The sequence below is a fragment of the Dipodomys spectabilis genome, unplaced genomic scaffold (genome assembly GCF_019054845.1).
Source record: "Dipodomys spectabilis isolate Male_0828 unplaced genomic scaffold, ASM1905484v1 ptg000057l, whole genome shotgun sequence".
Taxonomy (NCBI): Eukaryota; Metazoa; Chordata; class Mammalia; order Rodentia; family Heteromyidae; genus Dipodomys; species Dipodomys spectabilis.
Window position 1 is genome coordinate 940,197 of NW_024870734.1, and position 72,089 is coordinate 1,012,285.

At 39.6% G+C, this 72,089-nt stretch overlaps 1 pseudogene; it reads right to left on the reverse strand.

The window, feature by feature from the left end:
- Positions 1-1,968: 1,968 nt before the first annotated feature.
- Positions 1,969-2,068, reverse strand: LOC122108337 (annotated as a pseudogene).
- Positions 2,069-72,089: the final 70,021 nt, after the last annotated feature.

Consider the following 72,089-nt stretch of genomic DNA (forward strand, 5'->3'; position numbering starts at 1 on the left):
GCTACTAAAAATGCAATTACTAATTTCAAGTAAATACATAAATTCTATTTCCATCTTTGCTCTTGCCTCTAATCAGAGGCATGCATTTTGTGGCTAGCTAGGTCATTGCACATCTGTCTCTCTTTTCCTCTCTCTCTTTCATGGTTCTCATAGATAATATGATTGCTCCATAAATATCCTAATTTATGTTGCTTTTATATTTTTGGTTGCATCATTTCACTTTCTGCTCTTCCATTTTCCAAAGCATTTATACAGAAGGCATTATTTCATCTTTTCTCATTCCTAGAATAAGTTGCACATGAAGACACCACTGCTCCATATTATCAGTCTGTACCTTTGAAAATGGAGGTCTTTCCTCTGCTCTCTATCAATTCCATACTCCCCAGTTAGAATAATTTAGAATAGTAAAAATGGAAAAAGGAAAAATAAATCATAAATAAATTCACTGGATTTTTCTGAACAGTTCAACCAACGTGAACTATTAGGGAAATACATGGACACCACATTCCCACTTGCACTCAGTCTCTGGATAGGCAATTCTGATGAAGACACGGAACATGATGAAAAAGTGAGGAATGGTATCAATTGCAGAGACTACTTTCCAAAAAGGTTACTCATGTGAATACTAGGGATGACGATGAGTATACCCCTCTTTATCAGGAAGCCTACAGTGGACACTTAGACATTGTCCGTGAGTTGGTGGCTCAAGTGGCAAATGCAATAACTGTAGAGGGCTGGACACCCCTGCACAGTGCATATATACAGAATAATAACAGAATGGCATCTTTCTTACTTCATCATGATACAGATACCAATGCCCAAACTAAAGGCCTCTTGACCCCCTTACATCTTGCTGCTGAGAATTGAGATAGCAAAGATATGCTGGATCTCCTTCTGTTCAACCATTATATAAAACCAGGCCTGAAGAACAACTTAGAAGAAACTGCATTCGAAATTGCCCAAAGGATAAGTATGCATCACTACCTCTATGAAATTGTAGAAGGCTGTACAAATTGTTCTCGTAAGTCCTAATGGTCGGGTTAAGTTTCTCAAATTTCAAAAATGCAAGTCCATCCTTCGTGTCCATACAAAATATTTCCACAATCCAAATAAGTGCAAATTTATTTTATTGGGGGGGGGGGGGTCTGTCATAGGGCTTGAACTCTGGGCCTGGGTGCTATCTCTGTGCTCTTCAGCTCAAAGTGAGTGCTCTACTGCTTGAGCCACAGCTTCACTTCCAGTTTTCTAGTGGTTTGTTGGAGATAAGAGTCTCACGGACTTTCCTTACCAGACTGGCTTTGAACTGTGAGCCTTAGATCTCAGCCTCCTGAATAGCTAGGTTTATAGGAGTGAGCCACCAGCGCCTGGCAACACCAATACCGTACTGTAAAAATTCATGAATTCCGTGGAATTCTTCCAAGTGAATTGCCTGCAATGGGTGTCAAATGTATTCAAGAGTTTTTGTATACATGTATAATGATTTCTGCAGAGTTTGTGATTTTTAAATCAGAAATAATTTTAACTTATCTGTTGAAATGAGTAGTACAGAAACTAAAGTATTTCTGGTGCTTGTCTGAAAAAGAATATTTTAAAATACTCTATATTCTATGTTTGTATAATGTTCATAATTTATTTTATTCTCTCCTAGATATACTTTGAATTCTATATTATTTTATAATATATAGGTTCATTAATGTGTCCTTTCGGATTGTATTCCATATAGAAACATTTTAAGATTCCTTTTTTTTCCTAGGTCCTAATATTATTTTTCTTTGGGATAAAATGACAATGTTGTCTAATTTCAAAAGTTTTGTAAAGGTTATGCTATGTAAACGCCTTTCTGAGGTGAAGATTTAATACATTGATATCAAACTAAATTTAATAATATGAATTACGTGTGTTGTTACACTTGTTATTTTGTAATCAACTTTTTAATAACTGTTTTTCATTTCTTGCATCTGAAGAATGAAAACTACGGAATACTTCACAAATTTTCATATCATCCTTGTGCAAGTGCCATGTTAATCTCTGTATTGTTGTAATTTAGGTAGACCTGCTGCGGAAGCATGTAGTATCCTAATGATGCAATCTTTATACAGGCATATATCCATGGGTGCCTACTTGTAAGAAGGAAACCTTATTGTTCCTAACAATGCTATTGATCTTATTTCCCTAAAATTCTGTGAATAGTGAAAAAATTTATATTGTTCAGCAGATTGCTCACATTTGCATTTTTTATCAATGACAATTTTAAGTCTTTTTCATTTGGAATTTGATCATATTTTCAATAATTTATAGTGAAGTACAAAGGTGTTGGCTTTTTCAAGTATTATTTATCCAACTGAATTAGCTTTGTGGAGCTAATGGATTCAAAGTAAGCCTTGCTTAAGAGCTACTTCTCACCTTCTGCAGCTGACATTTTCCCAAATGAGGTCTTACTGGCACAAATGTCTACCTGACCCTTTACTCTTCTTCCATGTAGGAACAGACCAATCAGAATATCTTACACTGAGAGCATAGATTGTCTTACTTGAACAAAACTAATCTTAGTAACAAGGGATTATAGAGAGATGAACAGTTCAGACAGAACTGTTCAGACTAGAAGGTATTTTATCAAAATATAATTGTCCATTATATATATAACATTTCAAAAGTAGCTAAAACCAAGAAGGTGAAAAAATTGTTCATATGTATGATTATTTAATGTCCTGGCCTGTCTACCATCCAACCAGACAGGAACTTACACTACTGCCTTTCTATCACCAAATATATTCATATTTGCAAGAGAAGTCCATATTTTTCTCCTCATTATTAGCCCTTAAATTAGTAATGTTTTAATCACAGTGATTTCTCTTGCCTCCAGGCTGTAAATATACAAATGGTCAGGCTTAAGGTCCAACTCTATCAAACACTGAGGTAGAGATAATGGAATAATACTATAAAAAAGAGTTGCCTTTGATACAGTAACCACAACAGAACAATGTAAAATATGTGTCTTTTTCTTATATTATATATAGTTATATATGTTATATTTATATGTGCTGATTTTATATTTCACACAGTGAAACGTACTAGAATTAGTTGATAATTTCACAAATAAATTGATATATATTTATTCCAATAAATAGAATTGGAATATAAATACTTAGGTTTAAAATGTACATTAGATAAAGAACCAACACAATGTCTTTGGTATAAAGTTGTGATACATCCTAAATGTTCGTGGTCTTCTGAATTCACATGGTAAAAAAACAATGTTGTTTTCCTCTAATCTATAAGGGAGTTTACCTTGATTCTCTGTTTATTGTTTTAACTCGCTGGTTCCAAACTGTTATTCTACATATTTCTGAACCATTCCTACTGATTATGCCCAAATTTTGCTGATAAGATGTCTAAAAAATGCTATTCTGTCCTAGGATCCCAGATCCCAGTTACCTGCATCATCAGATGACAAGGTCAAGGCTTCTCACCAAGGTTCATGCAACATGTCAACACAAAGTAATTGAAGATCCATCTCAATTTCTCATTTCCTATATTTCAGGACCCCAATTCTTGAGATGCAGGAATTAGCAGTAAGCAATTGAGAAATGCAATGCAACTTGAAAGATGAGATCACAAAATTTGAGAGTAAGTACTATAATTCAAACATTCAACTTACATATGACCAGCCCATATGAGTGAACAAGTTCAAAAAGTGTCATAAGATTATTTTTAATACCCCTCCCCTCTGATTAATGAAAGATTTTAGTACAGCATAAGTGGGCCAAAAAATAGTTCCTGGAAGGATAGAACCATAATTGGTCTACCAAGGCCCAGAAAACTTTACTTAGAGTTCAAATATAATTCAGAAAAATATTGAGAAGATCCTTAGTGCTTCAAAACACTGGGACTTCAGTACAACATGGTTCTGTGGTATAAAAATGTCACTCTCAAACCAATGATAATCTACATTTAATCTCCTGAAAGTTATTCCTTTTCAAATTAAATTTTTAAAATGACATTCGCCAAAATAACAATAGACAAGTAGATGATACTTAGTGACATTACAAGTTTTTCAAGGGTAGAGAACAAGTTACAATGGAGTTGAATTATTTACCCAGCACTAATAACAAACACGTTCAACCATTCATTAAAGTGTAGAAATAGTACCACCCACAATTTCTGTTTTTCAGTAGGGGCCGTCCAGAAATGTGTTAAGTAGATCAGCCTCCCAAATTTCAAACTAAAACGTTAGCTAATAAAGTAAATGTCATCATTTAATAAAGTACATTTTAAAATGTCACAAATAGTTGTCTTATTATGTGTAATATTATGTTTTTCCTATCTGTCTAACATAGTAAAAAATATGACTTTAAGTTTTGAATATGGGTACTCATGAGAGATGTGACAAACATAAAATCTGTCTTCTATTTCTATCATATTCCTCTACAGGAATAAATTTTAGTTATCTTCTTTTTCCATAACTTATAGGTAGTAGAAAATATTATCCCATGTAAAATAAAACAATCACACCTTTTTACAAAGCCATTTATAAAAATTGGTAGTTAGGAATACATTCTGTGGCATTTTTTAACTTTCTTTTTTACTAAAGGTTAACCTTCCAAATGGATGAGAATAAAATCATGTTTAGGTGCTTCATATCTCCAGTCTTGCAAATTGTTACTGCAGATGAGTGAATTATGGAAATATAAGCTGACATCAGTTCAAGCATATACAGGATGGAAACTCCATCAAATGTATCTAAACCTTTCAAAGTATTAATAGAGAGTTTAACAGGATGACTATCAGGAAGTTGAAACCAGAACCCAATTATAGTAAAGACATAGAATGAATGAAAAATGAACAAGGCCAAGTACAGCTAGAATACACAATTTACACATATGATAAAGGAAGTGGTAAATCTGAAAAAAAAAAAATCTTGGAGAAAAGGTTGATTGAGAATGATGGAAGGAGTGATATTGATCCAAGAGCATTGGACAATTAGATGGATATATTTAATTGTAACACACTTGCATAACCTTACGAAATTCAGTTCAAAAACACAACAAAAAACAAAAACACACAAAAATAACAACCAACTAGCAATCTCTAGAGAGTATGAATATGACCTCTCAAAATTTTAAGCAGTTAATGAAAGGTAGTCTTGGGAAAACCAAGAAATCTGTTCAAAGAGGGAAGTTTGGGATAGGGGAGAATTTTGAACAGGTTTAAATAGAATGTCTAAAATTTTATATAAATCACCTACTGCTGCAACTAGTATCTTGCTTCAACGAGTTCTCTGTCTGAACTGGATAATCCACTGGTGAGACACACTTGATACCTTGAGAAGATAGAACGCAAGAAACAAGATCAAGAACCCATTACTCCACTGGAGAGAAAATAATCCTTTATGTTTTCTCTAATCTCTCTTCACTACGTGTTCTTTATACTTTTAAGTCAATTGATTTTGAATTATATTTTTCCTTCTTTCTTCTGGCAAAGTAATTGGTCAAAGTAATTCATTAAATATTATTTCCCATTTTCATCTTTCACGCTGTTTAATTGGCCAAGCGAGTCTATTAAACTTGCCTCTTGCATTTGGTTGCCATGAAACATCTATGTTAATGAGAAGAAATCTAATGTAAAACTTTGTCTCCAGAAAACAGTCCAAGAAGCTGTGATCACAAATATTTGGCTGTATTTTTTGTTTTTTTCTTTTACATTAAAAGTCTTCTTGTGTCTAAAGTGCCCACAAAAATAAGGACTCCATCACTTTTGTTTCAATCAATTCTAACCTCAAAGATATATTTTGCTAAGAAAATGGTTTGAGAAACTGAAAAATACTGCATTTTTATTTTCTCTTAAGACTCTCCTTAGATACCATATCAGGAACAATTAACTTATTCTATGAAAAATAATTTCAATAGATCATTTTTCTCTTGGTCTTGCATTTGTTCACTAAGTTGTATGGAGGAGAGTAGAGTTAAATCACCTATACCTAAGAAGACAGTGTCTGTTACAAAAAGACAATGCTTCTATATCCTGCTTCTATGTCCTCCTCTTAGCTCTTGCCTGATTTCCAATTAATCACAGCATCTTGGCTTCAAGTCTAGTGAAGCTGAAGGACTATACGGGCTCCACCACTGCTACATCTTCGTGATATCTCTTTTAAAACTCTTTAACTTGCCTCATTTGGATGTGGAATTTATTTTCATGTCTTCATTCAATCTGTTCTGTGTTTTAGTGAGCCAAATAGGTTCTGTAAAATCACTTTACGTAGTAAAAATATTAACACAATTTATATAAAATTTTGGCCTCCTTTCACTGCTGAAGCCAATACACTTAGCTAGGGCTTCTAAAAACAATGTTTTCTTACCTTTTCCATTTGCTCAATTCTTTTCTGAACCCAAAACATTTTAGCTTATGTAATAAGAGAAGTCTTCACTATCTCATGTTAATAAGGATATTATTATTTGTGAGTCACTTAGAAATGTGAAATCATTAGTTTGAAGTATCCAATCAGATTTTTTTCTGTGTTTCACTGCTTCACATGCAACGACATTGTGGAAAGTGTTACAAGCAGAAATTTGTAAACCCAACACCTTCTTTCATTTTGGAGGGCACGTTCTCCCTAAATATTTTGACCCAAATTACCTTTTTCAGAGAATTACTGTTTGGTAATGAAAGGTCAATTCACAAATTTTGATGTCTTATTTTTTAAGAACTTTGAATTTAAATTCCAATACAACCTTGTTTTACACAGTGAGAATATATTTCCTGGGTAAGAATAATGCCAAAGGAACCTACAGGATTTACAGCAAGATTTCTGAGGTTTGTTTGTCTAGTGTGAAAACGAGCCATCTTCACCCACATTGCTCCCTCTCTACTAAGTCTCCGTGGATTTCTTTGCATGAAAACCTATTCTCCCAGGCAATTTTAACTTTTATTAATAGGCTAAGTTGTTAAAATTTTTAATAATTCAAATTTACCTGTCAAAACTTTAAAATTCTTGAAATTCCTTTATCAGAACCGCGAATTGACCAATCCTGATTCCACCTTTACCATCAAAAAGTTAACATGCTGTTTTCATGATATAGTGTCCATGCAGCTATTATTTTCCAGTGGCTTTGTATTGCCTATATATAAACATAAAAGCTGATGCTAAGCAAAATTAATTCCAAGATATAGAACCAGATTTTTTATTTGTGGTTGTTGTTTTTGATGAACTATGTGATTTGTTTTCTTTGGGTTTTTCCCCTATGGTTCATTCCTGCTGTATTTGATTTTGTATTGTGAATACATTTACCTTAAATAGGAATGGAAGAGGAAAAGCAAAATGGTGAGACAAAGGACAAAGAGAAAACCAATGCAGTAGCTACACTCACAAGGCAATATTTTGGAAATGTACATTACAACTTGTGAGGGGTGAAGGGGTGAAGGAAAACTGTGAGAAAAATGAGGGAGGGGTATCAAGTTTGAAATGTTTTATATTCACTACCTTACAATTACTGTAACCTCACTGTACATCAATTTGATAATAAAATTGAAAAAATAAGCTGGATAAAATGTAATTTCACTGTATTGGCACAGTAAATATTATTCTTTATGTAGTAACATTTTAAAAATCAATAATATTTGACATCTAATGTGAATTAATTACCTCTTCTTTATCAAAGGGTCATCAACGTGAATTTTATCCAACTAGACAATATATTCATAATATATTGCCAAGTTTTTCAATAGTACTTTCTCATTATAAAACAGAAAACAGTTTAATGGTTTGGAAACCCATAACTTTCAAAATTAAATAAGTTGTTAAGCGGACAGAATATATGTGTTCATCAAAATTACTATGACTAATAACTACTAATTTTTTTCATTCTCAACATTCCATACCTGAGAGATTCAAAACAGTACATTTTTGCATATTATGAAATTCTGCAATAGATGCCGTTTCCAATGGGGTGTTACAAATTGAGAAGTCAACACAAAAATAGCCACATTCAGGTAGAGGATAAAACTATGAAGTATCTGTAATAATTAATTCCTCAAGAGTAAGCAATTGTTTTTTTTTAATTTATTTATTTTTTATTGTGAACATACTGTACGGAGGGCTTACAATTACATAGGCAAGATAACGAGTACATTTCTTACCAAGCATTGTAGCCTCCTCCTTTGTTTCCCCCTCCCCTCCCTTCCCAGCCCCCACTGCTCCCCCATGCAATCCTCACCCCCACCAAAGTTGTAAAGTTCATTTTAGACATGACAACTTTTACTTCTCATTGTTGCAACGGGTCCATTTGTATCCTTATTTAAATGACTTGTATCTCCCCTTCCCCTCCACAAATTATACCGACATCAAATACAGTGAAAGCATGGGTTATACTGTGGGGGAGGGGCATAAAATGCAACAAAGGAATAATCTTACAAATGCGTTAGAAACAAAGGCATGAAAGGAAAAAAAACATTTAAATACATATCTTAGGGTTAATTTTCCTAACATCACCTTATCTTACTTTTTCTTCTTGACTCACACATATACTAGATATTGCAAATAAGGGAAACCATGGGACCTATGTTTCTTTGGGCCTGGCTTATTTCACTTAATATAATTTTTTCCAAATCTTTCCATTTCCTAACAAATGGGGCAATGTCATTCTTTCTGATGGAGGCATAGAATTCCATTGTGTATATATACTACATTTTCTCGATTCATTCATCTACTGAGGGGCATCTGGGTAGGTTCCATATCTTAGCTATAGTAAAAAAATGCTGCAATAAACATAGTTGTGCTCGTAGCTTTAGTGTGGTCTTGTTTGTAAACATTTGGGTAAATGCACAAAAGTGGGATTGCTGGGTCATAGGGGAGCTCTATGTGGAGTCTTTTGAGGAACCTCCATACTACTTTCCAAAGTGGTTGAACAAGTTTACACCCCCACCAACAATGAAGTAAGGTTCCCTTCTGTCCACATCCCCTCCAGCAGCTGTTGTTATTATAGTTCTTGATTTTTGCCATCTAACTGGGATGAGGTGGTATTTCAATGCTGTTTTGATTTGCATTTCTTTTATGGCTAAGGAGGTTGAGCATTTCTTCATGTGTCTATTGGCCATCCTTCTTTCTTCTTCAGAGAAGTTTCTCTTTAAGACCTTAGCCCACTTATTTATTGGGCAGTTGTTTCTTTGAGGATTTGTTGCTGGGGGATTTAACTTTTTGAGTTCCAAGTATATTTTAGATATGAGACCTTTGTCCATTGTATTAGGCCATTGTCCATTGTCATTGTAGTGAAGATCTTCTCCCAAATCTTGGGCTTTCTATTGATCTTGCTAGCTATGTGATTTGCCATGCAGAAGCTCTGCAATTTCATGCAATCCCATTTGTCCAACATTTCTTTGATTTGTTGTGTTTCCGCGTCTCTATTAAGAAAATTTCGGCCGGCGCCAAGGAGAACTAGCGTTTCTCCTACTCCATCCTGTAATCTTTTCAAAGTGTCTGCTTGACTCCGAGGTCTGTGATCAATTTGGAGTTGATTCTGGTGCAGGGTGATATATAAGGATCTAGCTTTAGTTTTCTACAAGTAGTTAACCAATTTTGCCAGCACCATTTACTGAAGAGGCTGTCTTTCTTCAATTCTATTTTTTTAGCTCCCTTATCGAAGATTAGATGGCTATAGGTCTGTAGGTTCATTTCTGGGTTTTCAATTCTATCCCATTGGTCCTGAGGTGTGTTCTTGTGCCAGTACCAAGCTATTTTGATTACTATGGCTTTATAGTAGAGTTTGACATTTGGTATTGATATTTTTCAGCAGTGTTCTTTCCGTTGAGGAGCATTTTTGCTATTCAGGGTCTTTTATTGTTCAAAATGAATTTTTGGAGTGCCTCTTCTATTTCCTTGAAGAATAAGGTTGGAATTTTGATAGATATCACATTGAATTTGTACATAGCCTTGGGAATTATTGCCATTTTCACAATGTCAATCTTTCCAGTCCAGGAGCATGGCAGTTTTTGCCATTTTCTAAATTCTGTTTTGATTTCCTTTTTCAAATTTTTAAAGTTTTCATCATAGAGGTCCTTCACTTCTTCGGTTAAGTTAATTCCTAGGTATTTTATTATTTGTGATGCTATTACAAATGGAGTTGCTTCCCTAATTTTAGCCAAACTTTTCTCATTGTTGGCATACTGAAAAGCCATTGATTTTGGGGGTTAATTTTATATCCTGCTACTTTGCCAAAGTTTTGAATCAGCTTCAGTAATTTGGGAGTGGAGTCTATGGGATTCTTTAAATACAAGATCATGTCGTCTGCAAAGAGGGAGAGTTTTATTTCTTCTTTCCCTATTTGGATCCCCTTTATGTTTGCGTCTGGTCTTATTGCTGTAGCTAGATATTCTAATACTAGATTGAAGAGAAATGGAGAGAGTGGACATCCTTGTCTTGTTCTTGAGTTAAGAGGAAATGGCTTTAGGTTTTTACCATTAAGTATAATGCTGGCTTTAGGTTTGTCATTTAGAGCCTTTAGTGTATTGAGGAATGTTCCATGGATTCCTAATTTTTCCAAAACCTTCATCATAAAGGGGTGTTGGATCTTGTGAAATGATTTTTCTGCATCTATTGAGACAATCATGTGTTTCTTATCCTTGTTCCTGTTGATGTGATGATTAGTATTAATTGATTTGCGAATATTGACCCAGGATTACCATCCTGAAAAGAATCCTGTTTCATCGTGGTGTATAATTTTTTGGATGAATTGTTGAAGTCGATTGGCCAAAAGTTTGTTGAGAAGTTTTACATCAATGTTCATCAAAGGAATGGGTCTATAGTTCTCTTTCTTTGATGAGTCCCTGACAGGTTTTGGAATGACGGTTATGATGGCTTCATAGAACGTGTTCGGTAGTGAACTTTCTCTTTCAATTGCATTGAAGAGTTGGAGAAGTATTGGTGTGAGCTCTGCTTTGAAGGCCTTGTAGAATTCCGCTGTAAAACCATCTGGTCCTGGACTTTTCGTAGCTAGGAGGTCTCTTATTGCTGTTTCTATTTCAATGCTTGATATGGGCCTGTTAAGCTGGTTTAATTCATCTTGGTTTAGTTTTGGCAAGTCAATATTTGTTAGGAAAATGTCATTTCTGCCAAGTTCTCAAACTTATTAGCATAAAGTTTTCAGAAGTATTGCCTTATAATGTTCTGAATCTTGGTTGTTTCTGTGGTGATGTTTCCATTCTTATCTCTGAGTTTATTTATTTGGGTGTGTTCTCTTCTTTTTCTGATAAGATTTGCTAAGGGTCTGTCAATTTTGTTAACTTTTTCGAAGAACCAACTCTTCGTTTTCTTGATTCTTTATATAGCTTTTTTTTAATTCTAATTCATTTAATTCTGATTTAATTTTAATTATTTCTTTCCATCTACTGGATTGGGGTTTATCTTGCTGTTATTTTTCAAGGAGGTTCTGATGTCTCATTAAATTGTTGGTTTCAGAACTCTCAAATTTGTTGATGTTGGAACTCAAAGCTATAAACTTACCTCTGAGTACTGCCTTGGCTGTGTCCTGGAGGAGCTGGTAATTTGTGTGTTCATTTTTTTGAATAACATGAACATTTGAATTTCCTTTCTAATCTCTTCCATGACCCACTCATGGTTCAGTAGTTTGTTGTTCAGCCTCCATGTGTTACCGGACTTTCTTTGATGTCTTTTGGTGTTGAGTTCTAATTATATTCCCTTGTGGTCAGAGAGAACCCAAGGTATAACTTCAATGTTTCTGAATTTGGACAAGTTTGCTTTGTGGCCTAAAATGTGATCTATTTTAGAAAATATTCCATGTGCTGTTGAGAAAAACGTGTATTCTGATGTTGCTAGGTGAAATATTTGGTAGATGTCTCTTAAATATAGATGATCTATGCAATTGATTAGATCAGCTTTTTCTGTGTTGAGTTTTTGCCGAGTTGATCTATCTAGTGGAGAGAGTGTTGTGTTAAAATCCCCAACAATTAATGTCTTTGGATCTTTTGGGGATTTGAGGAAAAGTAGTGTTTCTTGGATAAATTTGGGTGCTCCGTTGTTTAGTGAATAGATATTTAGAATTGTAATATCCTCCTAAAGGAGAGATCCCTTAATTAGTATGTAGCAACATTCTTTATCTGTTCTCACAAATTTTAATTTGAAGTCTATTTTATCTGATATTAGGATAGCAACTCCCTCCATTTATAGGGATCGTTTGCTTGGTAGATTTTGTTCCATAATTTCACTTTCAAAATGTTTGTTTTTATAGGTAAGATGTGACTCCTGAAGGCAGCAGATAGAAAGATCTTGCTTTTTAATCTAACTAGACAGTCTATGAAACTTAACTGGAGATTTAAGTCCGGTAATGTTGATAGATAGGACTGAGAGGTATTAGGGAGTTCCTGCCATGTTATCCACCTTCTTGGGGGTTACAAAAACTGGATTTTTCTATGGTTCTTGGATTCTCAGTTTGGGTGCAGTTTCTTGGCCTTTATTGTGGTCTTGTTGGTTTTCTGAGTGTAGGACATCTTTAAGAATCTTTTGTAGGGCTAGTTTTGTGGAGATGTATTGTTTCAATTTTTCTTTGCTATGGAAGTTTTTTATTTGGCCTTCAGTTATGAAGGAGAGTTTAGCTGGGTACATTATTCTTGATTGATAGTTGTTTGTTTATAGGGGTTGGCATACATCATTTCAGGCTCTTCTTGCTTTGATTGTTTCTGCTGAGAAATCTGAGGTGATTCTAATTGGTTTCCCTTTATAGGTGATTAATCATTTTCATTGACAGATTTAAGGATCTTTTTCTTGGTCTGAATTGATCCTGTGTGGATTATAATGTGACGGTGGGATGTCCTATTCTGGTCTGGTCTATTTGGAGTTCTAAAAGCATCTTATTTCTGAATAGGCCTATCTTTTTGCATGTTTGGGAAGTTATCTGCTAGGGTCCTGTGAAACAAATTACCTAGACCATTAACTTCTGTACCTAGGTACTCCAGAACCTATTATCCTTAGATTAGGACTTTTGATGGTGTCTTCCAAGTTTTGGATAGATCTATCATATTTCTTGGATTTGTCCCGGATGGTTGTATGTTCTTTCTCTAAAATAACTAGGCTGTCTTCAATCTCCGAGATTAGATCTTCTGCATGGTCTAACCTGCTGTCAAGTCTTTCTACTTTGTTTTTATTTATTTTCCCTCTAAGTGGTCAGCTTTCACGGCTTCAAATTCTTTGCTGAAGCTTTGTTTTAGATCTTGTATGAACTTCTTTACTTCCTTAATTTGGTGTTCAATGTTTATTCTCAAATCACTTAGTTGATTGGTTATGGTTTCCTTGGACTCCCATTCCTTCCGATTCAGCATTCCCTTTGTGGTCTCCCTGACTTCCCTCAGGCATGGATTCCATGCATGCCTTTTGTAATCTTTGTGTGTTCTCATCCTGCTCTCTCAATTCCTGTATTACTCTTTGCTTAGCTTCCTCACGTTCATGCCATTCCTGTAGTTTTCTTTGAGTGTTCTCAGCCTGTTCACGCCATTCCTGCCTTTCTCTTTGAGTATTCTCAAGCTACGCACGCAAATCCTCTATCAGTTTTTGACTAGCTTCCTCACGCTCATGGTATTCCTGTATAAACCTTTGGATTGCCTCCTCTCTCTCCCTATCATGCTCATACAGAGTCCTTTGATGGTTTTCAATCTTTTCCTATATTGACCTTTTGTTTGCCTCCATTGACCTTTTGTTTGCTCGTCTCTCTCCCTATCACGCTCATACAGAGTCCTTTGTATTTTTTTAGTCTTTTAATTTATCATGTTTGCCAGCAGTGTTTGTAGAGTTATTTGGGAACTCTCCTCTGGATTACTCATTATCTGTTCTGTCCCCTGATTATCATGAGTAGGAGTTGAGATACCCAGACTTGCCATTTTTCTAGTGTTTTTCCAGCTTACTCTGCCCATTTGGGATGAAAATAACACCAGTTTTGTTCTAGAAAACTGACTTAATGCAAGCATCAACCAAAGTCTGTATTTTCCCTGTCAATAGTCTGCAGATACAATCTAGTTCAACAGATACCTCTCTTCAACATCAAACAACTATATATTAATGGGCTACAAACCGCAAAGAAGAATTTGGTAAACCAGAAATTATTAGGTTTAGGGAGAGGTGTGGGTAAAAAATAGGAATAGAGTGATGTGGGAAGGCACAGGGAGATTTAACTTTTTAAATCCTAATCTCAAAGCAGGAAATAGGTTGGATAGGATGAAAATAGAGAGAGAGAAAAACAAGAAGAAAGAGAAAGGAGTAAAAAGGGACTAGAAAAAATAGAATAGTAATAATTAAAAATATTGGGTTGGGCCGAATACAAAATATTCAGAGAAGAATATAATGAGAGAAGGGGAGGGAAATAAAGCTGATGTGAATAACTTAAAAATACAAATACTTAAAATATTATATAGGTACAAAGAGGTTGTACTGCTATTAATAAATTTAAGTCTCAGAGGTTTTGAATTGAGTAATAAATTTGTGGATTAAGTGTGTACACAATGGTGGATAAGTTCGAATAATCGACTACAGGTTTATCTGAGGATGTGCAGAACAATAATTAAGTCACATAAAGAAGAACGAAAGAGAAGAAAAGGAGAAAAGGATATGAAAGAAAGAATAAAGATCAGAAGTTCAGTAGAGCTCAACCAAAAAGAAAAAAAATTTTTAAAAAAGGAAAAAAAAAGAAAGAAAACAAAACACACACACACACATATACCCCTAAAATAAAAATTATAAGAGGAAAAAAAAGTTACTAGAAAACAATTTTTTTCAAAAAAAGTAAAAATTAAAAATTAGAAAAATGTTTTACAAAAAAAGTTTTATAAAAGGTGCAAAAAAAAAGGAAATTTTTTTTTTTATTTTTTCGGAAGGGAAAGGAAAAATCCATTATCTCCCTTGTGTCCTTAACCAGCCTCTTGTTTGAGTCTCTGGTCTGCTTGTGGTGTTTGATTTTCCTGTGACTTGGTTGGTTTCTTAAGTCAGTTTTTATGAATTTTGTGATCCTCTTCCCAGGCTTGTTCAGTGGGAAAGAGATCTGCTTTGAGTATCACAAAAGAGGGAGATGGCTTTTTCCTCAAGTTTGGAGATTATGTGATGAGGCTAGGTTCTGGGTAGAGATGAGGTCTTTCAACAAACAGTAGCTTTTCCCAGGGGCTAGTTTGTCAGAAACTCACAGAGCCCAGCCAGGAGCCACTCTCAGGGTTTATGTTTACTGAATTACAATTGATTGTCAAGGCTGCTAAAGGGAGGGACCTCCTCTGGCTTTGATTACCCATTGAAGAAAGCCACTCCTGGGGCTGGCGTCCGAGCTGGGTGATTTTTCCCTGGGTGGAGCTGAGTCTGACAGGTCAGTTAGGTTCTTGTGACCTGCTAAATGCCTCTAGTTTTCTTCCAAGGCCTGAGTTGGAGCTAGAAGCTCCACTCAACTTTGTCAGTATCAAAGGTGGTGATCTCCGGTATTGGGGGGAGGAGGGGTTGCCTTCCCTCCTCTGCTCCCTGAGAAGGGGTGAGGACGTTAGGCTTCTACTCATGCCAAGTCTTGTTTCCTGGGTTGTCTCTGGTCTGCTAACTGCAGCATGAAGATGTTTGCTCCTTGTCAGTTCTTGCTGGTATTAAGTAGAATCTGCTCGCCTGCCGCGTCTGGCTCCTTTGTCCCGGATTCTCTGTTTTGCAAGTATGGTGGATTCAGCCACCACCACCTCTGCTGCCGTGGCGGTGGCAGCAGCGGCGGCTGCTGGCAAGTGCTCAAATCTGTCTCCTTGACTGGATTTTCCCTCTCTGGCCTAACTCTCTGTCCTGTGATGGCACACTTGGTGTGATTCTCTGGCTTAGGACTGTTCACTGCAACTCTAAAACTGCTTTCTATGAAAGAGCTTGTTTAGCCTCCAACTTCTCCTCCACCATCTTCCCAGAAATCTTTTTTCTCCGATTATTGCTATTGTTTCTCTTACTGTTAACTCATGTCCTCTTGGGAAATTAATGCACAGTACATACACTCACAAAAAATGATCTGAGAACCTTCTTCCTATTTAAAATTCACCTTAATTTACAGAGCACTTAACAAGTTTGAATAAAATGTACTCAAGAATAAAGTATCCATAAGCAATTTAAATTTCATATTTTCTCTTTACTAAGTTGTCTCTGAACCATGTGTTACCTCATGTCCAAAAGTGTCCTTGGGCTATTTCAATGAAGACAGAAAATATTCATTTTATCTGGAGCAGCACCATAGATTTTTACTGGAAGTAATTGAAAGTAACTGTTACTAGATGTGGAAATTGATCTCAGGAGAGAAATTGAACATAGAGGAATGAAAAAGTTCAAGTTAAATTTTGCTTTCCTTTTTACTGTCCAAGAAAAGAATCCAAGGCTTGAAGGAAAATCTCTCCCTGACATTTTTGAGTGTGTTCTTTACTCATGTAAAACTTGTCTGTAAACTTCTGGTTGAGAGTATTACAAAGGAAACAATATGCCATTTGAAGGCCAGCATAAAACAAAAGTAAATAACTTTGTTTTAAAAGTGTTCTACTGCAAAGAAACAAAGATATGGAGGTTTTGAAGTGTCTTATGGATGGATGTTTCACTCCTGAGATGATTCTCTTGTTGCAGGAGTCAGTTATCAATTCCTTTAGTCTGGTCCTGAGTTTTCCATAGCAATAAAGATTTCAAAAAAGCAGGATACAGTGAGTATGATCAGAAAAACCAGCCTCTACTCAGACCACTACTCCTTTAATGAGAGTCCCAAATAAATACCCAGGGTTTGTTTTGTTTTCTTATTTGTTTAGTTTGTGCTGGTTCTGGGGCTGGAACTCAGAGGCTGGACCCTCTCCCTGAACAGTTGTCTTTCTTTTCCACCTGCCCACAAAGCTAGTATACTACTGCTTGAGCCAAAACTCCACTTCTGGCTTTTTTGGTGTTTAATTACAAATAAGAGTTTGACAGACTTTCCTGCCTGGGTTGACTTTGAACTAAGAGAGTAAGAAAGCTAAGTGACATCAACTGCATGGACCTCTCTTTTTTTTTTTTTTTCTTTTTGGTCTGGTCGTGGGGCCTGAACTCTGGGCCTGGGCCCTGACCCTCAGCTCTTCAGCTCAAGGCTAGTGCTCTACCACTTGAGCCACAGTGCCACTTCTGGCTTTTTTCTTTTTGCTTATGTGGTGCTGAGGAATCAACCCAGGGCCACAGGCATGCAAGGCAAGCACTCTACCACTGAGCCACCTTCCCAGCCCCTGGACTTCTCTTTTGAACCAAGAAATATTAGATGAAGTTTACTATAAAGCTAATATGTGACAATTTTTAAAGAAGAGAATGTGTTCAGAAAAGAAGACATAACTTAAATAACTCAGCAAAAGTAGGTGCACTGAATCCTTTGGGAAGATTACTATTGACTTCCTCATTCCTTTGGGGAAAACTTAAAGCCATATTTGCACTTTTTTGTTGGTTGTGGGGATTGAACACTGAACCTTGGGCACTGCCTCGCAGCTCTTCAACTCAACTTGAGTGCTCTCCGACTTTAGCGACAGCCTCACTTCCAGGTTTCTGGTGGCTAATTGAAGATAAGTGTTTCTTGGACCTTCCTGACCTGCCTGGATTTGAACCACAATCCTCTTGTCTCACCCTCCTGAGTAGCTAGGATTACAGGCATGAGACACCAGCATCCGGCTCATATTTGCATTTATGTGCACTGAATGACACTATGTAGCCAAAGAATGGAAATTTGAACCACATGATGACATTGCAGCTTTTCAGTGAATACTGATTCTTGGATCTCTCCCATTGCCTTCAGTCCTGAATGTGATTCTTATTGTCACACTTCATGAACTCTTAATTAAAAATAATCATTGTGCCATATGTCTTGCCTATCATTTCCTATGAGAATCATGCATGAACTAAACTCTTCCCTAGGCCTGAATTCAACACCTCATACCATTCATAGTCATGTTAAATATATAATTTATACTTACATCTATATATTCAGTATATATTGTGTTTGTTGGTGTGATTCATTATGTTTTATTATTGATTTATTTATTTAGTATTTATTTTACTAACTGTGAGTGAACCTATAACATTTATTACATTTATTCCCATCTATTCCATAGCATGTAACTTTGTAGACATATTATGAACTTGCACAGAAAAGGAAGACAGGTGTCACACTTAAATTTACACCAGGAAGAAATTTTTGGCAATGATGGGACCTGATCTGAAGGCCTGAGAGGCCCAATTCATGAATGGGTGAGTGTCAGCACCACAGCCTCTAGCCCATTCAGCTGTCAAGTGGATCCCAGAACCTAGATTCAAGCCCCAGGTTTGGGCAAAATAGCAGTAACTTTCTATGATGATGGTGGTATATAAATAAATATAAATTTAGGTATTTAGGTAATGCCAGAGGTGTCTATTTAGTATTCAATGTCATATACTACCTTCCTACCGATTCTCATGTATTGAGTGAAGATTCCATTTAATCAATAATATTTTTTTTTCCTTTGGCTCCGGTTGTGGGGCCTGAACTCTGGGCCTGGGTGCTGTCTCTCAGCTCTTCAGCTCAAGGCTAGTGCTCTACGACTTGAGCCACAGCACCACTTCTGGCTTTTTTCTTTTTGCTTATGTGATGCTGAGGAATCGAACCCAGGGCCTCAGGCATGCAAGGCAAGCACTCTACCATTGAGTCACCTTCCCAGCCCCCAATAGCATTCTTTTAATGCATAATAAACTATGAATTAAAATCAATTCATGTCCTGGATTATTGGGTCTAATTTTATGCTAGACTCATTGCCAGACTACTCATCCAACCATGGAATTGATCACATTCCTTTGGTGTTCCTATGGACAGGCAATAGTTTCTTCGGTTCTCCATCCCCTTTTAAGTGGTATGATTGGGTTTTGAACTCAGGGTCTAGTGTCCAGGTTGGCCTATGGCTTCGCTGACAGCCTGCGAGCTTTCAGCAATGCCAAGTGACCTATAGGTTGCAGCCATGTCATTCAGACCCAGGATGGTAACCGTGCAAGGAAGAAAAACAAAAACTGCTGAACTTCTGTGGTTTGCAGCGTTTTTTGGGTGGTGTTTTCATTTTGTTTTCCTGTCAACCCCCTAAAACTAGGACCCAGGATGGCTGTGGGTCCAGAGGCTGCACCATCCCAGCCTAGGGTTATGGAAACTGAGGCAGAGTTTCCACCACCTAAATTCAAGCCCCGTGCTTAGCAAAAATAAATAAATTAATTAACAATACTACTGAAGCTCCCTGTCTTGGATTTCATGCCATTTTGTTGTATGCCAGGCCAGGGATGTCACCTTGGGATCTGGGTAACTCTGATGCACTGCATGGGGTGGGGGGGGGCTAAGGAAAGGGAAGCTCTCCTGCCTTGAAGACAAGCAATTCAAACCTGTTCCCTAGGCTTGAATTCAATCCCCATCTCTGGAGAACATAACATTTATAGACATGTTTATTATATGATTTATATTTACATCCATATATTCAGTTTATATCATGTTTGTTGGTATGATTCATGATACATTATTATTTATTTATTTATTTACCATTTATTTATGGACTGACTGTGAGTGCATCTATAACATTTATTACATTCATTCAAATCTATTCCATAGCATGTAGCTTTGCAGGCATATTATATACATCATACCTGACACCCAGCACTTGCACAGAAAAGGAAAACAGGTATCACACTTGGAATTTTACTCCAAGAAGACATTTTGGCAATGCTGGGGCCTGAACTGAGGGCCTAGAAGGCCCAATTCATGAATGGGTGAGTGTCAGCACGACAGCCTCTAGCACATTCAGATGCCAGTTGAATCCCAGGATCTGGGATCAACACACAGGTTTGGCCAAAATAGCAATACCTTTCTTTGTAGACGGTGGTATAGAAATAAATATATAATTAGAAATTGAGATACTGCTAGTGATGTCTTTCTTTCTAGTATTCAATGACAATAATACCTTTCTAGTGATTCACAGGTATGTAGTGAGAACTCTATTTAATCAATACTATTCTTTTAGGGGCTGGGAAGTTGGCTCAGTGGGAGAGTGCTTGTCTTGCATGCATGAACCCCGGGTTCGATTCCCCAGCACAACATGACCAGAAAAAGCAGGGAATGTTATTGTATCTCAAATGGTACAGCACTAACCCTGAGCTGAAAAGCTGAGAGAACATGCCCAGGCCCAGAGTTCAGGCCCCACTACTGACAAAACACACCCACACACACACACACACACACACACACACACACACACACACACGTATTCTTTTAATGCATAATAAACTATGAATTAAAATCAATCCACATCTTGTGAATACTGGGTTTAATTTTATGTTAGACTGATTGACAAACTACTCATCCAACCATGACATTGATCACATTCCTCTGGTGTTCCTATGGACAGGCAATAGTTTCTTAGGCTCTCCAGCCCTTGGTAAGTGGCATGACCAGGATTCGAACTCGGCCTAGATGTCCAGATTGGCCTATGACTTCGCTGCCAGCCTGCCAGCATTCAGCAATGCCAGGTGACCTACGGGTTGCAGCTGTGTCATTTGGACCCGGATGGTCACCATGCAAGGAAGAAATACCGAGAAACCGCCAATGATCTTCAATTCACGGCAATTTTTCAGTGCTGTTTTCAATTTGTTTTCTTGTCAGCCCTTGAGGCCTAGGATCCCAAGAATGGCTGTGGGCCCAGAAGCTACACCCTCCCAGCTTAGGATGATGGATGCTGAGACAGAGTTGCTACAACCTGAGTTCAAGCCCCGTGCTTGGCAATATAAATGAATAAATAAATAAAATAAAATAAAATTGTAATAAAATATATAAAAATAAAATAAAATAAATTTTAAAATTTTAAAAACATTAAAAATACTAATGGAGCTCCCTGAATTGGAATTTGTGCTCATTTTTTTCTGTCAGGCCTGGAATTTGAACTTTCAGTCTGGGAAACTCTAATGCACTGTGGAGGATGGAGAAACTCACCCTCTTTGAATACAAGCAATTCAGGCCTGTTCCCTAGGCCTGAATTCAATCCCCACCCCTGTTAAGTAATATTCATCCACATTTGAAAAAATGATGAATATCTACATAATGATGTTTACTGCATATTGCTTTAAATGTATTTATTTTTGTATTACTCATTCATTATATTTATTGATTATTACTACACTTATTACACGTATTAAATTTATTATATCTTATGAGAAATATACAGATTTGCATATGTATTATATATCTTACTTCAGACCCAGGACATTCACAGAAATTCTATAGTAGATGCTCCCATGCTTATAAAAACAGAAAGAACACACCAACCAAAGTCTAATTTATCCCTAGGCACCCCAATGGCTCACATCAGTATCCTAGCTACTCAGGACCCTGAGAACTGGAAGATGAAATTTCAAAGCCAATGAAGGCAGAAAAGTCTGAGAGTAATCATGTCCAATTAAATGGCAAAAAGCCAGGCTACAGGTACGGTTGAAGTGGTAGAAAATCAGCTATGAACAACCAAGCCAAGAAAGAGCTGAGTTCAAGTGCAGGGAAGGGGGGCAGAGGGATAAAAGGGAGAGAAATCCTCCAAAAACAGCGACCGAAACAGCAGTACAAAAATCCCACCTAATTTATGGTACCAACCAAAATGGAAAAAAAAAATAATGAAGCTTATGCAGTTGTATAAATTTACATGAGCACATATGCTCTTAGGTGCACTTCAAATCTATGTTTTTAATTATATATATATATTAATAATGCATATATATAATATATCTTTAAACTAAGAAACCAGCTAATGAATAAATACTTCTAAATTAGTGCCTTAATCATGGCATTATTTATATTAAATTATTTATTCTAAAATTGTATTCCAAGTTTCTTTTCTCAGAATCAATCTTTAAGAAGTTTGTTCACGTTCCAGGCACGGGTGGATCATGCCTGTAATTCTAGCTACTCAGGAGGCTGAGGTCTGAGGATGGCAATTCAAAGCCAGCCTGGACAGGAAAGTCCGTGAGACTCTTATCTCCAATAAACCACTAGAAAACTGGAAGTGACTCAAGCATTAGATCGCTCACATTGATCTGAAGAGTACAAGGATAACCCCTGAGTTCAGGCCCAAGACTAAAAAAGTTTGTTCATACAGATCATAAAATTCTAACATTCTAAGCTTTATGAAACTTTTCTGCCAGAGTCTTATGCTCTTTATGCAAATACTCCACTACTGAGCTACATCCCAGTCCCAAAGTTTTTGTTTTTCATTTTACAATCCAGTTTATTCCCAAAATACTTACAATTACCTACTGTCCTCACAGAAATGAGTATTTATTCAGAAACCCAAACTTTTGTGCTATCAAGAATCCCCTAGTGTATTTCGTGGTAGGAGCTGAGGAAAACTAACATGACACAAATGCAGAGAGTTTATAATTATAGAAATAACTCTAAATAGAAATAAATTCAACTCTCCCGACCATCTAAGGACAAATGGTGTCCTTATTTTCATTCTCACTCTTCATGGCAGATGGTCAAAGTAGAAACTCCAATGTGCTGTGCTGAAATGTAAAAGTTTAAACACCATTTTTGAAAAAACTCATGTTTAAAATCAAAATATATCAAATAAAGGCGAAGTCAACTTAAAAACATTAAAAATGCTAATGAAGCTCCCTGGCTTGGAATGTGTGACAGTTTTTTGTCTGCAAGGCCTGGGATTTGAACACGGGGTCTAGGTAACTCTGTTGCACTGTGGGGGAAGGGGAAGCTCACCATGCTTGAAGACCAGAAAGTCAGGCATGTTCCCTAGGTGTGAATTCAAGCCCCAGCCCTGAAAAACCTACTCCTTATATACATTATAAGATAAGATTGAACTTCCATACAGATGTTCAGCCTATATTATGTTTGTGGCAGTTATTCATTGTATTTTTTGTTTTATTCATTCATTTACCGTTTATTTTATTGACTGTGATGATACCTAACTATGTATTATATTGTTTACATCCTATCACATAGCATCTAGATTTGTAGATATGTTCACAATCATGCCTGACACCCAGGACTCTCCCAGGAAAGGAAAACAGGTGTCACTCGTGGCATCTTAATCCAAGATTAAATTTTTGGCTGTGCTTGTATCTGAACTCAGGGCCATGCAGACCAAATTCATGAATGGGTGAATGTGAGCACGGCAGCCTCTAGCCAATGAAGCTGTCAGGTGGTTCCCAGGTGCTGAGATTGTGCCCCAGGATTGGCCAAAATCGTGATACAAGGATAGGCAGACAGTGGTATACAAATAAATATATATTGGTAAAAACACCATAGCCGCCTATCTATGATTGAATGACATACTACATTCCTATCAACTCTTAGGTATTTGTTATACCACAGTTAAAGGAATAGTATTCTCTTCATGCTTAATGAACTATTAAGATCTATCAGCGTCCTAGGATTATTGAATCCAATTTTAGACTTGACAGATGCACAAACTTCTCTTTCAATCGGTACTCCTAAGCATAGGAATGGGTCTCTTGTGATCTCCTGCCATTGGTAGGGGTCAAGACCTGGATTTGAACCCGAGGCCTATGTTCACAGGTTGGCCTATGAGTTCCCTGATAGCACGCCAGCTTTCAGATATGGCAGGTCAGGTCCAATTTGCAGCCATCTCATTCAGACCCAGGATGTTCACTGTGCAAAGAAAAAAACGTAAAACCCTCAGCCCTCTACAGCTTGCCACTTTTTGTTCTATGCTATGATTTTTTTTTTCTTCCTGAAACCCCTCTGGGCCTAGGATCCCTAGATTGGCTATGTGTCTGAGGGTGCCCCACCCTAGGGTATTGAAGCTGAGGCAGAGTTGCCACGACTTGAGTTCAAGCCCCATGGTTGGCCAAAAAAAAGAAAAAAAGAAAAAACTAATAATTAATTATTTAACTAAATTTAAAAAAATAAAGCTCCCTGGTTTGGAATTTCTGACAGTTTTCTTTCCTAGCCTGGGATTTGACCTCAAGATCTTGGTAAATCTGTAGCAATGTGAGGAAAGTGCAGATTTGCCACTACTTGAGTTCAAACTCCGTGTCAAGCCAAAACTAAAAAATTAAGTCACTGAGCTTGGCAGGGGGAGTAGTTGTGGAGATGGGAGGGAAGGGATGGTAGGGGGAGAACAAAAGAGGAGGCCACAATGCTCAATAGGAAATATACTGCTAATGTAATTGTGACCCCTTCGTACAACATTTTCACAATAAAAAACATATAAAAACAGAAACAATGTAGTGTACAGAGAAGCACTTTGGAAGTAAGGGAAGGACGTCTGAATAGCTGTACAAAATTCTACACTGCTTTTTTTGAATGTTCAGTATGTTACTGAATAAAAATAACTGCTTCCACTAAAAAATTAAGTCACTGTCTTGGAACTTGGCCAATATTTTTACCATTTGTGGGATTTGATCTCACCATCCAGGTATCTCATTTGCACCATGGCCTGAATGAAGGCCCTGCAATGGAAAAGATATTTCTATACATGTGTGATATAGGATATATACTTACATATGTGTGTTTATTACCTATTATGATTTTTATTATTGACTTTGTGTTTATTTTATTTTTTATTTGATTCATTTATTTATTGTTTATTTTATTTACTATTTAATACACATAATATTTATTACATTTTGCACACTTATTATAAAATTATACACAATACTTTAGGACATTGACTCATTTTTCATTAAAACTTTTTGTGTTGAAACAAAATACATAATTAAATGGAGGCATTTGTCCTAGTCTTCACATGTTTAGAGTATCTATCAAGGATGAGCTTTTTCTTTTTATCTTTGAACACCTTCCTATAGGGATTTCTTTTATGATTTATACTTAGAAGCCTTTTCTTGAGTATAGGTAAGTTGTAGGATAAGATTGTAAGGGCAAGCCTAGAAATGTCACTTAGTGGAAAGAGCTTGCTCAACATGCATGAATACCAGGGTTTGAATCTTCAGTGCCACATACTCAGAAAAAGCCAGAAGCAGTGGAGTGGCTCAAATGATAGAATGCTAGCCTTGAAAAAAAGAAGCCCAGGACTCTCAAAACAATAGGCCAGATGCCGGTGGCTCACACCTGGAACCCCAGCTTCTCTGGATGTGAGATTTGAAGACCATAGTTTAAAGACAGCTTAGGCAAGGAAAGCCTGTTAGACTCTTATGTCCAATATACACCATAAAAACCCCATGTGGCACTGTGACTCAAGTGGTAGAGAGTTGGCCTTGAGCTGAATTGCTCAGGGACAGGGCCCAGGCTTGATACAAGACAAAAACTGGAAAAAAGTAAGGGTTAATCAAAGTACTTTTCCTATTTGCTAATTAGGAGAACATTCTCTGGAAAATGAACGCTGATGTACACCAGAATTGGAGTCAGAGCTTAAGGCTCAAGTGTAGCACATCCATATGCCCAGCCTCTCAGACTCTAGCATTATCACCTTGTGTGCTAAAAGGGTCTGAAAAGTTCAATGTTGAAAGGCTTAATATGCTCCTCAATCCCTTTGTGATAAGCAGTTGACTTGTATTATCAATGTAATTACAGTTCTGAACCTAGCAGAGCACCAGTAGCTCACACCAATCATTCTAGCTAAGGAGGCTGAGGTCTGAGGATCACAGGGTGAAGCCAACCAGGGCAGGAAATTCTATTACACTCTGACTTCCACTTCTGAAAGGTCAGATGTTCAACAGCTTCGTGTGTTTCCATTGGTGATGAGAAGTTACTTGCACTCTAAATGTTCTTAGAGTTTTTGTGCTATAGAAGGAAAGAAACGTCACTGACCCATCCAAGGTTCAAATGAAGTTCTCAGGATTCAAGCCCTAGCCCGGCTAAACGAAAGAACTCCAGTGTAGCACTGTATTTGAAGGACAGAAAACAGTTTCAAAAGCCACGCTATGTGCAGAGACCTAGGCCTGTAGAATTAGGAGGCAGAATGTACACACTCAACCGGGAATTGAGCTGCAAAACCACTTAATTCATTCATTCCAGGCACAGCCAGCAATGGGGGGGGGGGGGAAACCTGAAATATTTGTTAGAGTTACACCAGGGTCAGGCTTTTCTCAGCCTCTTCAAAAAATGACTAACCTTCCTCCCTCAGGTGAAGGGAGTATCAGGCTATCTTAAGGGTACCAATAGAGAGTCAGTTTAGTGGGGGAGAAGGGAGGAAGAGACCAGAAAAACCCTGCTCTCTGGTCTTCTATCTCTGCCAGTCCTTTCTCTTGCCTTCATTCTCCACATCATTAATGCAAATCCCCAGTCCAAGGAGAGGCAGGGCCATTTCTCTTCTGTTTCCAAGCACCTGAGTTAGAACCTGGCTTTGCCTTCTTGGCTCTGGGCCCCTTTGCTGCCTGAGAAATGGGAAAGAGACAGTCTTCCTACTTTGCGGGTGAGTGAAGGCAATGCTGGTGGCCTGGCACAAGGTACAAGGCCTCATGACTGGGAATTGTTCCCTTCTTTCCTCCTGACATCCAAGACCAGATTCATGTATTATTTTTCTATCTATCTATCTATCTATCTATCTATCTATCTATCTATCTATCTATCTATCTATCTATCTATCTATCTATCTATCTATCTATCTATCTATCTATCTATCTATCTATCTGTCTGTCTGTCTGTCTGTCTGTCTGTCTGTCTGTCTGTCTGTCTGTCTGTCTGTCTGTCTGTCTGTCTGTCTGTCTACCTACCTACCTACCTACCTACCTACCTAGCAATCTCTTTGACATTTCTTGGGTTGAACTCAAAGCTTGAGCACCGTCCCTAGCACTCTACTACTTGAGCCACAGCACCAATTCTGGCTTTTGCTGTGTATGTGCTACTGAAGAATAGAACCCAGGACTTCTTGCATGCTAGGCAAGCACTCTCTCACTAATCCACATTCCCAGCCCCCTCATCTTTTCTTCTTAATCATAGTTTTCACATATGTATGCTACAGTTTGTGTACTCAAGTGTACTTTCCTGAATACCAGTTATTTCTATACACTCTGATCTTATTTTCCCCTGAAGATTTGTGACTGTTCCTGCATTGGCCTCATAATAAAATGTAAATAAAGGCTGCTGCGAGCTTCAATGTGCATCATATAAGGACACAGGCCTGTAACATAAGCAACTCCCAGGCTTTTCTGCCTTGTCTGGCCTGTATCTCCTGTTCGGCTTTCTTTCTCAAAACTCGAGCTCTACTCATTAAGCCACTGCTCCACGTCTGGTTTCTGGTGGTTTATTAGAGACAAGAATATCACAGAAATTCCTGGTAGTACTGGCTTTGAATGGTGATCTTCTGAGGAGGCTTCAAGTATCTTTCCTCAGGGATTTCCCCTAAGAGCCACTCCACACAAACTTTTAGTTAAATGTCGAGAGGTACTAGAGAAAACAGAAACATGAATATTTTTCTAGTGTGTTCTAGATACTTAAGGTTGGAGACACAAAACACTCATAATTATTAGATCACTTTCAAGGCAAAATGAGCAATGCAGCATGAGTATGAAGATGGCTCCAGCTTTCAGTCCTCTCATCCTGAGAGAGTAAATTCACTGCAGCTCAATGTTAAGTGAGAGTACTGGCATATCCTGTGGACATTTGCTCCTCAATCCTGTGACACTCATTTCTCACTTTTGTCTTCAAACCTGTGACCAGAGGGGAAGATGAGGAGAGAAAATTCTTCTCAGAGAAAGCAGCTATAAAGAACATTGGGTAGTCTCTTATAAGTTCAAACCATTGGAATGACTCGTTAAGAAGTCAGATTTTCCAGATTAAAAAATGAAGAAGAAAAGAAAGAAGGTGCCAGTGACTGCTGACTGTAATTCCAGATCCTCAGGAGGCTGAGATGTAGAGAATCTGAATTTAAATCCAGCCAATGTAAAAAAGTCCTTGACACTGTTATTTCTAAGAGATCACAGAAAAAGCCAGATTTGGGGCTTTGATTCAAGCTTAATGCACTATCCTTGAGTAAAAGGAGCTCAGGGACAATGTCCAGGCTCATGGTTCAACCCCAGGAACTGCCCCCTCAAAAAGAACCGGTATCTCCATGTCTTTGTGTATGTATGGATGTATTTCTACTTGTGAAGCTCCAGAGTAGCTATGATGAATGGCACCAACCTAGGAAATTTGTATTCAATACAATGAGTTCATAACACAGAGAGTGCTTTTATGACATTGCATGTTCCAGGGCTCCCCTCACTGCTCCCAGTGTAGCCTGAGGGTTTCTCTGCATCCCAGGCCTGCTGGAAGAAGTCTCTCTCATTGTCTGGACAGGCACACAAAAGGCCTCACTCCTGTACAGCTGTGTAACAAACAACTCCATCTGGGCCAAATAGTGAGGAGGAGTGTGGACGGGCTCTGAAGGTCAGGAGAAAAAGTCCTCTTTGTACCGCCAAGCTGTCTCTCTTCCCAGTGCTCTGATTTGACAGGAAGCCTTCATTTGTGTCATGTCCCATTGCAGTCCAAGTTCTGCCTTTGTGAGACTATATTCCGGTGTTCAGATACAGTGCTCAATATAATTCAGGAGTCCTTCTGGCAGACAACTAGGGCACAGAACCTAATTAAATGTTTCATTGAGGGTGATAATGGGCCTATGATGCCTCTCCTAGGTTTCTGGAAGCTTGTGAAATCCAAGCATGTGTTGGATATCACAAAATTCCTGTCATCTAGGGCTGGCTGGTGAAGCTCATCATGTTTTGAAACATTTGACCTCTCCTAGTTGGGCCCTGTGGTTAGGTTTTGGGGTTGAACACAAGGCCTGGGTGCTCAGGGCAGAAGTCTAATGCTTTATCATTCTGTGTCACAGCTTCACTTCTGTTTTCTCTGTGAGTGTCTGTTTTCTCTGTGAGTGTGTGTGTATGTTTGCATGTACACGCACGTGTGTGTGTGTGTGTGTGTGTGTGTGTGTGTGTGTGCATACACTAGTCCTGCAGCTTGAACTCAGGACATGAGCACTGTACCTAGTTTGTCTTGTACAAGGATTATACAAGTATTGGAGCTTGGTTGTAGTGGTATACTTCGGGCTAAGTCAGGTTAGATGGCAGCTGTCAGCATCAGATACCCGGCTTGCTCTGTGATGAGGTATTTGAAGTCCTATCTTTATAGACTTGCAGTCACAACATTTTTGCGCATATCCTGGGTCTTGAGTAAGGGTCTAACTTTTATGCTCAAAGCTAGTGCTCAACTGCTTGAGCAACAGCAAAACTTCTAGATTTTTATGTGCATGTTGTAGTGATGAATTGAAACCATCACTATACCACTGAGCCCCAGGAGTGACAAGTGTATAAAAAGATAAATGTGTACATTGGCATATATATATACATATATATAAACAAGAGAAAGATGTCTCTATATTATGAAATTACAAATATTATATTACTACCAATTATTGACAATTAAATTATTCCTTCCATTTTTAAGTATCATGGTTGAATACATAATAAAGTATTAATTGAAAATTAGTCAATGTAGTATAATTGTTAATTTTATAATATACTCATACACTAACTACTAATTTAATTGTTACTTTTATAACACTTGTATGTATGTATATTGAAATGCATTTCTTAGAATCTCCCGCCAGTCATTAGTGGCAGTCCAGGGGATTCGACCTCCAGGCCAAAGTTGAGGTTTTGTCTATGGCTTCTATAATAGCCAGCCAAACATCAGTATGCAAGGTCATCTACATTTTCAGGGCCTTGTCATTTAGGCATGGTCACAATGAAAAGGGAAAAAATGTAAAACCACCTTCTTGAATTTCTTAGTTTTATCCTTCTCTTTTTATTTATTTATTTATTTTGTGCCAACTCTGAGATTTGAACTCGGGTCCTAGGATTCCAGGATCGGCTGTGGCAGAAATGCTGAGACCTGAATTCAAGGCCCGTGCTGGGTCAAACTTAATAAAATAAGGCCCTGGCTTGGAATTTGCACCATTTTTCTGGCAGGTCTGGGATTTGAACTCAGGGTCTGGGTCACTCTGTGACACTGTGGGTGAAGGGGAAGCTTACCGCCTTGAAGACAAGAAATTCAGACCAGTTCCCAGGGAATGAACTGAAGCCCCAGCACTGGAAAAAATAATATTAATATATGATATCTATTCACATACATAGGTTTAGTGAGTATGACATTTATTACCCTTATTTATTTAGTATTATAACACATATAACATTTCATTTATTACATCCTATCACATAGGATATATATGCATCTGAATTATACATCATACTGAGACCCAGGACTTTTTTTCAGGAAAAAGGGTGTCAAAAGTGGCTTCTTAATCCATGAATAAATTTTTGGCCATGCTGGGACTTCAACTCACAGCCTACAATTGCTAATTCATAAATGGGGTCAAAGTCTTAGCACACCAGCCTCTGGCAAACTGAGTTGCCAGGAAGTTCTGAGGACCTGTGATCAAGCCAGAGTAGTGCCCAATATATACATTGATATATGTGTAGATTGCTGTATGTGTGTGTGTGTGTGTGTGTGTGTGTGTGTGTGTGTACAGAGAGAGAGAATGTGAGGATATCATTAAATTATATATATATAGTTACCAATTATTAGTTATTAAGTTATGTCTCCATTGAGGATGTGAGGGCAATCTGGCTGTCACATCTGTCACCCCATTGATCGCCAGGGTTGATTCGGCTGATCTGGCTGGCTAGGCGGGTGTCCCCTTCCTCCCTCATTGCTCCATGTGCGTCCCTCCGAAGCTGCGTGCTCGGTCGAAGAGGACGACCATCCCCGATAGAGGAGGACTGGTCTTCGGTCAAGGGTATACGAGTAGCTGCGCTCCCCTGCCAGAACCTCCAAACAAGCTCTCAAGTTATGTCTCCATTGAATGAAGTATCATGGTTGAATACTTATAAAAACATTAATTAAAAATTAGTCAAAATCCTTCCATTAGTGTAATCATACCATGGTGCTAGAATGGAAGATATGAATCCAATAATTTTTGTGTTCTAAAATAGAGTAATTAATTAACTGAAAATTTAATTATTACTTTGATAGCATTCACATAAATAGAAACTAGTTTGTCAGGATCTCCCTCCATTTGTGGGTGGCAGTGCTGGCATTCGAACTCCAGGGCAGGTAGTTTACTTCAAATGCAAACCATTGGAATGACACTGTGAAGATTTAAGATTGTCAGGATGAGGAAGAAGGAGAAGGAGAAGGAGAAGAAGAAGAAGAAGAAGAAGAAGAAGAAGAAGAAGAAGAAGAAGAAGAAGAAGAAGAAGAAGAAGAAGAAGAAGAAGAAGAAGAAGAAGAAGAAGAAGAAGAAGAAGAAGAAGAAGAAGAAGAAGAAGAAGAAGAAGAAGAAGAAGAAGAAGAAGAAGAAGAAAAGAAGAAGAAGAAGAAGAAGAAGAAGAGGTGGGAAGGTGGCTCAGTGGTAGAGCACATGCCTTGCATGCCAGAGGCCCTGGGTTCGATTCCTCAGCACCACATAAGCAAAAAGAAAAAAGCCGGAAGTGGCGCTGTGGCTCAAGTGGTAGAGCGCTAGCCTTGAGTTGAAGAGCTGAGGGACAATGCCCAGGCTGAGTTTAGGCCCCATGACCGGACTCAAAAAAAGAAGAAGAAGAAGAAGAAAGCCAGGTTGTCAGTGGCTCCTGTATGTAAACCTAGCTCCTCAGAAGGCTGAGATGTAGAGAATGACAATTTGAATTCAGCCAGGGCAGGAAAGTCCCGACACTCTTATTTCTAAGAGATCACAGGAAAATATCCCCATGGGTTGGGGCTGTGGCTCAAAGGCAGAGCACTACCTTTGAGAAAGAGGAAATCAGGGATAGGGCCTAGGCTCATATTTCAACCTTAGACCTGCCAAAGAAAAAAAAAAAAGAAGGCAATAACTCTATGTCTCTGTGTATGGATTGATGATGTATGGATGATGGGCATTCAGCAGGTTGCCCATGCCCAGAACCCCAACCTGGGAAAGCTGGGACAAGCCTTTAGAGTGTACTAAGTCTGAGCAAGTAGCTTGAACAAAGCATCCTTCTCTGCCATTTAATAACTGAAGCCCCGAAGGGTTGCCTGGGCTTGCATATGCAATGAGTGCCTTATGTCCTGGCTGAGGTGTCCCACTGGGATATCTAGCAGCCAGCCACTGCCTCCAGGGAGGCCACAGTTCCCAGGCTGTAGGAGTTGTGGAAGGTTCTGTCTCCATATTCTCTATCCATCTGTAGGATGAGCCTAGATCTCTGGGGCATGGTGGCTATCACTCATTCATCATTCCTCATTGCCAAGTCTCAGGCTTGTCCCTAATCCTGGCAATGATATGAAATGGCCAGCGATTTCTGTGCTGAAAAGGGTATTCAAATAAATCCCACCCTCATAGCTCCTGTTAGAAGTGAGCCTTGGACTGCAAATGTGGCTTAGTGATAGAGTGTTTACCTAGCAAGCATGAAGCCATGGGCTTGATTCCTCAGTACCACATAAACAAAAAAAGCCACAAGTGGCACTATGGCTTAAATGATAGAATGTAGCCTTGAGCAAAAGCAGCTCAGTAACATGCCCAGACCCTGATTTCAAGCCCCAACACTGGCAAAAAAAAATATGTGAGCTTGGTGAGACATACTCTTCTGGGACTCAGAGGAGGGCTGAGGTTATAGGTGATAGGTAGAGGCCAGGTGCTGGTGGCTCACCCCTGTAATCTTAGCTACTCAGGAGGATGATATCTGAGCATTATAACCACAAGCCAGTGCATGCAGGAAACTCTATATGAGACTCATTTCTCCAATAAAGCACCCAAAAGGCCAGAGCTGTGATTCAAGTAGTAGAATACTAGCCTTGAGCATAAAAACTCAGGGATAGCGTCTAGGCCATGAATTCAAACCCCAGGAGTGGCACACACACACACACACACACACACACACACACACACACACACACACACACACACCAATATAGAGCATTTGCCAGTCAACATGCAAAGTTCCATCTCTAGCAACTCAATATTAAAAACAAAGTTGGAGAAGGGAAGGAAAGACTTAATCCAGTAGGTGATATAACCAGTGCCAAAATTCCACAGGAGTTCTAAGATGTGGAACAGGACAGAGAGTCTCAGGCAGAAGGTACACAGCATGGGCAAAGGTCCTGAGATGTGGTGTAGAACAGGTAGTGTGGGTGGAATGAAGTTCTTTGACCTCAGACAAGTCTAGCAGAACATTCAAGGATGGTTCAAGGTTTGTACTTGAGTCACAGGTAGGGCAGAGGGTGGGGCTCAGAATTGGGCGCAGGGGGAAGATTAGCTTTGACTTTTCTCCATGGACCCCTGCCATTTCCTGTGGCTAGAAGCCTAATTTTCACAGCTCCTGACCTTCAGGCCTCCTTTGCATGGAGGAGTCAGGGCAAATGCAGGGAAGAACTCTTGCTTAAGAACACTTTCTTCACAATGCCACCAATGGCTCAACCCCTATAAATCCTAGCTACTAAAGAGAATGGGATCAGAGATCGTGGGTCAAAGCCAGCCCAGTGGAGGAAAGTTATTGAGACGCTTCTTGCCAATGAACTACCAAAAGCCAGAAATGGAGCTGTGGCTCAAGTGGTAGAGTGCCAGCATTGAGGGAAAAATTTAAGAGACCAGAGCCCAAACCCTTAGTTCAAGGCCCGGTACTGGCACAGTAAAAAGTAAGAAAAGCTTTCTGGAGCTTCCAGTCCACTGTGGAGAAAGGCCATTATCAGCAGTGCACCTGTGGCTCATGCCTGTCATCCAGGCAGGAAAGTCCATGAGACTCTTATCTCCACTAAACTAGTAAAAAAAAAAAAAGGTGAATTTTAAGCTGTGGTTCAAGTGGTAGAATATTAGCTTTGAGCAAAGAAAGCTCAGGGACAGTGTCTAGACCCTGAGTTGCAGCTCTAAGATTTTTTGTAAAATCACCCTTTGCCACCCCCACAGGCCATAAATCCTGATTTTGTTCATCTTAGATCTTACTTCCACTCTTGCCACTTCCACAGTACTGACACAAGTTGCCGGTGTGTGGCCAACACTGGGTTAAGAAGTGAATGTACACAAGGGGGGCGGACATAGCCTGGTCAAGACTAATGCCCCAGAACATTGAGGTATTGGCCATACCAGTCTCTCATCCCCCAGTTCCCTGGCCCTGGATCTAAAGTCTGTGCCTCCTGTAGTCTGGGCATCCAGAATTGTCTAGAAGGACCTGAGAAGCCAACCTGGTGCCGGAAGATAAACTTTCCTGCAATAAAGTACATTTACATTTCCTAGACACCGACAGATACTTCCAAACCACTTTGGCCTCACCTCCCATGTAGCCATGGATCCTCCTTGCTTGGGAGGCCTTAAGTCAGAAGTCAAGCTCGAGTTGGCCAGAGCCACCAGCACTCCCCATTCCCCACTCCACTACAAGCCTGCTGAGAGGGATGTGCAGTCAGAAGCCCAGCTGAGGAAAAGGACAGGACATCGTATGACTGAGGCCCTCCCTCTGAGGCAGGGGAGACCCTATGCCAGCTGGCACTGCGTTCCCAGAATCCACTGGAGGCGGCCAAATATTGGACAGCCAGACTTGTGCCCCAGAGAAAAGTTGGAACACAGGCTTCTGGCAATTTAGCACTCATTGTAGACCCTGATAGGGGGCTAAAGGCAAGGTGGTTGTGGAGGAGGGGCACCATCTGAGGTCAGAAAAAGGCAGACAGGCACCCACGAAGGGGACAGAGAAAGATGAGGGAAAATTACACACACACACACACACACACACACACACACACACACACACACACACACAGATTCACATGGACATTCCAAGGCCTCAGCAGTTCCTGAGAACAGAACCATCAACTCCCTCCATTAGGATCACATCTGACCTTTGAGAAGATGGCACTATCATACTGAGACTAACTGTGGACACAACATTGAGCCTCTCACATATCTGTAATGTCTCATAACCAAGCATGGAATTTCCAACTGTACACACTGCTACGTGGAAAACTCAGGCCACCTCTTTGTTTATTGTTGGTCATGGGGTTTGAACTCTGGGCCAGGGTGCTGTCCTTCAGCTCTTCAGCTGAAGATGAGTACTCTACAATTTGAGCCACAGCACCACTTCCTGTTTTCTGGTGGTTCATTGGATATCAAGTATCACAGACTTTCCCGCACAAGCTGGCTTTGAACTGTGGTCTTTACAGCTTTATGAGTAGCTAGGAAGACAATTGTGAGCACTGGCAGCACTAGGCTTCAGCCACCTTCATATACCCAGAGGAAACCCAATTCGTCAGGCCACAAACTTCTTGCAACCCTTGATTTCAAACTTTGACACCCAGCATCAAAATCCATCCTTCAATGGAGAGAATACAAACACAACAATCCCACTCCTGCACCCATTCATCCACTCCCTGCCTGCCACAAGCCTCGTCCTCTTGAGTTCTTGGTAAGGCACCACCCATCCTACTGTGGCTTCAAACTGGGGCAAACTTGGGGAGTTATTAGAAATGTCTGTAAAGTGAGGTCAGCACCTGGTTTCTCAATCACTGCACCCACACACACACCTCTACATATTTGCAGGCAAAGATATTTTATTTTCTTTCTTTTTTCAGTTGTGGGGCTTGAACTCTGGGTATGGGTTCTGTCCCTGAGCTTTTCAGTTCAAGGAGAGCACTCTACTACACGAGCCACAGCACCCCTTCCGGTTTTTTGGTGGTTTGTTGGAGATAAGACTCTCAGGGTCTTTCCTGCCAAGGCTGGCTTTGAACCATGATCCTCAGATCTCAGCTCCTGAGTATCTAGGATGACAGCCATGAGCTACTGGCACCAGTCAAAGATACTTTTCTCTTCTTGGCATCCTATCCCCTCAGGAGACTGAGATCTGAGGACTGCAGTTGGATGCCACCTTTGGCAGCAAAGTTCATGAGAACGCTTTATCTCCAATTAAACACCCCAAAAAGCTGGACGTGGAGCTATGGCTCAAATGGTAGCGTGCTAGCTCAGAGCATCAAAGACAAGACCCACACCCTAGTTTCAAGTTTTTTCTAGCATAGACGACCCAAGAAAGGGAAGCAGGTGGGAACACCAGAGCTCAAAGCTAACACTTAATACTCAAGCCTCCTAGAACAGACCCCATCCGGCTCTGATTCTCTAGATTCTTTGTCCTACATCATGGCAGTCTTAGATGGGACTGACCATGCACCAAGTTAGGACATTCAAGTATAATCTCATACTGAGGATCCAATGACCTTATCAAAGAATCAGGATCTCTCACTGTCCTGCCTCAACACTGGGCAGTGAGGTGAGATCTAGTTATCCAAACACATAATACGGGAACGAAAGGGTTTCTTGGTCAAGGGATGGAGAATGAGAGTCTCTAGGTCCCTCTTGGGAACGTGAAAAGGGCTGATCTATCCCAGGAATTTTCCTGTGTTGTGAGTATTATCAAAGATACAACCTTTCTCAGAGCCCACTGCCTCTGGTTTTCCCACTAGCCTCTACCCAGCCCTGTCCCACCTTCAGCATGCCCTCTCTGAATCCCAGTTCTGCCACCTAGACTAAAGACTGAGCCATCAAAGAGATCCACTTCTGCCTCTGAGAATGGCAGAAATGGGGTCCTAGCACCCTCTCGATGAAGTCTCAGGGTGACAAGGGTCCCAACTCACGCCCTCATTCCCAGGCTGTCTTGTGACAATGATATGCTTACCTCTGTCTCTGGTGGAGGAATGAACACCAGGGGTGTCATCTTCAGAGTGAGCCCTGGAAAGTCCCAGTCCCCAAGGAGGTACTGCACAGGCATCCTGCAGTGAATGACAGCCAGGTCATAAACAGTGAACCCAAGGTGTCAGGACTTTTAATAGCAGCGTGGCTGGATCAAAGGCTCTATCACTGGTAGTCTAGGTTATCAGGCAAGATCATGACTCCAATGTTCTGATACACCTGACCTGGGATCATCTTCCCTCTTCATCTTCCTGCTTATCCCTTGCCTCTCCCCTCTTGACACTCCCTCACCCCAATACCTCCCTAGCCCTTGGACACTTTCTTTTTATCTGACCAGAAAATAAACTCGTTTGGGCTGGGGCTGATTCAAACCCTGAGCCCTAGGGTCTACCCGAGGCTGCTTTCCTCAGCAGTTGGTGACCACACAGCTCCTGAATGTCATGAAGTTACTAAGCGGTCAGTGGCTTGGTCCTACATACTGGCTTTAGTCTCTGAAACTGTCCCCACAGAGATTGTGAATGGTTGGCTCCCTTGATCCAGGGACTCCAAACCAAGGCTTGCATGTTCTCCCTTCTTCCTTTCTTTCCTCTTTTTCTCCCTCTGTCCTTCCTTCCTCTTTCTCTCTCTCTCTTTCCTTTCTTTGTGCAAGTCCTGGGCCTCTACTTCAGAGCCTAGGTGCTGTCCCTGGGCCTTTTCACTCAAGGCTAGCAGTCAATGGCTTGAGCCACACATCCCCTTCTGATGTTTTATTTTTGGTAGTTAATTGGAGACAAGAGTCTTACAAGCTTTCCTGCCTGGGCCAAAAGCCTCAATCCTCCGATATCAGCCTCCTAAGTAGCTACAATGGAAGGTGTGAAGCTGCAGCATCCAGCTCAAACCAAGGTTTCTTCATGTTCTCTGGAACCTTTCATTGTCTATGACCCCCCAAAGCCTGGCGCACTCTGTAACTGTTTGTGGAAAAATAAATGAGCATTTGTCTATGACAATACTACAGAAAAGTCCCATCTCATTCAGATAAATATCCTCTGTGGGGGAGAGGGGATGAAGGGTGATGTAGCTCTTCCACAGGTCTCCCTCCTCCCTCTTCTTGGCCTTCTGGTGCCACTGCACTTATCTGTTTTGGCTCTGAGGATGTGAGCCATGATGTACTCGCTGGATTCCGGGGCCTCTGGGATACCTGTCTTCTCAAAGATCTCTGTCCAGCGGCTGACCAGCCCTGTGGCATTCAATTCCCCACTCAGGTGTGAACGAGGTTGCTGTGAGATGAGTGTCTGGTTCAAGGGCCCTCTTTCCTCCCCATGGGGCCAGACATGATGGTCCATCTCTTCTGCCCCCCACCCCCAGTTTCATGTTGCAGAGAAGGTGTCCTTGAGGTAGCCCGGGGTCTCTGAATCTCTCAGAGTCCAGTACAGGTGCTGGACATCGTCTCTGCTCACAGCTGGAAGGCTGGGGATAGTGAGCTCAGAATCTCTGTTCTCCATGATGTCCTCCACTGTGGTGCTCACCTTAGAGAGAGCTGGAGGAGATTCAGCAGCTGGTGGAGAAAGGCAGTAAAGGCACAACAATCAAAGCAGGAGACAATCTGGCTTGGGACCTCTGCCTGTGTTGCTTTGAATGTAATTTTTTTATTATTATTGTGAGAATACCATACAGAGCAGTTACAATTACATGGACAAGATAACGAGTACATTTCTTATAAAGCATTGTTGCCTCCTCGTTGTTTCCCCTTCCCATCCCTTTCCATACTCCTCCCCACCCCCCACCTGATCCATACTGCTTTCCAAAGTGGTTGAAAAAGTTTACACTCCCACCAACAATGAAAAAAGTTTCCCTTCTGACCATATCCTCTCCAGCATCTGTTGTTATTAGAGATCTTGATTACAGCCATTCTAACTGGGGTGAGGTGGTATCTCAATGTTGTTTTTATTTGCATTTCTTTTATGGCTAGAGAGGTTGATCATTTCTTCATGTGTCTATTGGCCATCCTTCTCTGCTCTCCAGAGAAGTTTCACTTTAAGCCTTTACCTCACTGATTTATTGGGCAGTTGTTTTTTTTGAGGATTTATGGTTGTGGGATTTAATTTTTTAAGTTCCAGGTATATTTTAGATATGCGAACCTTCTCTGTTGTATGGTCATTGAAGATGTTTTCTCAATCCGTGCGTTTTCTATAGATCTTTCTAGCTATGTCCTTTGCCATGCAGAAGCTCTGCAATTTCATGCAATCCCATTTGTCCAACCATTCTTTGATTTGTTGTGTTTCTGGGTCTCTATCAAGAAAATTTCACCATATGCCAAGTAGACTTTTGGTTTCTCCTATTCAATCCTATAATGTCTTCAGAGTGTCTGCTTTGACTCTGAAGTCTTTGATCCATTTGGGTTTGATTCTGGTGCAAGGTGATATATAAGGATCTAGCTTTAGTTTTCTACAAGTAGTTAATCAATTTTGCCAGCACCATTTACTGAAGAGACTGTTTTTCTTCCATTATATTTTGAGGTCTCTTGTCGAAGATTAGATGGCTATAGGTCTATAGGTTCATCTCTGGGTTTTCAATTCTATTACATTGGTTTTGAGTTCTGTTCTTGTGCCAGTACCAAGCTGTTTTGACTACTATGGCTTTGTAGTAGATTTTGAAATTTGGTATTAATATTCTTCCAGTACTGTTCTTTCTGTTAAGGATCATTTTCTATTTGGTGTCTTTTATTGTTCCATATGAATTTTTGGATTGCCTCTTCCATTTCCTTGAAGAATGACTTTGGAATATTGATGGGTATTGCATTGAATTTGTAGATAGCCATGAGAAGTATTGCCATTTTCACGATGTTGATCTTTTCAATCCAGGAGAATGGGAGTTTTTGCCAGTTTCTAAGTTCTGTTTTGATTTCCTTTTTCAGGTTTTTAAAGTTTTCATCATAGAGGTCCTTCACTTTTTTGGTTCAGTTAATTCCTAGGTATTTTATTGGAGTTGCTCTCCTGATTTCAGCCACATTTTTCTCATTACTGGCATGTAGAAAAGCCATTGATTTTTGAGGGTTAGTTTTATACCCTGATACTTTGCCAAAGTTTTGAATCACCTTGAGTAATTTGGGAGTGGAGTCTGTGGGATTCTTTAAATACAAGATCCTGTCGTCTGCAAAGAGGGAGAGTTTTACTTCTTCTTTCCTTATTTGGATCCCCTTTATGTTTGCATCTTGTCTTATTGCTGTTGCTAGGCATTCTAATACTAGATTGAAGAGAAGTGGAGAAAGTGGGCATCCTTGTCTCATTCCTGAGTTTAGAGGAAATGGCTTTAGTTTTTCAACATTGTGTATATTACTGGCTGTAGGTTTGTCATATACAACCTTTATAGTATTAAGGAAGGCTCCATGGATTCCTAGTTTTTCCAGAACCTTCATCATAAAGGGGTATTGGCTCTTGTCAAATGCTTTTTCTGCATCTATTGAGATAACCATGTGATTATTATCCTTGCTCTTCTTGATGTAATTAATTACATTAATTGATTTGCGTATATTGAACCAGCTTTGCATCCCTGAAATGAATCTTGTTTGATCGTGATGTACGATTTTTTGATGAATTGTTGAAGTCGCTTTGCGAAAATTTTATTGAGAAGTTTTGCGACAAAGTTCATCAAAGTTATGGGTCTATAGTTCTCTTTATTTGATGAGTCCCTGCCTGGTTTTAGGATGAGGGTTATTATAGCTTCATAGAATGAATTTCGTAGTGCACTTTCTCTTTCAATTTCATTGAAGAGTTGAAGGAGTATTGGTGTCGGCTCTGTTTTGAAGGCCTTATTGAATTCTGCTGTAAAGCAATCTGGTCCTGGGCTTTTCTTAGATGGGAGGTGTGTTATTGCTTTTTCTATTTCAATGCTTGATATGGACCTGTTAAGATGGTTTGAGTCATCTTGGTTTAGTTTTGGCATGTCGATATTTGCTCGGAAAAGGTCCATTCCTGCTAAGTTCTCAAATTTATTAGCATAAAGTTTTGAGAAGTGTTCCCTTATAATGTTCTGAATCTTGGTAGTTTTTGTGTTGATGTTTCCATTCTCATCTCTGAGTTTATTTATTTGGATGTGTTCTCTTCTTTTTCTGATAAGATTTGCTAAGGGTCTGTCAATTTTGTTAATTTTTTCGAAGAACCAACTCTTTGTTTTGTTGATTCTTTCTGTGGTTATTTTGGATCCTAATACATTTAATTCTGTTTTAATTTAATTATATCTTTCCATCCACTGGATTGTGGGTTATCTTGCTGCTTTTTTTTCAAGGATGCTCATCTTTCTCATTAAATTGTTGCTTTCAGATCTCTCCAATTTGTTGATGTTGGAACTCAGAGCTATAAACTTGCCTCTGAGTACTGCCTTGCTGCGTCCCAGAGGAGCTGGTAGTTTGTGTGCTCATTTTTGTTATATATCATGAACACTTGAATTTTTATTCTAATCTCTTCCATGACCCACTGGTCGTTAAATAGTGTGTAGTTCACCCTCCGTGTGTTACAGGAGGCTTTTGGTGGCTTTTGGTGTTGAATTCTAATTTTATTCCCTTGTGATCTGAGAGAATGCAAGGTATGACTTCAATGTTTCTAAATTTGGACAATTTTGCTTTGTGACCTAAAATGTGGTCTGTTTTGGAAAATAGTCCATGTGCTGCTGAGAAGAACCTGTATTCTGATGCTGCTGGGTGAAATATTCGGTAGCTGTCTGTTAAATCTAGTTGATCTATGCAGTTGTTTAGGTCTGTGGTTTCTCTGTTGAGATTTTGCCATTTTGATTTATCTAGTGGGGATAGTGGTGTGTTAAAGTCTCTGACAATTAATGTCTTTGGATCTATATGAGATTTGAGATAAAGTAGTGTTTCTTGGATAAATTTGCATGCTCCTTTTTTTGGCTAATATTTAGAATTGTAATATCCTCCTGAAGGAGAAATCCCTTTATTAGTATGGAGTGACCTTCTTTATCTGTTCCCACTAATTTTAATTTGAAGTCTATTTTATCTGATATTAGGCTTGCAACTCCCGCCTGTATATGGGGGCTGTTTGTTTGGTAGATTTTGTTCCAGCCTTGCCCATTGAAAATGTGTTTGTTTTTATGGGCAAGCAGATGGAAGAATCTTGCTTTTTAATCCAACTAGAGAGTCTGTGTAGTTTGATTGGAGAGTGAATCCGTGAATGTGGAGAGATAGGATTGAGAGGTATTTGGGAGTTCCTGACATTTTATCCACCTTCTTGGGGCCTGCAGCAACTCGGTTCTTCCTATGATTCTTGGATTCTCAGTTTGGGTGTGGTTTCTTGGCCTTTACTGTGGTCTTGTTGTTTTTTTATGTGTAGAACATCTTTAATATCTTTTGTAGGACTGGTTTGGTGGCGATATATTGTTTCAATTTTTGGTTGCTTTGGACCATTTTTATTTTACCTTCAATTATGAAGGTGAGTTTAGCTGGGTACAGTACTTTTGGTTGATAGTTGTTTGTCTTTAGGGCATGCCAAACATCATTCCAGGCTCTTCTTGTTTTGATTGTCTCTGCTGAGAAATCTGAGGTGATTCTAATTGTTTTCCCTTTATAGGTGATTGATCTTTTCTCCTTGACAGCTTTAAGGATGTTTTCCTTTGCCTGAATTGATCCTGTACAGGTTATAATGTGACTGTGGTCTGTCCTGTTCAGGTCTGGTCTATTTAGAGTTCTAAAAGCTTCTTGTGTATGAATAGGCCTATTTTTTGCATGTTTGGGAAGTACTCTGCTAGGATCTTGTTAAAAAAATATCCTAGATCATTAACTTCTGTCTCTAGATTCTCCTCTACACTCATTATCCTTAGATTAGGCCTTCTGATGGTATCTTCCAAGTTTTGGATAGATCTATCGTATATCTTGGATTTGTCTGGGATGGTTGTAGGTTGTTTCTCTATAATATCTAGGCTGTCTTCAATCCCTGAGATTCGATCTTCTGCATGGTCTAACCTACTTTCAAGACTTTGTACTTTGTGTTTTATTTCATTCCATTCCCTTCTAATTGGATGGTTGTGATGGCTTCAAATTCTTTGTTGGAACTTTGTTCTTGATCTTGTAAGGACTTCTTTACTTCCTTAATTTGGTGTTCCGTGTTTATTCTCAAATCACTTAGTTGATTGGTTATGGATTCCTTGGACTCCCATTCCTTCTGTCGAGCTCCACTGAGCATTCCCTTTGCGGTCTCCCTGATTTCTTTCAGCTCTCTGGTTATGGATTCCAAGAATGCCATTTTGATCTTTCTCTATTCTCATACTGATCTCTCAGTTCCTGTATTTCTCTTTGATTAGCATCCTCATGTTCAGGCATTTCTTGTATTTCTCTTTGAGTATTCTTACCTGTTCACGCCATTTCTTGCGTTCTCTTTGTCTGTTCTACGCCAGCTCACACAGTTCCTCTCTATTTCTCACTGATCTCACCTCCTCATGCAATTTCTTTTTTCTCTTTAAGTGTCCTCAATCTGCTCACGCAATTCCTGTATCAATCTTTGAGTAGCTTCCTCACACTCATGAGAATCCTGTATTGATCTTTGGTTTGACTCCTCTCTCTCCCTATCATGCTCACAAAGACACTTTTGCAAGTTTTCACTCTTTTTATTTACCCTGTTTAATTGTAGTGTTTGTAGAGCTTTTTGGGAACTCTCTTCTGGATTATTCATTATCTGTTCTGTTCCCTAATTGTCATGAGTGGGAGTTGATATCCCCGGGCTGGCCAATTTGCTTGTGTTTTTCAGGCTTGTTCTGCCTATTTGGGATGAGAATGACACCAGTTTTGTGCTAGAACATTATTTTAAGTTAAACATCAACCAAAGTCTGTAGCTGCATAGTCCAAAATCTGCAGATACAATCTGGTTTAAGAGATACAATCTATTGAATCTATTGATTCAATCAAACAACTATGTCTTAATGACCTAAGACCAGCAAAGGAGAATTTGGCAAGCAGAAATTATTAGGTTTAGGGAAAATGTGGAGAAAAATAGGATTAAAAGGATTTGGTAAGGTGAGGGAGAGTGGAATTAAACATGTCCTAATCTCAAAGAGGGAAATGGATTGGACAGAATGATAGCAGAGAGAGTGAAAAAAGTAAAAATGAAAAAAAAAAGAGGCCAGAAAAAATTGGAAAAACAAAAATTTTAAATTAAAAAATGAAACCTTTAAAAACTGTAAGTTTGAGGGAGTAGTATTCAGAGAAGAATGGGGATAGGATGATAGGAGGGAAGGGATAGAAAGAGACATGAAAAACTAGAAAAATAAAAATGTTTTAAAATATTATATGTGTATAAAGAGGTAATACTGCTACTAAGGAATTTAAGTCTAAGAGGTATTTAATTCAGTAATAAATTTCTGGATTAAGTGTGTACACAATGGAGGAAAAGATCTAACAATCGACGACGGGTATATTTGAGGGTGATCAGAACAGCAATTAAGTCACGCAGAAAAGAATGAAAGAGAAGAAATGAAAAGAATGAGAAAAAAAGAAAGAAAAAAAAGGATCAAAAGGTCGCTAGAGATTTAAAAAAAAAAAAAGCACACACACATATACACCTAAAATAAAAATTATACGAGGAAGAAAAGAAAAAATAATAGTAAAAATTTTTAAAAATTAAAAAAAATTAAAAATAAGGTACCAAAACGAAAAAAAGAAAGTTCTTTGATTTTTATTTTTTTGGAGGTGATGGGAAGAATCTGTATCTCCTGTGTCCGTAACCAGTCTCTTGGTGGATTCTCTCGTTTGCTTGTGGTGTTTGGTTTTCCTGTGGCTTGACTGGTTAATTAAGTCACTCTGTTTGGGCAAGCAGAAAAATGTTCTGCTTTACCCAGGATTTTGTGATCCTCCTCTCAGGCTAGTTCAGTGGGGGAGGGATCTGTTTTGAGTATCGCAAAAGAGGGAGATGGCTTTTTCCTCTTGTTTGGAGAGGCTGGGTTGAGGCTAGGTTCTGGGTAGAGTTTAGGCCTTTCAGCAAACAGTAGCTGTTCCATGAGAGGCTATCGTCTGAGACACTCATAGAGCCCAGACAGGAGCCTTTCTCAGGGTTTATGTTTACTGGATTTCAATGGATTGTCTAGGCTGCTAGTGGGAGTGGCAGCCTCTGGCTCTGTTTACCCAGTGAAGAAAGCCACTCCTGGGGGCAGATTTTCCTCTGCCAGGGGTGGGTGCCTTTTTCCTGGGTGGAGTTGTGTGTTGCAGTTCTGGGCAGGTTCCTGTGACCTGCTAAATGACTGCCTTGTTTTCTCCCATGGCCTGAGTTGGAGGTGGCAGCTCAGCCCGGCCTTTGTCAGTATCAAAAATGGAGATCTCTGGTAGTGGAGTAGGGGATGGTTGTCTTCCCTCCTCTGCTCCCTGAGGAGTGAGGATGTCAGGCTTCTACTCACGCCAGAGGTTTGGTTCCTGGGTCATCTCTGGTCTGCGATCTGCAGGGTGAAGATATCTGCTCCTTGTCAGTTCTTGCTGGTGTTAAGTAGTATCCATTCGCCTGCTGCATCTGGCACCTTTGTCCCGGACACTCTGTGTTGATGGTATGGTGGCTACAGCCACAGCCACTGCCACCACCGCCGCAGCTGCCAGCAAGTGCTCAGATCTGTCTATTTGCCTGGATTTTCCCTCTCTGGCCAAACTCTCTGTACTGTGATGGCACACTTGGTGTAATTCTCTGTCCTAGAAGTATTCACTGGAACACTAAAACTGCTTTCTATGGGAGAGCTCGTTTAGCCTCCAGCTTCTCCTCCCCCATCTTACTGACCTCTGAACGTCATTTTTTGGCGTCTGAAATCATCTATCTAATTTGACCTAGAATCCCAAGTGTTAGTGAAAATTGGCAACTAAAATAAAAGAAACACCCTGGAAAATGTGGAAAATGTGGCATGTAATTTGTCCCAATCAAACTTAAAGTGTTCGCAAGTGAGTGGTTCCCTATTCCTTCTAGACAGCCTACAGCATGTTGCAGAAACTGGCATTCAGCGATCCCTAGCGAACTGCCACTGGACTTGCCTACCACTGCTCAGTTGGAAACAGCCCAGGTGGGACACAGATTGGAGTCTGCAGGACTCCAGGTAGGATTGAAAACTGGTGCAATGGGGGAATTCCAGGAAGATAGCGGAGGAGAAGCTGGAATCTGAACAAGCTCTCGCATAGAAAGCAGTTTTAGAGTTCCAGTGAACAGTCCTAAGCAGAGAATCACAACAAGTGTGCCATCACAGGACAGAGAGTTAGACAAGAGAGGGGAATCCAAGACAAGGAGACACATCTGAGCACCTGCCAGCAGCCGCCGCGGCGGCCGCAGAGTCGCAGCAGCGACCAGAGCCGCGGCCATACCTGAGCGCTCACACAGAGAGTCCGGGACAAAGGAGCCAGACGCAGCGGGCGAGAGGATTCTACTCAACACCAGCAAGAACCGACAAGGAGCGGACATCTTCATCCTGCAGTTTGCAGACCAGAGACGACCCAGGATCCAAGACTCGGCGTGAGTAGAAGCCCGACGTCCTCACTCCTTCTCAGGGAGCAGAGGAGGGAAGGCCACCCCTCCCCCCCCAGCACCGGTGATCTCCATCTTGGATACCTACAAAGCTCGGAGGAGCTGCTAGTTCCAACTCAGGCCTTGGAATAAAACGAGTCATTTAACAGGTCACAAGAACTTAACGGCGAAGTGACCTGCCAGACTCAGCTCCATCCAGGGAAAAGTCACCCAGCTCAGGCACCAGCCATTGGAGTGGCTTTCCTCACTGGGTAACCAGAGCCAGAGGCTGCCCCTCCCTCTAGCAGCCTCCACAATCAATTGAAAAACAGAAACCCTGAGAATGGCTCCAGGGAGGGCTCTGTGAATTTTTCACAAAATAGCCCCAGGGAAAAGCTACTGTTTGTTGAAAGGCCTCAATTCTACCAGAACCTAGCCTCATCACCCCTCTTTTGTGATTCTCAAAGCAGATCACCCTCCCATTAAATTAACCTGGGAGGGGGATCTCAAAATCTTGGGTAAAGCAGAGCATTTTTCTGCCTGTTCGAACAAACTGACTTAAGAAACCAATCAAGCCACAGGACCTCAAGCTGACCAGAGACTCCAACAAGAGGCTGGTTACAGACAAAAGGGAGATACAGGATTCTTCCCACCCCTCCCAAAAAAATCAAAAAAAAAAATCAAAGAACTTTTTTTTTCTTCTTTTCTTTTTTTTTTTTTTTTTTTGGTACCTTATATATATATATAAAAAATTTTTTTCCTTTTCTAAAACTTTTATTAATCTTTAATTTTTGCTTTTTTTGAAAAAATAATTGTTTTCCAGTAACTTTTTTTTCCCTCTTATAATTTTTATTTTAGGAATACGTGAATGTACGTTTTCCTTTCTTTTCTTGTCTTCTCTCTCTTTTTCTTTCTTTCTTAATTATCTTTTTGTTGTTTGTCTAGCTCTACTGAACATCTGATCTTTTTTTTTCTCCCTTTCTTATCCTTTTCACCTTTTCCTTTCTTTTGTTCTTCTGTGTGTGACTTAACTCTTGTCCTGCACATCCTCAGATAAACCCATAGTTAACTAGTAGACCCTATCCCCCATTGTGTACACACTTAATCCACAAATTTATTACTCAATCCAAAACCTCTGAGACTTAAATTCCTTAATAGCAGTACTACTTCTTTATACCTATATAATATTTTAAGCATTTTTTAAGTTTTTCACATCTCCTCTATCTCCCTCCTGTTTTCTCATTATATTCACATTCCTCTATAAATAGATGGTCTTTCAATCTCCATAACTATATTAATCTTTACGTTTCTAATATTTTTTCTGGTCTCTTTTCATTTCCCTTTCCCTTTCTTCTTTTTCTCTCCCTCTCTACTTGCATCCTACCCAACCTATTTCCTGCATTGAGATTAGGACTTAGTTAACTCTCCCTGTGCCTCCCCACACCAATCTATTTCTAATTTTTACCCACATCTCTCCCTAAGGCTAAAAATTTCTGGTTTTCCAAATTCTTCTCTGCAGTTCGAAGCCCATTAACATATAGTTGTTTGATGTTGAATAGATGTATCTGTTGAACTAGATTGTATCTGTAGACTATTGACTGTATAAATGAAAACGTTGGTTGATGGTTGCCTTAAGATAGTGTTCTAGCACAAAACTGGTGCTATTTTCATCTCAAATGGGCAGAGTAAGCCGGAAAAACACAAGAAAAATGGCAAATCCGGGTATCTCAATTCCCAATCTTGATAATCAGGGGTCAGATCAGATAATGAACAATCCAGAGGAGAGTTCCCAAATAGCTCTACAAACTGGTCGCAAACATGATAAATGAGAAGTTTGACAACTTACAAAGGACTCTGTATGAGCGTGATAGGGAGAAAAAGGAGGCATCCCAAAAATTTATACAGGAATATCTTAAGCGTGAGGAAGCTACTCAAAAACTAATACAGGATTTGCGTGAACAACTTGAGAATACTCAAAGAGAAAGGGAGGAATGGCGTGAGAAGGCTGAGAACACTCAAAGAGAATTGCAGGAATCCCACGAACGGGAGGAAAGAGAACTGCAGGAATCCCACAAACGGGAGGACGCTAATCAAAGAGTAATTCGGGAATTGAGAGACCAGGTAGAGAACACACAAAGATCACTAAAGGCATTCATGGAATCCATTAACAAAGAGCTGAAGGAAGTCAGGGAGACCACAAAGGGAATGCTGAATGGAACCCAACAGAAGGAATGGGAGTCCAAAGAAACCATAACCAATCAACTAAGTGATTTGAGGACAAACACTGAACACCAAATTAAGGAAGTAAAGAAATTCATACAAGACCTAAAACAGAGCTTCAACAAAGAACTTGAAGCCATCAAAGCTGACCAATTAGAAGGAAAAGAGATAAAAAACAAAGTAGAGAGTCTTGACAGCAGGTTAGACCATGCAGAAGATCGAATCTAAGGGATTGAAGACAGCCTAGATATTATAGAGAAAGAACATACAACCATCCAAGACAAGTCCAAGAAGTATGATAGATCTATCCAACACCTGGAAGACACCATCAGAAGGCCTAATCTAAGGATAATGGGTGTAGAGGAGCACCTAGAAACAGAAGTTAATGGTCTAGGAAAATTGTTTAACAGGATCCTAGCAGAGAACTTCCGAAACATACAAAAAGATAGGCCTATTCAGATACAAGAAGCTTTTAGAACCTCAAATAGACCAGACCAGAATAGGACATCCCACCGTCACATTATAATCCACACAGGATCAACTCAGACCAAGGAAAAGATGCTTAAAGCTGTCAAGGAGAAAAGGTTAATCACCTATAAAGGGAAACCAATTAGAATCACCTCAGATTTCTCAGCAGAGACAATCAAAGCAAGAAGAGCCTGGAATTATGTATGCCATGCCCTAAAAACAAACAACTATCAACCAAGAATACTGTACCCAGCTAAACTCTCCTCCATAACTGAAGGCCAAATAAAAACCTTCCAGAGCAAAGAAAAATTGAAACAATACATCTCCACCAAACCAGCCCTACAAAAGATTCTTGAAGATGTCCTACACATAGATAACCAACAAGACCGCAATAAAGGCCAAGAAACTGCACCCAAACTGAGAATCCAAGAACCATAGGAAGAACCCAGTTTTCGCAGCCCCCAAGAAGGTGGATAACATAGCAGGAACTCCCAAATACCTCTCAGTCCTATCTCTTAACGTTAACGGACTGAACTCTCCAATTAAGCGACATAGACTGTCTAGTTGGATTAAAAAACAAGACCCTTCTATCTGCTGCCTGCAGGAGTCACATCTTGCCCGTAAAAACAACCACATTTTCAATGTTAAAGGCTGGAACAAAATCTACCAAACAAACGGCCCCCATAAACAGGCGGGAGTTGCAATCTTAATATCAGATAAAATAGACTTCAAATTAAAATTCGTGAGAAGAGATAAATAAGGTTCCTACATACTAATTAAAGGATCTCTCCTTCAGGAGGATATTACAATTTTAAATATCTATTCGCAAAAAAATGGAGCACCCAAATTTATCAAAGAAACACTACTTTCCCTCAAATCCCATATAGATCCAAAGACATTAATTGTTGGAGATTTTAACACACCACTCTCCCCACTAGATAGATCAACTCGGCAAAAACTCAACAGAGAAACCGCAGATCTAAACAGCTGCATAGATCAACTAGACTTAACAGACATCTATCGAACATTTCACCCAGCAGCATCAGAATACACGTTTTTCTCAGCAGCACATGGAACGTTTTCTAAAATAGACCACATTTTAGGCCACAAAGCAAACTTGTCTAAATTCAGAAACATTGAAGTTATACCTTGCATTCTCTCTGACCACAAGGGAATAAAATTAGAACTCAACACCAAAAGCCACCAAAGAAAGTCCGGTATCACATGGAGGCTGAACAACACACTGCTGAATCAAGAGTGGGTCATGGAAGAGATTAGAAAGGAAATTCAAATGTTCATGCTATTCAACAAAAATGAACACACAAATTACCAGCTCCTCTGGGACACAGCAAAGGCAGTACTCAGAGACAAGTTTATAGCTCTGAGCTCCTACATCAACAAATTGGAGAGATCTAAAACTAGCAATTTAATGACACATCTAAACCTCCTTGAAAAAGAGCAGCAAGATAAACCCCAATCCAGTAGATGGAAAGAAGTAATCAAAATTAAATCAGAATTAAATGAATTAGAATCCAAAAAAACTATAGAAAGAATCAACAAAACAAAGAGTTGGTTCTTCGAAAAACTTAACAAAATTGACAGACCCTTAGCAAATCTTATCAGAAAAAGAAGAGAACACACCCTAATTAATAAACGCAGAGATGAGAAAGGAAACATGACCATGGAAACAACCAAGATTCAGAACATTATAAGGGAATATTCTCAAAACTTTATGCTAATAAGTTTGAGAACTTGACAGAAATGGCCCTTTTCCTAGCAAATATTGACATGCCAAAACTAAACCAAGATGAGTTAAACCAGCTTAACAGGCCCATATCAAGCATTGAAATAGAAACAGCAATAAGAGACCTCCCAGCTAAGAAAAGTCCAGGACCAGATGGTTTTACAGCGGAATTTTACAAGGCCTTCAAAGCAGAGCTCACACCAATACTCCTCCAACTCTTCAATGAAATTGAAAGAGAAAGCTCACTACCGAACACATTCTATGAAGCTATCATAACCCTCATCCCAAAACCAGGCAGGGACTCATCAAAGAAAGAGAACTATAGACCCATTTCTTTGATGAACATTGATGCAAAACTTCTCAACAAAATTTTGGCCAATCGACTTCAACAGTTCATCCAAAAAATCATACACCACGATCAAACAGGATTCATTTCAGGGATGCAAAGCTGGTTCAACATACGCAAATCAATTAATACTATTCATCACATCAACAGGAGCAAGAATAAGAACCACATGGTTATCTCAATAGATGCAGAAAAAGCATTCGACAAGATCCAATACCCCTTTATGATGAAGGTTTTGGAAAAATTTGGAATCCATGGAACATTCCTCAATACAATAAAGGCTGTATATGACAAACCTACAGCCAGCATTATACTCAATGGTGAAAAACTAAAGCCATTTCCTCTTAACTCAGTAACAAGAAAAGGATGCCCACTCTCTCCACTTCTTTTCAATCTAGTATTAGAATGCCTAGCTACAGCAATAAGACAAGATGCAGACATAAAGGGAATCCAAATAGGGAAAGAAGAAATAAAACTCTCCCTCTTTGCAGATGACATGATCTTGTATTTAAAGAATCCCATAGACTCCACTCCCAAATTACTCAAGCTGATTCAAAACTTTGGCAAAGTAGCAGGTTATAAAATTAACCCCCAAAAATCAATGGCTTTTCTGTATGCCAACAATGAGAAAAGTGTGGCTGAAATTAGGAAAGCAACTCCATTTGTAATAGCCGCACAAAAAATAAAATACCTAGGAATTAACTTAACTAAAGAAGTGAAGGACCTCTATGATGAAAACTTCAAAATCTTGAAAAAGGAAATCAACACAGAACTTAAAAAATGGCAAAACCTCCCATGCTCCTGGATTGGAAAGATTAACATCGTGAAAATGGCAATACTTCCCACGGCTATCTACAAATTCAACGCAATACCTATCCAAATTCCAACCTCATTCTTCAAGGAAATAGAAGAGGCAATCCAAAAATTCATATGGAACAATAAAAGACCCCGAATAGCAAAAACGCTCCTGAATGGAAAGAACACTGCTGGAGGAATATCAATACCAAACTTCAAACTCTACTATAAAGCCATAGTAATCAAAGCAGCTTGGTATTGGTATAAGAACAGACCTCAGGACCAATGGAATAGAATTGAAAACCCAGAAATGAACCTACAGACCTATAGCCATCTAATCTTCGATAAGGGAGCTAAAACAATAGAATGGAAGAAAGACAACCTCTTCAGTAAATGGTGCTCGCAAAATTGGTTAACCACATTTAGAAAACTTAAGCTAGATCCTTATATATCACCCTGCACCAGAATCAACTCCAAATGGATCAAAGACCTTGAACTCAAAGCAGACACTCTGAAAACATTACAGGATGGAGTAGGAGAAACCCTAGGTCTCCTTGGCTCAGGCCGAAATTTTCTGAATAGAGTCCCGGAAACACAACAAATCAAAGAAAGGTTGGACAAATGGGATTGCATAAAATTGCAGAGCTTCTGCAGGGCAAATGACATAGCTAGCAAGATCAATAGAAAGCCCACGGATTGGGAGAAGATCTTTACTAGCCATACCACGGACAAGGGTCTCATATCTAAAATATACTTGGAACTCAAAAAATTAAACCCCCCAACAACAAATCCTGAAAGAAACAACTGCCCAATAAATAAGTGGGCGAAAGACTTAAAGAGAAACTTCTCTGAAGAAGAAAGAAGGATGGCCAATAGACACATGAAGAAATGTTCAACATCCCTAGCCATAAAAGAAATGCAAATCAAAACAACATTGAGATATCACCTCACTCCAGTTAGAACGGCAAAAATCAAGAATTCTAACAACAACAGATGCTGGAGGGGATGTGGACAGAAAGGAACCTTACTTCATTGTTGGTGGGAATGTAAACTTGTTCAACCACTTTGGAAAGCAGTATGGAGGTTCCTCAAAAGACTTCACATAGAGCTCCCCTATGACCCAGCAATCCCACCTTTGGGCATTTACCCTAATGTTTACAAACAAGACCACACTAAAGCTACCAGCACAACTATGTTTATTGCAGCATTATTTACCATAGCTAAGATATGGAACCAACCCAGATGCCCCTCAGTAGATGAATGGATCAAGAAAATGTGGCATATATACACAATGGAATTCTATGCCTCCATCAGAAAGAATGACATTGCCCCATTTGTTAGGAAATGGAAAAACTTGGAAAAAATTATATTAAGTGAAGTAAGCCAGGCCCAAAGAAACGTAGGTCCCATAGTTTCCCTTATTTGTAATATCTAGTATATGTATGAGTCAAGCGGAAAAGGTCAGATAATGTGATGTCAGGAAAATGAACCCTTAGCTGTGTATTTTAATGTTTTTTTTCTTTCATGCGTGTGTTTCTAACACAGTTATAAGATTATCTCTTTGTTGCTTTGTATGTCCCTCCCCCACAGTATCACCCCTGCTTTCACTATATTTGATGTCACTATAACTTGTGGAGGAGATGGGGAAAAACCAGTTGTTTAAGTATACATGTGGACCTGTTGCAACAATAAGAAGTACAAGTTGTCATGTCCAAAACGAGCTTTACAACGTTGGTGCGGGGGGGGGGGGGGAAGGGGGGGAAGGGGGGTAAGGAGAAGGATTGGGATTAGGGGGGGAGGGGGGAGGCTGGGAAGGGATGTGAAGGGTAAACAAAGGAGGAGGCTGCAATGCTTGGTAAGAAATGTACGCATTATCCTGCCCATGTAACTGTAACTCCTCTGAACAGTATGTTCACAAATAAAATTAAATTAAATAAAAAAAAAAAGAATACTGGTGCAATGCCCCAGGAGGGAATCGACGCTAACAGTGGGGGCCCAGAGCCCTGTGCCCGGATGCCCCCAGAGACCATAAATGCCCTAGGTAAGGTTCCTCTCTCATCCTTGGTCATGGTGAACCATCTGCCATGTCACACCTTATGCCAGCCCCCAAAACCTCATAGATTCACAGCCCCAGCCCTACCCTCTCCCCCATCTCATCCCCTAATTTTGTTAGACAGACACATTCCCAACCCTTTAATTAGCTCCAACTATAAACAGAAAAGCAGAGTGTCTGCTGGAATAGTCTGGCTGTGGTCACACTCGCCCCACCAAGATTTTGGCTGGAGATAGAAGGACCGGTGTCCAATCTAGGCCAGGTTCACACAGGTCACATAGGGGAGGCACATGCAGGCCTAGCATCTACTGTTCGCTATAGGAAAGGGGGAAGAGATAGGTGGAAAGGTGTGGAAAGGAATGTCTACTGAAATCTTCCCATAAAGGAGCAAAGAAACTGTGAAGGAGAAAACAAAAATTGTGGCTGGACTCGTACTTGGTATTGAAAAGAGAACAACAAATACACACACAGAATTAAAATGCTTTAGCTGATTTTAGACATGATTACTTAAATATATTTTCATTGCTCTAATCTCCCTGCTCTCCCAAAATACACACACACACACACACACACACACACACACACACACACACACACACACACACAAATCCAGACCGGTGACAGAAGACTCATCATCCATGCAGAACTTGCACTTTGCCAACTGATCACTCACCTGAGCACAGTCAGGACAAGGAGAAAGATTCTCTCTCTCTCTCTCTCTCTCTCTCTCTCTCTCTCTCTCTCTCTCTCATACACACACACACACACACACACACACACACAGAATAGTGCCTCTCCTAAGTTTGTTGGTTCCTCATTGGGACAATGTACAAGCTGAAGGACATAGGTTCCCATTCCCTGTTCCCTTGTAAAAACCAAGGGCTCCCACCCAAGGGGAGCACTACTCTAATGACACAGCACCACCCACCTCTCCCCTTCTCCAGGTCCAGACCCTTCCCCTAGGGAACCACCAGCCTTAACTCCTCATTCACTAAAATCTTAGGCCAGGTCACAGGGTGAAGGAATCCCCAGACATGTTGCTCCTCAGAGGCAGGACTGAAAATAAGCGGGGGTTCATGGGGTCCCCAGGGGGTGATTGACCCTGGTTGGGGGCGGTGTTGAGGAAATTGATTGGGTCCTAAAGGCTACATACATGGACAGACCCCCTACTTCCAGCTTAGATGCTTCTGGGCAACTGGGTGGATTCTTGGGAAGGACAAGGAGACCAGCTGGACTGGGAGCATCAGTAGATGCTGGCAAAGCTGAGAAATGTGATCACCCTGTGAGTAGTGTTGACAGCAGGGGTTGGGGGAGACGGGCCGGGTGTATGTGTGTCGGAGGGGGTGTGTTCCTCCCAGATATTCACCTTCTATCTGACCCCCAGTGCCATCACCTCCCTAGTGGGCTTTTCTGGCACCCTCCTCAGATGAAAGGGTGACTGAGTTGAAATAAGTGATATTACAAAATACTTTTGACAATATTAACCTATTTTTATATCATTAACAATTTGACCACCGAAACCTATTAGGAACTTTAGCAGTTTTGACAAAAAAACATGGCCTTTGTGTCATCACAGTTCATTTGTGTATGTCATTGTGATTTCATTCTCATATCCTCACTATAAACTAATGGCAATTAAGATCTGACATGCCATTGTGACATCACAAATCCTTTGTAACATCATCACCAGTGAAACATCAGACTGTCATTATAACACCATCAGCTCATGGTGATATAACCAAGCTACAGTGACACCATAGCATTATGACATCGCATTGCCATTTTGTTGTCATAGATACATTGTGAATGTATATCCTATGATTTCATTCTATTTCAAATGTGACATATCAGTTGATATCAGAAACACACTGTGACCTCATAACCATTGTAACATTATAAACCTTGTGTGGCGTCATAACCATTATGGCATCACATTGTTGTTATGACATCTTTAGATTATGGTGACATCACAAAATGACAATGACATTATAGCATTTTCCATTATGTCATTGTGACATCATAGTCACATTATGAATGCCTAATCTGTGATTTCATTGTATTTGAAATGTGGCATGAGGGTTGATATTAGAAACTCATTGTGATGTCATAACCATTGTCAGATCAGAATCCCTTTGTGACATCAATTTGGCAATGTGACATCACAATGGCAATATGATGCTACTAAGGCACCATGATATCACAATGGGCATGAACTCACAATGGGTTTCTGATATCAAACTACATGCCACATTAGAAATAGAATCAAATAACATAAAGGGCAAACACAACGTGTCTATGATATCAGAATGACAATGTAGGGTTACATTGCTATGATATCATTGTAGTTTTAAATGTCAAAATGAGCTGATGTTGTCATAATGGCAACATGATTTCACAATTATGATGATGTCAGAAAGGATTTTTTTATGTTTAAATGGTATGTCTGATGTCAGTTGTCATTAGTTCCCCATGAGGATATAGATACAAAAAATGTTCTGTCATGTCACCGAGGCCATGTGTGTTTTCAAAGGTGGTAAGAGGTCATAATAGCTTTGGAATGGCACAATGTGATTCATAATATCACAATGGAAATGAGATGTCCCATTGGGTTTTTGATGAGGTCACAATGTTTTTGAGATTTCACAGTTTGTAATATCAGAATGATCTATCCAATTTCAATTACTCATAATTCAATATGAGGATACCAGGTGATAGAAGAAGCTTCATAGTATGAGGTCATACTATGTGAAAACCCAATAGGACACTGATCTCACAATGACAATGTGATGTCTCAACATCATGTTACAATAATTTTTTGAAGTCCCAATTGGTGACGCGATACTGATGAGGAAGTCGCAATAGATTTTAGATGGCCCAAAGAGTTGGTGATGTCACAATGGCATGTGGGATCTCAACTGTCATTAACTCACCATGAGTATATGAGTTTGGGAAGGGATTCTGATGTCCCCAAAGTATATGTAGTCAAAAAGTTGAAGAACTAACAGGTCTGAGATGTCACAAAGTGACACAACGGTTATGATGTCCAGTGGTGTGATATCATGATGTTACACTTGATTTTAGATAACTCGTCATATATGACATATGAGGTCAAACAAATTTTCAACTCACAAAGGGCCTAAAATATCACAATGGCATGTCACAAAAGTTATGAAGGCAGCAAAGGTATTGGATGTCACAGTGGGTTAGTGATATAACAAAGGCATTGTGCTGTGACAAAGAGATTTTGATGTAACAAAGGTAATGAGTTCACAATGGTTTCCTGATATCAACCCACATGGCACATTTGAAATAGAATGAAATCAAAGGATAGTCATTCAAAATGGGTCTATGACATCAAAGTGACAATCTGATGTCAAAGCAGCAATGTTTGATAGGATATGTACTCATTACCTTACTCATGTAACTGTAATCCTTCTGTACACTATATTTACAATAGAAAATGTACAGAAGAAAAAAAAGAAAAAATGGTATGGTGTCATTGGGGTTTGGTGTTGTCACAATGAAATGATGGTGTCATGTGATTTCACAGTTGTAATTATTGCACAAAGTATTTGTGATGATACAATGCTATGTGTGATCACAATTTTCATTAGTTCACTATGAGAATATGGGTACACAAAGGGTCTGTGAGGCCAAAGAAGTCATGTGTTTTTTAAAGGTGCTAAGAGTTCACAATTGCTTTCTGATGTCACAATTTGATTGTGAAGGCACAACAACAATGTGATGTCACAATGAGTTTGTGATGTCACTATGAGTTTGTATTATGACAATAACATGTCCAATTTCAATTTCTACTAGTTCACAATGAGGATACAATTTCAAAGAAAGAATCTTAAGCTCCAAAGACTGAGTTTTTAGTCATAACTTCTGTGATATACTGCCATTAGGATATTTTAGGCCTTTAGTAAGCTTGTATTCTGTTTTCAATAATTCAGGTTTGACATATGATATCAGAAATTGACTCTGACATTTTAAATATTGTGACATCACATTGATAGACATCAAGACTATGGTGTCACCTTGTGAACTCACAAATCTGTTAGGATTTCATCACATTTGTGTGATGACACACATTTGTGTGATGACACATATTTGTGTGATGACACACATTTGTGTGGAGACAACGCAGTCCCTTTGTGAACTCATATCTTCATTGTGAATTAATAACATTTGAGAATCGGCATGCCATTGTGACATTTCCAACCAATTGTGACAGCACAAACCTATTATAGTAGAAACACATTGTGATCTAATAGCCATTGTGGTAGCACAATCCCTTTGTGACCCCACATTTTCATAGTAATATCACTAATCCACTGTGAAATTCCAATCCATTCTTACCCAATCCAGGTATGAAATGTGATACCCGAATCCAGTGTGACATCTAGATCATGGTGACATCACACTGATAGATGATATGAGCATTTTGTCACATTCTGACAACACACACCTGTTAGGACTTCATCACTTTTGAGACAACGCATGCCTTTGGAGACATCACAGTCCCTTTGTGAGCTCATATACTCATTGTGAGTTGACAATTGGGATCACATGTGTCATTGTGATGTCACCAATGCATTGTGATATCACACAGCTCTTGTAAACTCATAACTAGTGTGGCATCACCAATTGTGGTATCAATACATTACTAAGTCATCATATTGCAACCTCACATTGCCATAGTGATATCACTGTTCCATTGTGTTTTCAAAAACAAAGTATGTCTTCATAGCATTTTAGAAAATTCATGGCCTTTTATATTTGTCTTCTTCTGTGAACACTTATCCTCATTGTGAACTAGTAGCAACTGAAATTGGGTATGTGATTATGAGATGTGACTTCAAAAAACTTTAATTTTGTCACCAGTGTGACATCACAAACCCATTGTGAGCTTCCATAGATATTTGACATCACTATCACAGTGTGACATCCCAAACTTATTAGGACCTCTTAGCAACTTTGAAAAAACATGGCCTTTGTGACATCACAGTCCCTTTGTGTAACTATACCCTCATTATGAACTGACAATTGATATCAGACATGCCATTGTAACATCATGAACCGTTTGTGACAGCACCAGTGTGACATAACATTCTCATTATGACAGCATCAACTACTTTTGACATCACAAAACTACGACAAGATAGTATTATGAGATCACATTGTCATTGTGATGTTATAGACAGATTGTGAATGCCTGTTTTTAATCGTTTTTTTGTTGTTGTAATTGGTCATGGGGCTTGAAATTTGGGCTTGGTTGCTGTCCCTGCTCTACAGCTCTAGGCGACCACACTATCACTTGAGCCACAGCACCACTTCTGGTTTTCTAGTAGTTTTTATTGGAAATAAGAATCTCATGGACTTTCCAGCCTTAGGTGGCTTTGAACTGCAATCCTCAGATCTCAGCCTCCTTAGTAGCTGGGATTACAGACATGAGCCACTGGTGCCAGGCTTTTTCATTCTATTTTAAATTTGACATGTGTGTTGATATCAGAAACATAATGTGACCTCATAACCATTGTAAGATCATAAATCAGCAGTGACACCAAATTGTCATTATGACACCATCAGCTCATTGTGACATCATCAAATGACAATGGCGTCATAGCATGATAAATCACAGCACATTGTTACGTCATAGACATAACGGTGAAGGCCTATTCTGTGAATTCATTCTATTTCAGAAACCCATTTGACCATTTAACCATTGTGATATCACAATCCTTTGTGACATCACATTGCCATTGTGACATCATTAATCTGCTGTGCCATCACAAACCAGTCTTTATAAGTTTTGTGACATGGTTCCATTGTCATATATTAGGCCCTTTGTGAGCTCGTAAGCTGTTTTCAATCTCATATTTCTGGTATGACATGTGATATCAGAAATCCCCTGTGACATCATACTGCCAGATATCATGACCATTATGTCACATTGTGGCATCACAAACCTGTTAGAACGGTATCACATTTGTGACAACACATGCCTTTGGAGACATTGCAGTCCCTTTTTTTTTATTTTTTGGTTGGCCGTGGGGCTTGAACTCTGGGCTTGGGCGCTGTCCCTCAGCTCTTCAGCTCAAGGTGAGTGCTCTACCACTTGAGCTACAGCGCCACTTACAGTTTTCTGGTGTTTTTGTTTTTGTTTTTTTTTTTATTGGAGATAGGAGTCTCACGGTCTCTCCTGCCCAGGCTGGCTTTGAACTGCGATCCTCAGATCTCAGCCTCCTGAGTAGCTAGGATTACAGGCGTGAGCCACCAGCGCCTGGCTACAGTCCCTTTTTGAACTCATATATTCATTCCCAATTAATGACAATTGAGATCTGCCATGCCACTTCGACATCATCTCTGAGCTCATAAATTGTTTAACTCATAATACATCAGGTATTACATGTGATATCAGAAATCCACTGTGACATCACGACCACTGTGACATCACACTGCCAGATGTCATGAGCACTGAGTCACATTGTGACATCACAAACCTGTTAAGACTCATTACACTTGTGCCAAAATATGCCTTTGGATACATCATTATCCCTTGTGAACTTATATATTCATTGTCAATTAGAGACCTAGCATGAGATTGTGACATCAACATCCCATTGTGAAATCACAAATCTATGTGACCTCATCACCTATACGGCATTACCAACTATTTATGACTTCAAAACAATACCATCTCATGTAATGGCAACATTATATTACCAATGGGATATCTCTGTCCCATCGCATTTCCACCAATCTATCATGTCCTCATAATATTTTACAAAATTCATGGCCTTTCTGACTTCTAGCTCCTTATGTGAACTCGTATCTTCATTGTGATCTAGTAATATCACCATTACATGGTAATATTACAAATTCACAGTGACATCACTATCCAAGTGTGATCTTATTCACATTGTGACATCACAAATCCATTGTGACATCATATTTCCACAGTGATATCACGATCACCTTGTGATATCCCAAACCTGTTGTGAATTCTTAGCATCTTTGAAAAAGCACATGGTGTTTGTGACATCACAGTCCCTTTGGATAATTATATCCTCATTGTGAACAAAGGACAACTGATATCAGACATGCCATTGTACCATTCCAAATGCTTTGTGACATTATCTCCAGAGCTAGATCACATTGTTGTTAGGATAATATCAGCCCATTGTGACATCCCAAAATGACAATGACATCATAGCATTATGACATCACATTTTCATTGTGAGGTCATAGAGACAATGTGATTGCCTATTCTGTGATTTCATTCTATCTCAAATGTGGCATATAGTTTGATTTCAGATACTCATTGTGACCACATCACCATTGTGACATTACAATCCCTTTGTGACCTCATATTGACATTGTGATATAATTAATGCAATGTAACATCACAAACCTATCTTGTCCTCATAAATTTTGTAACAAGCGACTACCTTGACCTGGGCTGGATGTCCAGAGCTAAATGCAGCCTCAACCATGAACCCTCAGAACTCCAATGAGAAGCCCAGCCATTCGTTAACTGGTCTGCAAACAACCATCCCCCAAAATAATTATCTCCAAAACTCCACACTTCAAAGGTCAAGGCTTTTTCCTTTCTCTTCATCCTCCTCTCCAGACCTGTCCTACCTTTCAGGTCTTTTCATTTTTTCCTTCTACCATTCCCTTCTTCTCTTCAGGCTGTTCTACTCTTGACAGTCCTGACCTGGCCTATTCAGGTGGCCAGCTGCCATCCTTCACCTCCTGCTCTCCCTCAATTTCCTCTCCTCCCAGGTCTTTACCTTCCTGCAGTCTCATCACTTCTTTCTTTCCAGGCCTTTCCCCTTTTTCTCTCCCCTTCTGTTGCTCTGAACATGCAGCCTATATATAGGCTGTACCCTTCCCCCACTGCAATATGTTTCCTGCATAACAGTTTTCAATCATCACTTCCCAAATGTTCATGCCCAATCACTTTTTGGCAGCTCACCAAGTGGGGCTTGACATCCTATCTCCTTCAGCAGCATGTCCTGCCCCCTCCAGTGGCATGCAATCCCCCTCTCTTGTGGCCTAGACCAAGAGGCCATGATGACTATCTGTTCCCGTGGATTATAGGGGCACTGTTGGTTTTTACAGTGTCCTCATGGTGGTTTAGTAGCAATTGAAATTGGACAAATAATTGTGATATTACAAACTTGTGATATAACTAATCCATTATGACCTCATCACCAATGTGACACCACAAACCCATTGTGACATCACATTGCTGTTTTGACACCAGAATCACATTGAGACATCCCAAATCTATTATGACCTCTTATATCCTTTGAAAAAATATATAGCTTTGTGACATCACATTACCTTTGTGTACTCAAATCCCCACTGAGAAATATTGACAATTGAGAATCAGACATGACATTTTAACATCAAAAACAGTTTATGAGTTCATCACAATTGTGACATCACATTGTCATTTTGACAATGTCTGCTCATTGTGAAATCATAAAACTAAAATGATATGAAAGGTTTATAACTTCACATTGTCCTTGTGACATCATAGACACATTATGAATGCTTTTTCTGTGGTTTCGTTCTATTTAAAATATGGCCTGTAGGTTGATATCATAAACAAATCATGAACTCATTACCATTGTGACATTACAATCCCTTTGTATATCACGTTGCCACTGTGATATCACAATAACCCACATATCACAATATCACATAACCCACCATGACACCACAAATCTATCCTGTCATCATAACTTTTGTGACATGCTGAAATTCTAATATCTTAGGCCTTTTTGTCCTCATAATCTCTTGTCGACCTCATTAAATTTCACATATGCCATTTGATATCACAAATTCTCAGTGACATTATGACAATGGTGATATCACACTGCCAGATTCCATAACCATTGTGTCAAATTCTGACATCACAAACCTTTCAGGATTTCAATATATTTGTGACAACACATACTTTTGGAGAAACCAAAGTCCCTTTGTGAACTCCTATACTCATTTAAGTTAAAGACAATTGAGACCCATCATGTCATTGTGACATGCCCAACACACTGTGACATCACTAATCTTTTGTGACCTCATCACCAATGTAGCATCATCAACTAATTGTGACACCAAAACAATATTTTGACATGATGTAGTGAGTTGATTTTGCCATGGGGATATCACTGTCCCATTGTGTATTCACAAACCTAATATGACCTCATAACATTAAAAAATCATGTCCATTAAGACTTCAAGCTCCTTCTGTGAACTTGTATGCACATTGTGATATACTAGCAGTTGAAATTGGACATGTGTTTGAGATATTACAAAATCATTATGGCATCAAAGACCCCTTGTGACGTCATCACAACTGTTTATCATAAAGCTATCATGACCCCTTAGTACCTTTGAAAACACATATGGTACTTGTGACATCACAGTCCCTTTGTGTACCCATATCCTCATTGTGAACACCTGACAATTGAATTCATATATGCCATTGTAACATTACAAACCCTTTGTGACCCAATCACCAGTGTGACAACACATATTCATTATGACACCATTACCTCCTTGCAACATCACCAATTTACAATAACCTCATAGCATTATGACATTAAATTGTCATTGTGATGTTATAGACACATTGCAAATGCCTATTCTCTTAGTTCATTCTATTTCAAATGTGGCATTTGGGTTGATATCAGAAAACCATTGTGATCTCAAATATATGGCATCACAATTACTTTGTGACATCACAATGCCATAGTGATATCACTTACACACTGTGACATCACAAACCTGCCCTGTTCTGTCTGGTCTTTGTCCATCCCACGAAAGCTGGATAGGGTCCGAGGAAAGGTGAGTGTGGCCGCTCGTCCATTCCCCAGCCTCCCTTAGCCCAAGAGACAATCAGATGTGGGGAATCAAGTCAAGGAGGAACTCGTTTATTAACACAGAGCAAGCCCTTTTTAAAGCTAAAGACTGCGTGGAAGGAGAGGAAATGGAACCAACCATTCACTGTAAAGGTCACACCTTATCATGCACCTAAGCTTCCACAAGCTGTTTACACACTGAATGCAAACAAATCAGGTTCTGCTCACTCCTCTTCCTCTCAGGACCATCTTTGCTGCCTGTGTGCCCCACAGATTCCTCCTTTTTGTTTTAATGGCAGATACACCTCCCAGTTAGTTATCCTTTTCCTCTCCTCTGTAAAGGTTATTTTAACAGGATTACATTGGTAAGAATAGCATTGCCCAAGCAGGGGTTTTGAGGCAAGTCTGGGAGACAAGATTTGCCACACAATGATAGGGCCTTTGTGCTTGACACAAGAGCCCATCCCAGTTACCTCACATTCCCACCCAGCACAGTAATAAACATCAGCCCCACCACACTTAGAAATGTCCGAAACAGTTCGATTAATTTTGGGACATATGTAACAGTCATTATCTCATCCTCTTCAGAACATGGGAGCAGGCTGGGTATTTGGAATTCCACACATGCGGCATGGTGAATCCTCGTGGGCCCCCACACTCAGGCCGTTCTACTATAGTCCTGAAAAACAAGGAAAATTTAAAACAAACTCTGCAGACATAGCAAAGCAATCCCGGGTACCTGGTGTCTTTCAAGTAAGCCAGTTCTTTTTATGTGCCTTCAAGCGATTACAGGGGTCAAGATGACCTGTGAGCTTTACTATTGGCTCCCAACACTCCGTCTTCGTTTAAAGAAGCAAACCCGCCTGTCTTAGGTTGGGTGGATCGCCTTGTCTGTTTTACCCTTCATCTGGATCTTCTTCAGAGCAAAGCTGAAGGCCCTGTCTTAGGTTGATCAGATTGGCACCCTCTCTTACCCATCTCTGGCTGCGGTTCCTCGCGGGGGAAATTTATAACTGGCTGGCTAAACTCATAAGAGTTTTTCAGTGCACATATAATGCAAGGAAGTCATAGAAAAACCATCAGCAAAAGCATTCCCAGGCCAAGCAATGCCATTAGCAATCCTTTAACAGTTAGTGATGGGATATCAGTCTTTGCCACTTCAGAGTCCAGAGGTGAGGCTTGTAAAAGAAATATTAGAGCAAGTAGCATTAAAATAACTAGCTTCTACAGAAATATTAAATGTTCCATACATAATGACATAGGGTGGGGATCAAAATGAAGGTCAGGCCACCAGGTCAAATGGACACCTTCTCTTGTGGAGCTATGTCTGCATTGCCAGTACTGATCACTGCCCAGGTCACTCGTTGAGGTTGATGTGGATTCTGTAGCCATTGCCGGGCCTGGGAGGGTCAGAACAACCAACAGCTGGAGTATCGCCATCTGCAATTGTTAGAAAACACAAGAGCTTCTCAAGGGCTGATTGCCCTTGGGAATGGTTAGTTATCTTTCTTGCTTTCCCTCCTTTAAACATAAGCCTCTGACACCATAGCCATTTTTATTTCCTTGTTGGTTAGTTTACACTTGGGCTTCCTCCTTTATAGAGGAAATAGGTAAAACCTTAAGATTCCTGTCAGGGATGAGGATAGAGGCTGTCACTTCTATGGGAAAAACACATCCAAATCCCCTGCCCATGGTAACTAGCAGGTTAGGTCCTCTCCATTGTTTGTGTCAGGGGGTCCTTACACTTGACTTTTATTTGACAACTAAACTTAGGGTTTAGTTGTCCCCAGTGCTTCTGAAATCTGGATTCAGTTGCCCCTTTGGGAAAATTTAAAATGTTAACGGTAAACAAAGCTATCTGTAACTTTATATTGGGTTAACTCCCACTTTTTTTTTTATAATTGCTCCTTAAGGCATTGGTGATTTCTTTCTATAATTTCTTGGCCTTGGGGATTATAGGGAAATCCTGTAGAATGATTAATGTGCCATTTTTCAAAAAACTCTGACATTGCTTTACTAACAAAACAGGGTCCATTATGGGTTTTAACTTGTGCTGGTAGAGCCAAGGTGGCAAAACAGTGAAGAAAATGTGCTTGTAAAGTTTACTTTTTTCTCCTGTATGTGCTGTGGCCCAGCATGCTCCTGAGTAGGTATCTATAGAGACAAAGATATATTTAAACTTACCAAAGGCTAGGAAATGAGTAACTTCCGTTTGTCAGGTTTAAGGCCTCTGGGATTTACCGCTGGTGGTTGTAACAGGGGGTACTTTTAAGAAGGGCTGGCATGTTTTGCAGGTATGTACTATCCTTTTGAGGTCCTTTACAGGAATCTGAGGAAATCTGTGTTGAAGACCCCTCCAGTTAATGTGGGTTAAATCATGCAAACAGGCAGCCTCTTGTAACGCTAATACTTGTGGGCCAGTAGCTAACTGGTCTGCCCAATTATTGCCTAGGATAAAAACTCAGGAAGTTTTGAATGCCCTCTCAAATGTTGAATATGAATAGAGGCTCCCCACCCTTCTAATAGACCCTTAAGGGTAACCATAAGAGGGGAAATAGTGTTTTATCCAGCTTAATATTAAAGGGTTTTTGAATGTCCTGAAGGGTCATAATTATGGCCAGCATTTCTTTATATTGTGCTGACCCTTGACAAGGTTGAAATCTTTGTTGGCTCGGGGTCTTTTTTTGCTCTTCAAAGACTGCATACACAGAGCCTGCTTTACCTCTGTCAGAAAACACATGGAGGGCACCAGGAATAGTTGGAGGAGAAAATAGAGAAGGCATTTTGAGGGAAAGTCGCCAAAACATGACAGTCCATTTGGATGGCCCATAATGGCAGTCAATTTGGCCTAGGAACCCCTCCATGGAGAGAGCAAGATGAGCATTGGCTGGAGTGACCCACTCAACGTCTGCCATCTGAAAAGCAAAAACAGTGGAGTTAGGGTCGAGGCCATAATGCCTTTGGGCTTGGGTCCTTCCCTTGACAATAGTATCTGCAAGTTGGCCTGCCTGAGAATACACCCAAGGTGTGCCCTCCCAGGGAGGTGTGAACTCACTCTAATGGCTGGCCCCTTTGAGTTAAAACTGCAAAAATCAATCTAACACCTGCAAACAAACAAAGGAAAGTGGGCTCAAATATATGATACCCCTTCAGGTAAACTTCATCTGGGGCTTTTTAGAACTGCAAAAATATTGCCCAATGGCTTTCTCAATTTTTAATAACTTCTTGGGGCATTCTGTCCTTTAGTAGGGCAAATAAGGCACAAGACTATCTTTAGGGAGAAGAACACATAGCAAGAGGCAATTGATTTCCCCTAAAAGGCTCTGAGGTTAGGTTAAGGTTAGAGAGGCTGGAATGTCCAGCAAAGGCTTAAGGGAGCTGGTCTGAGTCAAGGTAAGGTGGGACACAAGCACCTTAAAGTAGGTAACTTTTGAATTTTGTTGAGGGCTATGGAAAACCCCCTTTATAATATGGAGAGAACCTGGGCCAGAAGGCCCTCCAAGAGGCCTGGGTCTTGGTGCCCCAGAATTATATCATCCATGTAGGCATAGGCAAGGGAAGTATCTGAACCCAGCACAGGCCCTAAAAGTGTGGCCAAGTATTGTTGGCAAAAGGCCGGCTATTGGCCATTCTGTGTAGCAGCACCAGTCATTCAAACCTCTGATCAGAAGGAGTTACGGGAAGATGGCGGAGGAAAAGCTGGAGGTTAAACAAGCTCTCGTGTAGAAAGCAGTCTTAGAGTTCCAGTAAACAGTCCTAAGCCAGAAAATCACACCAAGTGTGCCAACATAGGACACAGAGTTAGCCCAGAGAGGGAAAATCCAGGCAAGGAGACAGATCTGAGCTCTTGCCAGAAGCCACTGCTGTCACCACGGCAGCAGTGGCACCAGTGGCCGAAACCTCCATACCTGAATCCCAGAGAGTCTGGGATGAAGAAGCCAGACGCAGCAGGCGAGCCGATTCTGCTCAACACCAGCAAGAACTGACACGGAGCAGACATCTTCATCCTGCAGTTCACAGACCACAGATGACCCAGGAACCAAGACTTGGTGTGAGTAGAAGACTAAAGTCCTCACTCCTCAGGGAGCAGAGGAGGGAAGGCCACCCCTCCCCCCAGTACCGGAGATCTTCATCTTTGATACTGACAAAGCTCAGCGGCGCTGCTAGCTCCAACTCAGGCCTTGGAAGAAAACTAGAGTCATTGAGCAGGTCACAAAAACCTAACTGACATGCCAGACTCAGCTCCATCCAGTGAAAAGTTACCCAGCTCGGACGCCAGTCCCAGGAATGGCTTTCTTCACTGGGTAATCAGAACCAGAGGATGCCCCTCTCTTTAGCACCCTTGACAATCAATTGAAATTCAGTAAACATAAACACTGAGAGTGGCTCCTGGCAGGCTCTGTGAGTTTCTCACAAACTAGCCCCCAGGAAAAGCTACTGTTTGCTGAAAGCCCTCAACTTACCCAGAATCTAGCCTCATCACAGCATCTCCAAACTTGAGGAAAAAGCCATCTCCCTCTTTTGTGATACTCAAAGCAGATCTCCCTCCCATTGAACTAACCTGGGAGGAGGATCCCAAAATCCTGAGTAAAGCAGAGCATTTTTTTGCCTGTTCAAACAAACTGACTTAAGAAAAGAACCAAGCCATAGGACCACAAGCAGACCAGACATTCGAACAAGAGGCTGGTTAACGACACAAGGGAGATAAAGGGTTTTTCCGACCCCTCTCAAAAAAATCAAAGAACTCTTTTTTCTTATTCTTTTTTTTTTTTTGTACCTTTTATAATTTTTTTTTCTTTTCTAAAACTTTTTAAAATTTTTAATGTTTACCGTTTTTGAAAAAAAAATGTTTCTAGTAACATTTTTTTTCCTCTTATAATTTTTATTTTAGGGGTCCATGTGTATGTGCAATTTTCTTTCCTTTTTTAAAAAAATTCTTTTTGTTTTTTGTTTAGCTCTACTGAACTTCTGATCTTTTTTTCTTTCTTTCTTATCCTTTTCACCTTTTCTTCTCTTTTGTTCTTCTTTATGTGACTTAATTGCTGTCCTGCACATCCTCAGATAAAGCCGTACTTGACTATTAGACCCTACCCCACATTGTGTACACACTTAATCCACAAATTTATGACCCAATTCAAAACCTCTGAGACTTAAATTCCTTAATAGCGGTACTACCTCTTTCTACCTATTTAATATTTTAAGTATTTTTATTTTTAAGTTTTTCACATCTCCTTTATATTCCTCCCCTTCTTTCATTATATTCACGTTCTTCTCTGAATAACTTGTTTTCGACCCGCATAATACGTTTACTTTTACTTTTACTTTTCTATTTTTTCTGCTCTCTTTTTCTCCCTTTCTCTTTCTTCTTTTTTGCTTTCTCTCTACTTTCATCCTATCCAACCTGTTTCCTGCTTTGAGATTAGGACATAGTTAAGTTAACTCTCCCTGTGCCTTTACACATCACTCTATTCCTATTTTTTTCTCTCATCACTCACTAACACTAAGGAAAAACCCAGTTTTCAAAGCCCAAAAAGGTGGATAATATGGCAGGAACTACCAAACACCTCTCAATTCTATCTATCAACATTAACAGACTGAACTCTCCAATTAAGCGACATAGACTGTCTAGTTGGATTAAAAAACAAGATCCTTCTATCTGCTGCCTTCAGGAGTCACATCTTGCCCTTAAAAACAAATACATACTCAATATTAAGGGCTGGAACAAAATCTACCAAGCAAACAACTTCCATAAACAGGCAGGAGTTGCAATCCTAATATCAGATAAAAGAGACTTCAAATTCAAATTTGTGAGAAGAGATAAAGAAGGTCGGACATACTAATTAAGGGATCTCTCCTTCAGGAGGATATTACAATTGTAAATATCTATTCACCCAACAGCGGACCACCCAAATTTATCCATGAAACACCACTTTCTCTCAAATCCCACATAAATCCAAAGACATTAATTGTAGGGGATTTTATCACACCACTTTCCCCACTAGATACACTAACTCAGCAAAAACTCAACAGAGAAACTGCAGATATAAACAGCTGCATAGATCAACTAGATTTAACAGACATCTATCGACTATTTCACCCAGGAGCATCAGAATACAAGTTCTTCTCAGCAGCACATTGAACATTTTCTAAAATAGACCACATTTTAGGACACAAAGTAAACTTGTCCAAATTCAGAAACATTGAGGTTATACCTTGCATTCTCTCTGACCACAAGTGAATAAAATTAGAACTCAACACCAAAAGCCACCAAAGAACGTCCAGTAACACATGGAGGTTGAACAACACTCTGCTGAATCAGGAGTGGGTCATGGAAGAGATTAGGAAGGAAATTCAAATGTTCATGCTATTCAACAAAAATGAACACACAAATAACCAGCTCCTCTGGGACATGGAAAGGCAGTACTCAGAGGCAAGTTTATAGCTCTGAGCTCCTACATCAACCAATTGAACAGATCTGAAACCAACAATTTAATGAGACATCTGAACCTCCTTGAAAAAGAACAGCAAGATAAACCCCAATAGACTAGATAGAAAGAAATAATTAAAATTAAATCAGAATTAAAAGAATTAGATTCCAAAAAAACTATCGGAACAATCACCAGAACAAAGAGTTTGTTCTTCGAAAAAATTACCAAAATTGAGAGACCCTTAGCAAATCTTAACAGAAAAAGAAGAGAACACACCGAAATAAATGAACTCAGAGATGAGAATGGAAACATCACCACGGAAACAGCCAGGATTCAGGGAATACTTCACAAAACTTTATGCTAATAAGTTTGAGAACTTGGCAAAAATGGACTTTTTCCTAGCAAATATTGACATGCCAAAACTAAACCAAGATAAGTTAAACCACCTTAACATGCCCATATCAAGCATTGAAAAAGAAAAAGCAATAAGAGATCTCCTTGCTAAGAAAAGTCCAGGACCAGATGGTTTTAAAACAGAATTCTACAAGATCTTCAAAGCAGAGCTCACACCAATACTCCTCCAACTCTTCAATGAAATTGAAAGAGAAAGTTCAGTACCGAACACATTCTATGAAGCCATCATAACCCTCATCCCAAAACCAGTCAGGGACTCATCAAAGAAAGAGAACTATAGACCCATTTCTTTGATGAACATTGGTGCAAAATGTCTCAACAAAATTTTGGCCAATCGAGTTCAACAATTCATCCAAAATATCATACACCACGATCAAACAGCATTCATTTCAAAGATGCAAAGCTGGTTCAATATAGGCAAATCAATTAATATAATTCATCACATCAACAGGAGCAAGAATAAGAACCACATGGTTATCTCAATAGATGCAGAAAAAGCATTCGACAAGATCCAACACCTCTTTATGATGAAGGTTTTGGAAAAATTAGAAATCTATGGAACATTCCTCAAAACAATAAAGGCTGTACATGACAAACCTACAGCCGGCATTATACTTAATGCTGAAAAACTAAAGCCATTTCCTCTTAACTCAGGAACAAGGCAAGGATGTCCACTCTCTCCACTTCTCTTAAACCTAGTATTACAATGCCTAGCTACAGCAATAAGACAAGATGCAGACATGAAGGGAATCCAAATAGGGAAAGAAGAAATAAAACTCTCCCTCTTTGCAGACAACATGATCTTGTATTTAAAGAATCCCATAGACTCCACTCCCAAATTACTCAAGCTGATTCAAAACTTTGGCAAAGTAGCAGGGTATAATATTAACCCCCCCAAATCAATGGCTTTTCTGTATGCCAACAATGAGAAAAGTGTGGCTGAAATTAGGAAAGCAACTCCATTTGTAATAGCCCCACAAAAAATAAAATACCTAGGAATTAACTTAACTACAAAAGTGGAGGACGTGTATGAGGAAAACTTTAAAATCTTGAAAAAGGAAATCAAAACAGAACTTAGAAAATGGCAAAACCTCCCATGCTCCTGGATTGGAAATATTAACATCGTGAAAATGGCAATACTTCCCAAGGCTATCTACAAAGTCAATGAGATACCTACCAAAATTCCAAAGTCATTCTTCAAGGAAAGAGAAGAGGCAATCCAAAAACTCATATGGAACAATAAAAGACCCCGAATAGCAAAAACACTCCTCAAAGGAAAGAACGCTGCTGGAGGAATATCAATACCAAATTTCAAACTCTACTATAAAGCCATAGTAATCATAACAGCTTGATACTGGCACAAGAACAGACCTCAGGACCAATGGATTAGAATTGAAAACCTAGAAATGAACCTGTAGACCTATAACCATCTAATCTTCAGTAGGGGAGCTAAAACAATAGAATGGAAGGAAGACAGCCTCTTCCGTAAATGGTGCTGGCAAAATTGGTTAATTACTTGTGTAAAACTGAAGCTAGATCCTTATATATCAGCCTGTATCAGAATCAACTCCAAATGGATCAAAGACCTCGCAGTCAAAGCAGACACTCTGCAAACATTACAGGACTGAATAGGGATTTCATGAAGTTGCAGAGCTTCTGCATGGGAA